This window comes from Arachis hypogaea, chromosome 18 (assembly GCF_003086295.3).
Source record: "Arachis hypogaea cultivar Tifrunner chromosome 18, arahy.Tifrunner.gnm2.J5K5, whole genome shotgun sequence".
In the NCBI taxonomy this organism is placed as follows: domain Eukaryota; kingdom Viridiplantae; phylum Streptophyta; class Magnoliopsida; order Fabales; family Fabaceae; genus Arachis; species Arachis hypogaea.
In genome coordinates this window covers 60,975,157-61,047,245 of record NC_092053.1, presented here as the reverse complement: position 1 = coordinate 61,047,245, position 72,089 = coordinate 60,975,157, and the positions used below count along the sequence as shown (strand labels likewise).

General features: G+C 38.1%; 1 protein-coding gene, 1 long non-coding RNA gene and 2 other non-coding genes across 18 annotated transcripts; 2 read left to right on the top strand and 2 right to left on the bottom strand.

Annotated features, from left to right (window-relative positions):
- Window positions 1-21,716: 21,716 nt before the first annotated feature.
- On the top strand, window positions 21,717-30,666 carry LOC112770668 (uncharacterized). Of its 15 annotated transcripts, XR_003186638.2 has the most exons (7): window positions 21,729-22,302; window positions 25,056-25,278; window positions 26,447-26,739; window positions 27,348-28,438; window positions 29,017-29,378; window positions 29,569-29,817; window positions 30,396-30,666. XR_003186638.2 is itself a non-coding variant. In XM_072223915.1 (6 exons), the coding sequence occupies exons 4-6, from the start codon at window positions 27,397-27,399 to the stop codon at window positions 30,462-30,464; spliced, it is 1,473 nt and encodes a 490-aa protein (XP_072080016.1). In that variant the 5' UTR covers window positions 21,729-22,302; window positions 25,056-25,278; window positions 26,447-26,739; window positions 27,348-27,396; the 3' UTR covers window positions 30,465-30,666. The 15 variants fall into 15 exon arrangements, 7 of the variants coding, with proteins under 7 accessions (XP_072080019.1, XP_025670791.1, XP_025670790.1 ...); XR_011875801.1 differs by lacking the exon at window positions 25,056-25,278 and having other exon boundaries at window positions 21,717-22,302; window positions 26,447-26,490; XR_011875805.1 differs by lacking the exon at window positions 25,056-25,278 and having other exon boundaries at window positions 21,717-22,302; window positions 29,017-29,350.
- A 2,824-nt stretch (window positions 30,667-33,490) lies between these two features.
- On the bottom strand, window positions 33,491-37,545 carry LOC140181144 (uncharacterized). The gene is made up of 2 exons (XR_011875800.1): window positions 36,585-37,545; window positions 33,491-33,688 (listed from the first exon to the last, which is right to left on the bottom strand). It is a non-coding gene; the product is annotated as an uncharacterized lncRNA (long non-coding RNA).
- A 3,795-nt stretch (window positions 37,546-41,340) lies between these two features.
- LOC112773721 (small nucleolar RNA R71) lies at window positions 41,341-41,444 on the bottom strand. The gene has a single exon (XR_003188257.1). It is a non-coding gene; the product is annotated as a small nucleolar RNA R71 (small nucleolar RNA).
- Window positions 41,445-53,126: 11,682 nt separating this feature from the next.
- LOC112773588 (small nucleolar RNA R71) lies at window positions 53,127-53,234 on the top strand. The gene has a single exon (XR_003188132.1). It is a non-coding gene; the product is annotated as a small nucleolar RNA R71 (small nucleolar RNA).
- The last annotated feature ends 18,855 nt before the right edge of the window (window positions 53,235-72,089 follow it).

Genomic DNA, 72,089 nt, shown 5'->3' with positions numbered 1-72,089 from the left:
CGTGACCACAATGACTTCAGGCGAGTTCACGAGACCAGGCGAAGCCCGAGCGTCGGCCCTCACCCACGACGAAACCACCTCCTGAGAAATAGCCTGAGAATCCACAGCGGGATTAGAGACAGGGGTAGCAGGAGACGACGATCCCTCCTCCCGATCCATCGCTGCCTTCAGCCGTGCCAGAGAAGTCAAACCGTCAGCCATCTCAGCTGAAAGAAACCAAAGAAAAATCAAGTTACAAAATTAGGAGAACAAACATGAAAACCAAGAAAGAGACAGCCACATACCAATATACGTCCGACAAGCCTCAAGATCCCCCATGACGTCTCGAGGATTTAACGGGTGCTCGCCAAACAAATGCCAAAAGACACTAGCAATGTCCTTATCCTCGGGAGACAAACCATCATAAGTAACCTTAGTCAAAACCGACGGCCCAGCACCGAAATTCCAATAGGTCGGAAACTGGTGCTCGCCCTCTAACGTCAGCCAAAATGGATGATGCCCCTGGACAGGGCGTACTTTAAAATACTCCCTCTTGAAACCATGAAAAGAATCCTCAAACAAACCAAAAATACGGCGATGAGGTTGAGCCCGGAACGACATATACCCTTTCTTATGCTTCCCCTCCTTAGTCGGAAGAGTGCATAAGAAAAGAAAGAGAAACACAGGAACAGAGGCCGGAAGATCGAGATACTGACACACCAGCTCAAAAGACCGGACGGCGGCCCAGCTATTCAGATGGAGCTGAGACGGCGCCACGGAACACCGACTCAGCAAGTCCTGAACAAATGGCGAAAAAGGAAATCGCACGCCGAGCCGAGTGAACATTGACTCATAAACCCACATCCAGTCCGGCACAGTGGGCGAATCGAGGTTCAAATAGCAAACACGCTCATCGGCATCTGGGAGGGCAAGCTCGTACTGCCGCTCCGCGTCGCCGCCGCCACAAATCGCCCCCTGATCACGGAGCCTCTGAAGATCGGCCTCCGTCATCCGCGACGGAACGCCCCACACATCGCTAGTCACCCAAGTGTAGCGAGTGGGGATGCCCCTGGAAGGGGCTATCGGAGTACCCACACCCTCACTCCTCCGCCGGTGCATACCTAAAATAGGGAGGAGCACCACTATCAGCCTACTAACCCTACGCAGAAGCAAGGAAGACAAAAACCTACTACCTATTATCGAATCAACATGGCGGTGCTCAGCCCCTTCAAACACGAATACCACCACCTAAAAAACACGAATGCAGCATGAAAGAAAAAAAATGGCAAAATAACGCATGGCAAATACAGAACAACAGATACACCACAAAAACAAAAACAAAAAGAACGAAGCATGCCAACCTGATAATGCAGAAAAAGAGCCTGGAAAAAGCTTGAGAAGCAGAAGCAGCAACTCGAAGAAACACCAGAGAGCACCACAGAGAGAAGGAGAATTTTTCAGAAGAGAGAACGAAAAGAAAATGAAATGAACGAGGGAAGTGAAGTGGAAAGCCAAAACGGTTTCAAAAGGGGCAAAGAAAAGACGCAAATAACCCTAAATTATAAAAGGGCGCATAGGGGCAATAAAGGAAAAGACACCTAGAAAATGTTCCCTCACAATAAATGCCCCCTTGGAAGGAGAAACCAATAAAGAACGCCTCGAAAAATGCAACAGGCGCATCGAGCACGGAAGAGACACGTCAAGGCCAAAATGGCCAGACAAATCCTCAAAACGACCATCAAGACTAGGGCCGACCTTGCTCGCTCTCCCGACGACAGACCGACCTTGCTCGCTCTCCCGCTGCGGAGGCAACTGTTACGGATCTGACCCACGGATCCACGACCCGGGAACAAACCTGAACCCAGTTACCCGGGTCCGACCCGCCAGGTTCTTCTAGAAGGACCAAAGCCGGCTCTCTAGGACTCCTAACCGACTTTCGAATACAAACGTCTCCCTTATCTTAACCAAACAAGATAAGATAAGATAACCACCATCACCTATAAATAAGAGGACCCAAGTCCCTCTAGGTATTCATTCATTCCTCACACCTTATACCTCTTAGATCCATTCTGACTTGAGCGTCGGAGTGTCTTTGCAGGTACCTCCCCCCATTGCTCCAGTTAAAACAATCCGGCATCTGCTTCGACCCGCAAGTTCCCGATCCATCTCTGAATCCGTACCGGAGACATCCAGTACATATATATATAGTATAATAATCATAAGATACTAGCCTAGCCCGCAGAATTTGGGCCGACTAGTTAAATACTGACATACAGAGTTTTGAAAGTAAACAGCTTATACAGAATATCACTCCCAAAGTAAGCCTCTAAGGCAAAAATAAATACAAAAGTGAGAGTACAATTCAAAATAACCCTACTAACAACAAAATAGAATAAGATCCTCCACTCTGCTACCATCAAGCAACTCACTGAGGTAGGTTGCGACCTGCATCTGAAAAATAACAACAACGTATGGAATGAGAACCAGAGGTTCTTAGTATGGTAACAGTACCGAGTAATGTAAGATGTAAGACCCCGGGACGCCAGAGGCAATCCTAGAACTTCATACCAAACAGATATTCAAGCTTAACAAAATAAATAACTTAAACCGTAAATAATAGATAAGGTATTTAATATTAAGGGATTTCTAACTAAAACTAGTCACCGCTGTCCCACAGCCTTCACCAACCTACCCTCTGTGTGATCCCATCTCCACCGCCTACCTAACCTCCTCAGCACCAGACAGTCACAGATAATGCAATCAAGTAAAACACAGGTAATATTCATATATCACAGTTAATTCAAGAAGCAAGTAGGCATATTATACAATTAGACAAACTCAAGTAATCAAAGCAAACAAGCATATAAGAAATGCATATGATGAATGCCTGTCCTATTGGCTCGTGATATCACTTGTCGGTTCGTAAATGCCAATCCGACATATCCTCTTGGATGTAGCCTTTTCTACCACGCCAGGGATATAGTGCCTGCACACTCATGCAACAGTGAATCTGCTACGCTAGAGATATAGTATCCTGCACTCATGTAGTAGGGAGTCTACTACGCCAGGGATATAGGCCCCGCACACTTCATGCAGCAGAGAAAGAAACAACAACAACTCATGCAGCAGAGAAATCTGCTACGCCAGGGATATAGGCCCTGCACACTCTCAACAATATCTACTCATACAGCAGAGGAATCTGCTACGCCAGGGATATAGACCCCGCACACTCTCATATAATCCAATAATTTCACCATTACAACTCCTAGTCCTCGACTCATCTCAACCATTGTCCATCGACCTCAAATCATCACCAGTCATCACCATTTCTCATCTCAAATCATTTTCAATTACCAATTCTCAACATTCCAAGGATATAGTGCCTGGCACACTTTCCTTTAATATCCATCAAGCTCATAATAACCATCATCAGTTCTTAATTCCATCCCGAACTCACTGGTTCATCAGCTTCTCAATTCGTTGTCAGTAATCACCAAGTTCACTACTCTTCCTTCTCTTCCAACCAAACTCATCCTCAATACACCAGAAACCTAAAATTAAATCTTCTAGGAGCTTTCCATTGTTTTGGTACCCGAAAATAAGGCAAAGAGTCTTAAATAGGTGTCACAGAAGTTCACAAGCTTGTTGGGAAGATGAAATAGTTAAAAACAGAATTTTAGTTGAAAAACAGGGCATGTGCGTACGCACAGGTAGTAAAATTTTTAACTCGGTTCATCCGCACAAGGCGTGCGAACGCCCTCAACAGAGTGCACCTTCTAACGTGTGCGTGCGCACAGGTTGCAAAACTTCGTTGGTTGTGTGTGCGCACAGGTCGTGCTAGCACTCTCATCAGCAAGCCTTCTCCTATGTGTGCATGCGCATAATGCTATGCGTGCCCACATGTTTAAAAGCTCACAGGGGTGTGCGTACGCACAAGGCTGTGCGTGCGCACACAAACCAGAAATCACAAATTCTGCAGCATGCACAGAATTCAGATTTTGACACCAAACTTTGAATGATCATAACTTCTTCTACAAAAATCCATTTCCTATAAAACTTCATATCCATTTAAATATTTTTCAATGAACTTTAATTTAAAGCAAATTTCAACAAATTTTGAAAATTGAGGCTCAAGTTATGATCCGCCAAAGTTCACCAAAAATCTATTTTTACCAAAAACCTCAAAACCTCAATTTTAACCAACTAAATTCAAAACCAAATCAAAACCTGCTTAATCATCATAAAACACTACCACACCCAACATTTTACCATTTTATATCATTCTTCTCAATTTTACACCTAAATTACTCAACCATTACACCATATCTCACTACTTATCCATAATTTCCAATTCAATCATAAATCCACACACATAATCATCATCAACCAACAACAACCTCAACAACCAAAATAAATCCTCATCAATTCCAGTAATTATTACCAAACAATATCTAACATTAACCAAATCCATCATAAAACTCATCAACACCAATAAGTCTCAACAATCATCATCAACCACAATAACCAACAGTCAAAATCATCATCAACATCCATCTCCAAATCTCAACACCCACTAACCCAATTCATCCATAATCATCATCTAACAATATGTATAGCATCACATTCAAACCCATTCATCCTACATCCAAACCTTCATCAAGCATACATTTATATACAATTAATCATACAATCACATCTTTCAACCTATCTTAAGGTCAACTAGCTTAAGTGTCCAGTGATATTACATATTACATAGAGGAGAATGAAACCATACCTTGGCCGCTGACGTCAGGATTTCTACCAGTAAAGAAATTCATAGAAACGGTTGCGTTGTAGATATAGTTTCTAAACCGGCAAAAATCCCTTCGTACAAACGTGTTGGGTGTCACAAGTAACAAACCCCTTTAAAAATTATTAACCGAGTATTCGAACCTCGGGTCGTCTTCTCAAGGAACTGCGAGGAAGTGTGTTCTTATTATTGGCTATAAAGGTTGTAATCGGGGTTTAGAAGGTGAAAAGCAAGTAATTTAAATGACGAGTGAATTAAGTGGCAATTAAGAATAAATAATAACTGTAAAGCAACTTTTAGCAAGGTAGAGAAATTAGAGGTCCAACATAGTTATCTCTCTCAACAATAATGAAAGTTGAATCTAAACTCCACTTGGTCAACCTTTACCAGGGTAAGGGAAAGTCAAAGGACTAATTAAGTTGACCTTTGAATCCTAATTATTTCCTAAGAAAAGGTTGGGATTATTTAAGTTCAGCTCAATCAGCAAGATCACGATTATCAATTGTATTGAGTTTAATAACTGTTGAGTTACTAAATTCTTAACCAGAACCAAAAGGGGAAAAAGTAAAGTTGCTGGAATAATAGTAAAAATATCCTTAGATGGGAAGCAATGGTAACTTAAGTCAAAGAGAACAATCATAAACTGAAAATACCTCAATTATCATTAATTCAAATAGAAATTCGTAACATGGAATAATTCATAAATAATAATAATCAATTCAAATGTTGGAATAAATAAAGAGAAGCAATATAAAAAATAAAATTAAACCTGGATCCAGAGTTACTCTTAAAACAAGAAGAAATCCTAAATCCTAAAAGAGAGAGAGAGAAGATCTCCCTCTCAACTAATTCTAAATCATTGAAAGGTGAAAATATGCGAGCTCCCTTTGAATGGATGCATTCCCTCACTTCATAACCTCTGGTCTATGCCTTCTAGACTTAGATTTGGGCCAAAAAGGGCCTCAGAACTCGTTATGAGTGTTTTCTGCAATTTCTGGTACGTGGCCTCTGTCACGCGTCCACGTGGGTCACGCGGTCGCGTCAATTGGAGCTTTTTCTTGCCACGCAGTCGCGTCAGTCATGCGACCGCATCATGTGCGTTCTGCTTAAGGCGCGCGGTCGCGTCAGTTATGCGGCCGCGTCGCTGCTGATTCGTGCTTGGCACGCGATCGCGTCATCCATGCGATCGCATGGATACCAGTTTCTTTAAAGCTCCATTTTGCTTTCTCCTTCCATTTTAGTATGTTTCCTTTTTCATCCTTTAAGCCATTCTGCCTTAGAAAATCTGAAACTACTCAACACACTAATCACGGCATCGAATGGAAATAAAGGTAATTAAAATAATTAATTCTAAAGCATAGGAAACATGTTTTTCATTTACATCCCATAATAAGGAAGGGAAAGTAAAACCATGCAATTAATGTGAATAAGTAGGTGAAGGATTGTATAAATCACTCAAATTAAGCATAAAAGAGCTCATGAAATATGGGTTTATCAACCTCCCCACACTTAAACACTAGCATGTCCTCATGCTAAATCCAAGGTAAATAATTATGGTTAAAGTGATGGAATGTTATGAAATGCAACCTATGCTAAATGCATCTACCTAATGAGTCATGCAGTTCTAATTCATCCACTCATATATAAAGCTTACATGTAGCTAAGTTAATTCACATTCTCAAGGAGTTGTGTGTATATATATATAGCCAACCCTTAAATAATAAAGTACTTTAGCAAATGAGATGGGAAAGAAAACATTGTACAAACTTGCAAAACAATTAGTAAATTTTAAGCACGGATATATGTTGATGAGTTATTGAACCCTCACTAGATTTTGTGTTTACTCTCTAGTCACTCAGTGTTTATTGGGTTTATTCACTCTATTTTTCTTTTTATTCTTAATTTCTACAGCTTTGTTTTTCATCTAACCAATCAACAATTATAGAATATAGTCATACCAAAAAGTCATGAGGTCTTAATTAAGGTTATAATGGGGCCAAGGTAAAGGTAAGGATTTATGTATATGGTTAAGTGAGCTAATAAGTGAATCTTTAATTAGACTAAGATCTCACCTAACATACATATTTAGCAAGATAAAACTTCTTCACCTATTTTTCCATAATTTCCCACTTATTGTAACATGCTCATGTTTTACTTTTTATTTTTATTCCATGTGCATTGTTTTCATTGGGGAATTTTCTTTTTTGTATCCCCTTTTATTTGGATGCTGAAAATTAAAATTTTTTTTTAATGCACATGATAATTGAATCATTTAGATTTTCTCATGAGCATGCTTCCCAAATTTTATTTTATTCCCTTTTACTTTTCTACCTTTTGTTTCTATTACCCATGTTCCAAAAGGTTTCCCGCATTTAACTTCTATTTATAATTTTCTATCTTAAGCTAACCAAGGATTCACTTGGGATTTTATTTTGTTTTTCTGCTTAAGGCTAGTAATTTGGCTAAATAGAATAAAGGGGTTTTGAAAGGCTCAAAGGGGCTAACAAGGGTAATGTAAAAGGTAGGCTAATTTGGGATGAGTGAGCTAAAATCAAATGATAGCCTCAATCATTCTCTTGGTATGTATCTATTCTATATTCTATAATTGGACATATAGATTAAAGCAAAGTAAAAAACATCAGAATAAAAAGAAATGTGACACACAGAAATGAAATTATGGTTTGAATGCAACCATACAATTTAAGCTCAAGACTCACAGGCTGTGTGTTCTCTAACTCAAGCATCATATATCATTCATATATTGTATGCAGGTTTAGTTAAAAATTCCCATTATTCTCTTGAAAAAAAATTATTTAGGGTAGCTTTTAAAGTTTTAATGTTCCTCCTTGATGAAATGTTGTCAACTAACATGTAATGCTATATATACAAGGTGTGGGTTGTTTTGATTCTGTTAAAGTTTTCAGTTTACTTCCTTTTTATATTTTTCTATTTAAACTATACTATCTTATGCTAAAAAGGGTAAACTATACTAATTAATCCACTAATAAATCAGAATTGCCAACTAAACTAAATAACTAAAATAAACTAAATGGATGAAGTATGAACTAAAGATGCAAAATGCAGAAAATAGAGTAAAATACACAAGTAGCAATGTATAAGTACTCAAAAAATAACAATAAAAGAAAAAGAGAAAAATACAGAAAAATATCCAAAATAGAAGAAAAAGTATGTAGTAGTTCACCAAAATAAACGCCAGAGATGGCGACCTCCCCACACTTAAAATGAAACATCGTCCTCGATGCTCAATCAAGCCTGGTGTGAAGGAGTGTCATCACTGGTAGGGATGGCAGCTGGGGTCTCTGTGGTGGTGGTGGGCTTGGGGTCTGGCTGCTGTAGAGGTGGGATGAACTGGAGCGGGATCTCCGGATCTGCAGCCTCTATCTGGTGCATAACCTCCTGATGCGGGGCAGCCTGCTCTGTGGCTGCCTGCTGATGAGTCTCCGCCTGGGAATGAGGCTCCTCCTCGTGCTCATCCTCCTCCTCGTGCTCATCCTCTGATGGCTCTGAAGGGGTGTCGGGCTCGGAAGGGATGTCGGCGCCCTGTCTGATCATCAGCTTCAGATGGAAATAGCGTCGCCTGCTGCGGCGCTCTAATCTCTCATACCGGCGCCTGTTACGGCGCTCCATCTGATCAAGCTGGCGGAATAGATGGTGCACGAGGCGATAGAATAGCTCAGAGGCGGGTGGAGGTGCAGTGGTGGCAGCAGGGGCAGCTGGGGCAGCTGTGGATGAAGAGGGTTCAGCAGACGGAGGGGCTGTCTCATCAGTAGCAGTGACAAGTGGTGGTCTGTATCCCAAAGCAAGGAAGTTCCTGCTGTGTGGGATGATCTTCCTGCAGTCCACTGCTGGTGGTCTCTCATCGGCATCCTCCCAAGGCACATCAGCCTGACGGCCTAGCCGTGTAACCAGTAAGGAAAGGGGAGGGTGCCTCGGACGTGGGCCCTGGCCATATAATGCCGGATAAAGTGAGGCAGATAAATGTCCTTACCCTCCAGCACACACCAAAGGAGGGTGATCATGGTAGCCGAGATCTCCGTCTCGTGAGTACTCGGCATCACAAAGTTACTCAAGATTTGATGCCAAAGCCGAGCCTTATCATTTAAGTACACTCTCTTGATCCCTCTAGGCATAGTGGTGTTCTGACCCATCTCTCAAGGAACAGCAGGGTCGAGAGCTATCCTTGCCTTTACAGCATCCCAATCAAACTGCATCTGGCCCATGTCCTCCTCAGCTTGTGCAAAACCATCTGGCTGATCGGACTTGGCTGGGAGCTGGAGAATGGTTTCTATGGCTTCCTTTGTGACCAGAATTAGCTTTCCTCTCAGGTTTACTACATCAAGGGTAGTAAGGTAGTAGTTGCAATAGAATTCCCGGACCCAAGATGCATTGACCTCTGTCAGTGGTCTCTCCAGAAAGTACCAGCCCCTTTGCTTGATTTGTTCAGTAGTGTATTGCTGGAGGGCTTCTGGAATCTTCAAGGTACGTTCCAGGTATAGATTTCTGGAGTTTGCAAAAGCCGGGTACTTCAGTTCACAGTACCGGTTTGCAAATTTTATAGGATCATTTGCAGGAAGCAGTTGGTTAGCTTTCTCCTGCTATGTGAAATTCTTCTCCCGCCATGATGTATCGTGCATTAGAGAAATGATGGACTGGGAGGAATCTCCTCTCTTGCGCTTGCCTTTACCTTTCCTCTGTGAAGCAGACATCCTGAAAAATAGAAAACCAGGAAATGGATAAAACAGGAAAGCAAATAGGCAATTTTAAACAAAGGAAACTCAAAGCGCTAAGAGAGAAATAAAATAAGGAAAATGAGTAAGTGAAATATGATTGAATGAATGTTAAATGGAAAGAAAATAAGCAATATGCCATGGTTAGAAAGTTAGAGGAAAGTGGAAATAATCAGAAAAGAGATTAAAAGGGTTAGTATGGTTAGGATTGGAAAAAGAAATTAGTAAATTAAAATCACTGAGTTAGGAAGGTAAGTGGCATAGAAAAATTCCATATAACAAGGATTCACAGGTAAGAATAGAAGTACTCATAATTGAACAAGCAGTTTATGAACCAGGAAATCAAAAAGGATGAGAAGGTCTGCCATAGCATTCATGTAGTGGTTTGGGTAAAGCAGAGGGAAACAGATTTCAAAAATGCGAAACCAAAACATGAATGAAAACAAATTTTTAAAAAAAAATTGGGCAGCATTCCGGCTAAAATTGGATTGTCCCGGAAAATAAACAGCAATTTAATCAGTTCATATGAATTAAAAAATCAAGCTGCATGTACATATATATAAAATAAACATAAAAACTCAATATAAATAGCAGCAACATACAAGAAAGCAGCATATGAAACATGATTATAGCAGCAACATATTTGCACATAGGGTAAAACAGAAGTAAGAACAGTGCAAGTAAACAGACCTAGATCCACTAACCACAGCCTAAGCTACCTAACAACCTAGAAATCCACTATAACATGCAAGTCTAGCTATCCTAATTATGAACATAAACGGAATAAAATATAGAAAATTTACGAACAGATAAAAAAATGGGTGCGTGTTGCGGAACCTGGTAAGCGGAAGGGGTGGAACAGGGAGAAAGGTGGCTGCGGCGGCGTCCGGCGCGGTGGTGGTGCACAGTGACGCGGTGGTGGCGGCGGAAGGGGCAGTGGCGGTGAGGGTTTGGGTTGGTGATAGAGGAAGGGAGGGGGGCTTGCGGGTGGGTGGCGGAGGGGTGTGCGGCTGGGGTGCCGACGGTGGGGGCGGTGGTCGCGGAGGCAGTGGTGGAGAGGGGAGGGAAGAGGAGGAAGGGAGAAGAAGGGAGGGGAGGGGGTTAGGGCACGGCGTACGGGGTGGCGGCGGCATTGGGGTGGTGGTGTGGCGGTTGGCCGGCGGTGGCTGGGAAGGAGAAGAAGAGAGGAGGAGAAGAGGGTTGGGGGTGAAAGGGGAGGGCTGCGCGACTGATAGGGTTCGCAGGCTGGGGGGTTATATTTTCGAATCCACGCGGCCGCGTGGGGCACGCGGTCGCGTGGCTGGGACAAGAATGGGAGTGACGCGATCGCGTGAAGTGCGCGATCGCATGAGAGGGGGGAAAGAAGGTTGACGCGATCGCATGGGTCGCGCGATCGCGTCGCTGGAATTCGTGCTAAACGCACAACTCCAGCGCCGTTTCAGCGTAGCTCTCTGTCTCCTTTTTGAGGTGATGTGCAATCCATGCGACGCGATCGCGTCGCTCACGCGGTCGCGTGTGGTTGGTATTGGGCAGTGACGCGATCGCATGGGGCATGCGATCGCGTGAGCCAATTTGTGCGAAACGCACAAGGGCCGCACGATTCCAGGCCAACCTTCTGTTCGTTGGATCCTTACGCCGATATATTTATCACGCGGCCGCGTGGGTCACGCGGTCGCATGGGTGGTATTTTTCGCGTTATGACGCGATCGCATGGGGCATGCGGTCGCGTCGTGCAACCACTTTTTTTTTTAATGCATGAAAAGTGCAGAATGCAATGACTATCATGGATGCTTATGCATGATTCTAGGTTTAATAAATAAAAATGAAAAGGAAAAATGAAAGCAATTAACAAAAAAAAAAAAAAGAAGCGACCATACCATGGTGGGTTGTCTCCCACCTAGCACTTTTAGTTAAAGTCCTTAAGTTGGACATTGGAAGAGTATCTTGTTATGGTGGCTTGTGTTTAGATTCGTCCAAAAATCTCCACCAGTGCTTGGAATGCCAATAGCCTCCGGGGTCCCAAACTAGGCATGTAAAGCTTCTGCGCAGCTTTAAACAGATATTCAGCCTCCCGGGATGACGAATGTCAGAACATAATCCATGATCCCAAGCTGTGTTTCTAGATTCGCCTCCGTTTTGATTTGTAAGTTTCCATTTGGGCGGGTTAAAGAGTAGAGTCTCACTGTGGCGACCAAACGTTCTCTGTGATCCATGCAATTGAGCACGATACCAATCCGTGTACTTCGAGGTGAAGCGTGGAACCTTATTGAACCTGGTGCACCAGCTCTGAATACGAGCCATTTCCCTCTTACTTTTAAAGCCGCAGAGAGCTCTAAGCTGGCCATCTGTTTCAAGCATACCATATTCAAGTGAATAAGTAAAATTATAAGTTAAGGATTGTACCCACTTGAAGCTTGTATTGGGTGGTAATGGCCTTGGGATAGGTGTTTTTGGTGGTTCTGCAAGTTCCGTTTCCTTGTGTTCTTCTGTGAATTCTTCCACTTCCTTACAAAGATCTTCAATTGTATCTGTATCCTGGTCAAAGTCTTCCATGTCTTCCTCATCACTCGAGTCATAGATTGGAGGTTGGGAGAAATCTACCTCCGCATCATCTTCATATTCACTTGGGGAAGATTCTTCGATCTCAGAGAATTCACTTGCGGACGCAAGCTCATCACTAGGAGAACTAGACTTGTGACTATCATCATCAAGGAAATTTGTTTCTTGGATTATTCCGTCTGACTCTTCATAAACGACTCGCCTTGGAGATTGTACGGTATCCTCCTTAGCGTCAACTGTGGCATCTTGGATGGAGTTTTCCACAATTCTGGAATCCCAAGAAAGTTCAGCATCGCCTAGATCTTCAACCAATTCAACCAACTATTCTTCTTGAACAATGACAGCTTCTTCCACTTGTTCTAGTATGAATTCATTCTCTGTCTTGCCCGCTGGAGTCTCTAGTATTTCTTTCATGCTACGCTCTTCATCGGCCTGTCCACATGGAGCTGTGGTTGATCCTTGTATATTTAAGCGCCTAGTAGCCCATTGAATTAGTGCTTGCTCTAGCTGTTGAACGGTTGTTTGAAATTTAATCATTGTTTCTTTTAGGCGATCCTTTGCTTCGCGGTTTTCCATACTTGGACATGATACAAAGGAAAGTGGTGACAATCGGGAACGATTGGATTGGTATTGGGGTAAGGAAGGATCATATGATGGCGAATGGTGAAGAGAAGCTTGTGAGTGTGGTGGTTCGAGGTTATGTTGAAAGGATGGTTCATATGCACGGGGTGGGGCTTGTTGGTAGTTACAAGGTTGTCCACCATGTCTTTTAGCTGGGTATGCACGGTAAAATGGTCTTTGTCCAGGATATCTCGGAGGGTGTTGCTGCCTAAAGGGTTGATTAGATCCTCTTGGTTCCATCCATCCTTGATTGGTCTGACCTTGATATACATTCCTGCTGTAACTTCTATTTCCTTTAACAATATTAGAACCAAACTCAAAGCGAGAGGGGTGAGAGTTCATAGTAGCAAATAAAGATAAAGAGGAAAAACAAAAAAAAATAAACAGGCAAAAGGAAAATATTTACAATAACCAATAAGGCACACGTTAGCAGTTCCCCGGCAACGGCGCCATTTTGACATCGGGATTTCTACCAGTAAAGAAATTCATAGAAACGGTTGCGTTGTAGATATAGTTTCTAAACCGGCAAAAATCCCTTCGTACAAACGTGTTGGGTGTCACAAGTAACAAACCCCTTTAAAAATTGTTAACTGAGTATTCGAACCTCGGGTCGTCTTCTCAAGGAACTGCGAGGAAGTGTGTTCTTATTATTGGCTATAAAGGTTGTAATCGGGGTTTAGAAGGTGAAAAGCAAGTAATTTAAATGACGAGTGAATTAAGTGGCAATTAAGAATAAATAATAACTGTAAAGCGACTTTTAGCAAGGTAGAGAAATTAGAGGTCCAACATAGTTATCTCTCTCAACAATAATGAAAGTTGAATCTAAACTCCACTTGGTCAACCTTTACCAGGGTAAGGGAAAGTCAAGGGACTAATTAAGTTGACCTTTGAATCCTAATTATTTCCTAAGAAAAGGTTGGGATTATTTAAGTTCAGCTCAATCAGCAAGATCACGATTATCAATTGTATTGAGTTTAATAACTGTTGAGTTACTAAATTCTTAACCAGAACCAAAAGGGGAAAAAGTAAAGTTGCTGGAATAATAGTAAAAATATCCTTAAATGGGAAGCAATGGTAACTTAAGTCAAAGAGAACAATCATAAACTGAAAATACCTCAATTATCATTAATTCAAATAGAAATTCGTAACATGGAATAATTCATAAATAATAATAATCAATTCAAATGTTGGAATAAATAAAGAGAAGCAATATAAAAAATAAAATTAAACCTGGATCCAAAGTTACTCTTAAAACAAGAAGAAATCCTAAATCCTAAAAGAGAGAGAGAGAAGATCTCCCTCTCAACTAATTCTAAATCATTGAAAGGTGAAATTATGCGAGCTCCCTCTGAATGGATGCATTCCCTCACTTCATAACCTCTGGTCTATGCCTTCTGAACTTAGATTTGGGCCAAAAAGGGCCTCAGAACTCGTTATGAGCGTTTTCTGCAATTTCTGGTGCGTGGCCTCTGTCACGCGTCCACGTGGGTCACACGGTCGCGTCAATTGTAGCTTTTCCTTACCACGCGGTCGCGTCAGTCATGCGACCGCATCATGTGCATTCTGCTTAAGGCGCGCGGTCGCGTCAGTCATGCGGCCGCGTCGCTGCTGATTCGTGCTTGGCACGCGATCGCGTCATCCATGCGATCGCGTGGATACCAGTTTCTTTAAAGCTCCGTTTTGCTTTCTCCTTCCATTTTAGTATGTTTCCTTTTTAATCCTTTAAGCCATTCTGCCTTAGAAAATCTGAAACTACTCAACACACTAATCACGGCATCGAATGGAAATAAAGGTAATTAAAATAATTAATTCTAAAGCTTAGGAAACATGTTTTTCATTTACATCCCATAATAAGGAAGGAAAAGTAAAACCATGCAATTAATGTGAATAAGTAGGTGAAGGATTGTATAAATCACTCAAATTAAGCATAAAAGAGCTCATGAAATATGGGTTTATCAGCCGCTCTCCAAATTGCACACCGCACAAAGATTGGAGTCTAACAAGCTTTCAACTCACCAACAAGCCACCAAAGCTCAAACTAACATCATATATATATATATATATATATATATATATATATATATCAAAATCAAAACCTAAGATACACAAAACAACTAAACACAAGGATTTAGTGAAACCTTACCTTACCTAATGAGATTAGGAGTAAAATCCAACAATTACTCGCTACTAGAGATCACCTAAACAAGCAAAACCACAAAATCCACTCAAAACTATAACCCCAAAAATGCATAATTTTAGGGCTAGAAATTGGAGCTTGAGACACAATTTCTTACCAGATTTTCTTATATAGAAATGAAGATCTCGACAAAAGCTTCGCGTGGCCGCAAACGGCTTGTCAATCGGAGTTCCGTAGCTCAAGGTATGGCTCCCAGAAGGTGGATGTTAATAGTATCACCAACCCTCACCTCTCTTCTCTCTCAATCCGAGCTCTCTCTCATATGGGGATGAAAAATGAGCTGACGGCTCATTAATAGACCATATATGTTGGGCCTTGGACCCGGTTTGGGTCCGGTCCAACCGATTAGCGTTTAGGTCCGTTTGGCCCACTTTGGGCCAAAACCTTTAAGATTAGTGCCCGGTTTTCAATTCTAAATTATTTTTTGTCCTTTCAAAAAAATAAATCAATTTTCAAAATCTTATTTTCCAAAATACGCAGTTCTGGACAGACTAGAGCCGGTACTGCCAGCTTAAGCGCTAGTATGCATTTTGTACAAAAATTTTTCGAAAAAGGTACATTTTCCAACTCAAAAAAATTCATTGAAATCAAATTTTCCCTTTATATTTTCAAATTAAAACTTCTAAATTTTGAATCTATTCCGGGCACTAAAATTATTATTTTTATTAAAACAGTTTTACGTGAAAACTCCGGTTCTTACAACCTCAAATCTATGTTCCTATCAAATTAGAAAGAGAAACCAAATACAAAAATTACAGAACAATAAAAAATCAGTTAAGCAACAACTCAGGAATATAAATATGTTCATCAACATTCAGCAATCCCATAAATAAAAATTTAGCACAAGACATTCTCAAATCTATGATCCTCTCAAATCAAAAAGGAAAACCAAAAACAAAAATTGAAGAACAATAAAAAAATTAGTTCACCAGCAATCCCAAAAATATAAATCTTTCCATCAGCATTCATCAACCCCATAAATAAAAATTTAGTACAAGCTAGTTTTAATTTTGCTCACATTCAAAAGATGAAATGTGAAGAGGCTGACTTACTGGAAAGAAGAACGCGACGAAAATGATTCTCCTATGAGAGGCTTCTGCCTTTGACGCGACGACAACATTCTTCTCAGGCTGGGTCAGGTATAAGACGACGACGTTCTCTTTGGGCTGGGTTAGACGCACGATGACAACGTTCTTTTCGGGATGGGTCTCAGATGCGTGACGATGGTTATGTGGTGACCTTAAGTAAGAAGGGAAAGCATTGAGGAAGGAGGAATCGACAGTGAGAAAAGACGAGGGTGACGGATGACAATAAAAAAAGAGATAGTAAAAACACATTTTTCAATGAGAGTGAGAGAGGAGCAATGAAGGGAGGGACTTGGTGAGAAAAGAAAAGCTAGGATAAGAAATTGAAAATTTTCTCTTTTTAATTGTTAAAAATTAATTATAAAAACTAACTCAGTAATTAATTAAAAAATATGTTATTTTAGCATCTTCTTTGTGTGTGTGGTTGGAGGGAATACAAGTGTATTCCTAGGAATTTTGAGATGAAAATATCTTATTTTCATATTTGGTTCAAGATTTAAAATTACCACCAATTTTATTCCCATTTTTCCCCTAGTCATCTTTAATTCCAATATAAATAGAATGTGAATAGAAAAAAAAGCCTAAATTACCCCTCTTATTTAATTAGGTTTCACCTTCTTCGTTTCTCTCTGAAGAACGAAACCCCTAGCAGAGCCTTTTTTTTTCCCAAATCAGTGAGACTTTACCAATGCCACCGCCACTAGAGCCAGCATCACCGCCGCTGTTACTCTTAACAGAAGATTCATCTCCTTCTCTTCTCCGATTTATGTTCGCACTGCTTCTCTCCATGAATTTTTTTTGAATCTCATATTAAGGTTTGAGCTTTTCGCCAAATCAGTGGAGGCTTCACCAACGCCACCGCCACCGGAGCTGCGCCGGTGCCATCGTTACCCTAAACAGAAGACTAGTCTCCTTCTCTTCTTCGAGTTCATGTTCGCATTGCTTCTCTCTGTGAATTCTCTTTGAATCTCTCATTAAGGTTTGGGTTTTTTTTTTATGCTTTCTACATCATATTACACTAATTTTCTGCAATAGACTGCTAATTTGATTAGTTATTTTTTATTTTGCTTGATTTTTTAGATGCTCTCTGTGATTATATTGCATGCAAACAACGTGTTTGATGATTTGCCTCAAATAAAGAGTTTAAGCTTGTTGTCACCGATTTTGATGATTTGATGAAGAGATATTAATCAATTTCCTAGACTTTGCAATGTAAGTAGTTTCTATTATGAAACAAAATATTCTAGTTGGATGAGAATGAAGTTGAACAATAATTGTTGCTCTGCTAATTTCATTTAATTATACCCAACCTAGTGTAATTTTCTCCATTGAAACTACGTGTAGAAAAGAGTTGAAAATTTGTTGCTTGTGATGCTAAACCAATCGATGACTCATGCTGTATTTCATTATGAATCAGTGTTTTTTCTACCTGGATTATTAAGTGCTTCTGTTGTATAGTCTCAGCTCTTGATCAAAACTTGATCACTTTCTGTTTGTTGCCGTTTTTCTTTGAATCTTATATTATATAATAATTGCTGAATTTTAATCTTTTGAATTTGTTAATGTTTCTTTCTTTGTCTTGTTCTGATGCCTAATTTCTTTGTTACTTTGATGTTTCAAGAACATTCGATTAGCCATGGCATTGCCATTAGTTTCATATTGAAAATTGGGTTTCCATGGAGTAAAAGGTTAGTGGTTGTGGTATTCTTTAGTTTTGCTGGAAACTTTTATAATTGGCATAACTATTTGTTAATATTTGTTATTTGTCTAAGTTGCAGCATAACTAAAAGAAGATATATAATTATCAAGTAGTAATAAGTAGTAACTTTTGGTAAATAGAGAGTTTACACTTACTAAGTTAGTGCTTTGTCTCATGTATCCTGTATTCTTTATTTTAGAGGTACAAAAATGTACAAAAATGTATCCCGTATCCTGTGTTCTTTAAATTTGTTTTATTTTCAGGTACATATGTCTCTCTGTGTGTGTAACTAATAATCTACAATTCTACATGCATGCTTACTTACAATTCCACCTGTCATTTCCTGCCTGCGCTAAATAATACTCATCCACATAAATCAATTTTCCTAAGTGCATTGAAAACAATTTTAGTAGAAGGACTCATCTTTTAAATCTCCTTATTTAATGATTTTTTCTCATTTTAAATAGATTGATATGGTCACTTTTCCTACAAGAACAAGAATTTAAAGGCCAACAAGTGGTTACGTTCCACTATTAGAGAGACTTCATATTCTTCCGACATCATCGGTATGTATCCCTTCATATTAGACTTTTGCTCTGCCTCTTTAGCCCGTTCTGTCATTCTATATGCACACCACATATATACCACTAACAACATTTATTTTTCTTTTAATAATTTTATTTTTTAATTCAATTCCTATATTATTTTTTAATTCAATTCCTAACCAGAATTTTGTACCAAAGATATGATTATCCTTCCTATCTGCTTCTGCCACATTGCTTGTTTAAATTTTTAAATTCTATCATGCATTTTCTTCGAGACACGGTTTTAACGAAAAGAAATATATACGTATGTGCATATCCTATAACTATTTCTCATACAAACTATATAAATCATCTAATAAAGTCCTTCACTGGCCCTGCTTTAGGCTCCTTTGATCTATGCACCTACTTCCTTTGAGTTTTCAGTTATTAATCTGTAAATGAAAATTGTTGAATATACCTTGTTACCCGCTTACTAATCTGCTTATGAAAATTATCTCATTTGTGTTATTTTCTGCTTATTAATGGAGAATTCTCGACCTAATTCAAAACAAATTAAGTGTCAATAGACACCACATAAAAATGCAAAACTAGTTGAATGTTTGGTGGAGCTTGCAACTATTTCTTGAAAGTGTGACAATGACACATTTAAATCTGGTTATGAAAAATATTTGAAAAAAATCTTCATGAAAAGATCCCTCGATGTGATCTTAAGGTACAATTTTGTTACATAATACTTGTTTTCTTTATTTATAATTGTATAGTTGTGTTATAATTGTATAGTTTGTTAATTAGATAATCTGAATCTGTTTATTAGGTAAATCATTTATAGTTTGTTAATTTACAATAGAAGAATGCCTTTTTGTTAATTCAGTTTATTGAATTTAATCTTAGTAGTAATAATTCTAAATTATTATGCTATGTTTAGGCCAATCCACACATTGAATCAAGGGTGAAATTGCTAAAAAGATAATATTTTACAATAGTTGAGATGATGGGCACGACTAGGAGTTGATTTGGTTAGAACGACAAAGATAAAATGATTGTGGTGGAGCGACAAATTTTCAATGAATGGAAGAGTGTAAATTCTAAATAACTTTCTTAATATAAGTTTATTTATCTTAGCTTTTTAATATTTATTGCTTATTTATTTTTCTTTTAATTCCACTCCCATCCTAATGCTAATGACCTCTACAATAAACTATTTCCACATTTTGAAGAGTTGGGAATAGCATTTTGTAGAGATAAGCCTCAAGGAGGCAATGCAGAAAATGTAACTCAAGCAGTTGCTACAATGGAGGCTGAGCGCGAACCAACCTTGAGTGATCGGCAAGTGAATGAAAACACCCAAGTAAATTTGGAAGAGACCGAAATGGAATATGAAGCTCATTCTCAAATACGTAAGCAATTGACTCTAATTCATGTACATAAATTCACTTATTGTTGACCCTGCTGCTGTGTATTTTCTTGGATTTTTGAGTGATTCTTCATTAGTTCAATAGTTACTATTTTTTTTATTCTTCATTAGTTCAATAGTTACTGTTTTCTTGATTCTTGATTCACTTATTCATATATTATTCATATATTACTTGATTACATTTACTTTAACCTGTGACTGTGACTAGCCTTAACTATTCCCATCATGTTGAGCATTTAGATAGAAATACTAATCTTCATTTCTGTGGAGTATAATAACAAAGAAGAAAAGGATAGGAATGTAATTATGCAAACAGAATTAGAATCAGGATAGTTAATATTCTATTAGGTTCTGTTTAGTTAGTTAGTGTTGTTAGTCTTACTGGCCAAGGCAGAGGTAATGCTTGTATATACAAGTGTAGACTGTAGAGCAAGTATAATCAGTTAGGCTACTTGTTCTTCATTTCTATCAATATTGAATGATCTTCTTCAAGTTTATAGTTTCATCATCTCGAGCTTTCTTCTTTCTTTGTTTCTTTCTTTTTCTTGCAACACACTCATCGGTGTTGCTTTCAATTTTTAGGAGCCTCCAACTCCTGGTGTTCCTGCTGCTCCTGGTGTTCCTGCTGCTTCTAGTGCTTCTGCTACTCCTAGTTTTTCATCTATAAAAAGGAATAAAAGAAAAAGAGGGAGCAAAAGTGAGGAAGTGATTGACATAGTAGTAAAATCAATGAGAGATATGAAAGGTGCTTATCAAGACCACATAGCCATTTTAGTTGATATGGTTTCTTATTTTAAGCATGAGAAAGAAGAAGCTGAGCGCATAATGAAGCTAATGGCACTTTTGAGGGATGTTCCTAGTTTGAGCGTTGATGATAGAATGAAGGCTGACCTTAGCATTATAAGGGACAATAGTCTGATCGACATGGTGTTCCAACTTCAACCAGGAAAACTTTTGCCTTTTTTAAAAAAATTGATTTAAATCTTGCTATTTTTGAATTTTTATAGATTATATTAGATTGTCGATTTTTAAGTTTTTAATACGTGTGGTTAGATGTTGAGATTTATTTTGTATAAATTCAATTATGAATTATGGGATTTTTGGAAATTTAGATAAGTATTTTGTGTTAATTTAATTGTGATATTTGTTATTAGGGATATTTTAGTAAATTTAATTATGATAAAATTAATTTTAATTAAATATTTGTTATTAGGGGTATTATAGTAAATTTATTAGTAGAGATATTTTTGTAAATTCACAAAAAATTTCAATGTAAAAAAAAAATAATAAACGATTAGTTTTATATTTAATTTTTTTAAAAAATAAAAAATTGATATTGGAGATATTTTTGGAAATAAAAATAAATATTTTTATCTAAAAATAATTATATTGAATTTATCTTGAAATATATTTATATGTAAATTTTTTCATGTATTTATTAAGTTTAGTTATTAACCTTTTAATTTAAATGAGTAAAGGTAATTTTGACATATTAAACATATTTAATATTAGAAATATTTTAGTAAATTTTAAAAAATTAAAATCAATAATAACTTTAACTAAAATTTACTAAAATATTTAGTTAAATATTTTAATTTTTTTAAAATTTTTTTAAAAATACCCCTAATAATTAAATTTACTAAGATATTTTTTTTAAATATTTAGTAGAGTTAAAAAAAATTTGAATCAATAATAATTTTAGCTAAATATATTTATTATTATTAGGGGTATTTTAATAAATTTATTATTAGAGATATTTTGTAAATTAAAAAAAAATCAGTGTAAAAAATAATATTTAATTAGCTTTATATTTAATTTTTAGTTATTAATATTTTAATTTAAATAAATAAGAATAATTTTAACATATTATATAATATAATAAAAAAATTTAAACTCAATCAAACAAAAATTTATTCCTTCCTAAGATTATTACATAACATTTTAAAGTATTAAATTTTATAACTAAACATAAAAATTTTATATTCTAAGTAATTTTATTCTTAATCATTATATTTCTAAAATAATATTCTTAATAATAAAATTTAATCTTTAAATCACATACACTTATACGTTTTTTGACGAGTTCATAAACACACTTGTCCCTTTTTAAAATTTTTTAAAGATCATTAAACAGGTAGCATTTCGGTACCTATTTCCCTCATTTTTTACAAAAAAAATAAACAAAAAAAAAAACCCTAGCTGAACGAAGCCCCGCCCAACCCCCAGCTTTCTCGCTCGCTCGCTCACACTCTCTATAGTCTCTAACGGAGGCAGAGCTGGGAGTTCAGCTCGGTTCACCGCCATCGAATGTTCGCCGCCGTCGCCGCGCGTCTCGCCGGATCCTGCACGTCATATGCTCGCGTCTGGCCTCTCTCCTCCATCTGAGCTCGGCTGCTTGCCCCTCTCTCGCCTCCGCGTCTGCTCGAGCGGTGCTTCCTGCTCGTGTGGTCGCCGCGCCTCCCTCGCCTCTCTCCCTCCTCACGTCTCTGCTCGAGCTTTGTGGTCCCTCGCGTGCTCGTTGCCGGCGGTCTTGCTCCCTATCGCTCATATTCTGCTAGTTCTCCGCGTTGTAAACATAAGAAGGACTGCCGCAGTGCCGCCAGCTCCTCCGCGTCACATCCTTGCTCCTTTTCCTTCATGCTCTGCTTTTTGGAAGACCACCGAAGGTTACTTATTTTTGTTGCTTACTTTTTTCGTTTTTAATCGGTTGTTCATAAAAAAAATGTGATTTGGTGAATTTAGTTTTTAATGTGATCAAAATGATTTAGTTAAAAATAATTAGTTAATTTTGTGCGTGTTTGTGACTCTGATTTCTTATGATTCTATATATGTAATGTAATTGACTAATTGCTTGGTTATGAATTTGTGATGACACTTGAATTTCTCAATTTGTTGAATGGGAAGCTTGCTAATTACTAATTTAGTTATGCCGCCGAATGCTGATTTTGTGTTGGTTTGCTAATTTTGAATTTGGAAAGAACATGTTTGGAGATTGGTATTTAGTTATTTAGTTTTACTTTGTGGTTATGATATTATGATTCTGCTCATAAAAATAATAGGGATGCACCTTATTTTCAATTTTAATTTTGAGGGCTCTGAAATTGTCATATTAGAATTAGATAATAGGCTTTGTTAGAATTGATTGTTAATTGCTAATAAAATGTTAGAGTTGATTGTTAATTACCTAATTGATTAATTGTTAAATGTTAATAGGCTCCGATGCTGCAGTGTGATTGTTAATTGCTTAATTAGAATTGATTGCTAATTGCCTAATTGATTGTCACTATTATTGTGTCAAATTAAGATATTATTGTAGTATTGAGTAATAATGAAGGTTCTGAGAACCGGACCGGTCATCAAACCGCTCTAGTCACTAGTTTACTGGTTCACTGATCCAACCGGTGGTTCAACCAGAAAAATCGTTTTAAAATAAAATAATAAATAAATTATAAATAAACATCCTAAAATATCTTCCAAATTTAAAACACTACACAAAATATCATCAAACAAATTCATATGATCTTATCAAAATACAAACTCAAAAGTTAAATAGTAAAAAGAAATATCTAAATATTAAATTTTGACTCCAATTTTGACTTTGAGGGTTGACAGGATCACTTAACACCTCTGATTCTAATTTAGAAATGGCAGGAGACAAAGGATTATCAATTTCAAAAGAATGTTGAGCTAGTTCAGTTAGAAAATGTTGATCATTCTGTGGTATTGTTGCGTTCATCTGTTGTAAGAGAGCTCTCTTAGCAACAGATTCTTCTTGCTGAGCAAGCCATAAACGGGATCTAGTGTTGTTTCCAAGTTGAGGTATCAACATAACAAGTAGTCATTGAATAAGAAAGCATAACATATCACCAACTACCTATACACTTTGACTATCCTTACACTACCATCATCATCATTCATCAGTTTATTTATATATGGCATTGGCAGGTAGCTACCCTACTCATTCAGCAACAACCAGCATTTGATTTGATTTTCATTTTTAGCATTCTGCAACAACCATTACAAAACAGCAGCATAACAACAACAGTGCCATAACAAAACAGCAGCATAACAACAATAGCAGCACAACAAGGGGAAAAGAACAATGAAATTTACAAAAGAAATTAGCAATCATATTCCTGTTTCGTGCATTTAATTACTCATAAACAAAACTCAACTCCACCTGAATTGTTAATTTCACCTTGGTCTTATGGAATCATAAATAGGAATATATTACATTGCTCTTTCTTCTAAAATTCAAGCAAAAACAAAAAGGAATGGTTTTAGTAGTTTAGTACCTGTTTCAGCATTCGAACAGTGTACATTGATTCAAAACTCATGTTTTTTTGTTGCATACTAAGGAATCCAGTGAACTTTAGGGCTCCTAACCCCACAACCTCCACACCACTTTTCGCATCACTTTGCCATTTAAAACCGTAAAACAAAAATTTCAGATGAACATGTTACTGTGATGAAGGTCACTATTGGGAAGGAATTGGAGAACTCCCCTGACTGCGAAGCACGAAGACTCGAGGAGACAAACCCCTGACTGCGATAGATGGCGACAAACAACGGCGACAACACGATGGCCGCCAAGCTGGAGGAAGAAGCGGTGCGCCTGCGACTGGTGACTGCGAACAGATCGAAGACTTGGAGAACTCCCCTGACTGTGACGCACGAAGAGTCGAGGAGACAAGCCCCTGACTGCGGCAAACACGGCTCCTCCCTGCGGCGGTGGTGGCGGCTAGGGTTTTTCCCGAGTTGAGGCAGGACGTGTTCTGCTCGAAGTAATAAGGAAGGAGATGGAGAAGCGCGTTTTGTTTCTCCCCCTTAAGCGCGAAACTGCGTCGTTTTATCCAAACCAGCCGGTTCTGATTTTGGTTCGACCGGACAAAAATCGGCCGGTTCAACGGTTTACATCAGGTTTTATAATTTCCGGTTTCAGACATCAGACCAAACTGTTTGTCTCCGGTTCGCGGTTGAACCGGTTGGACCGGCCGGACCGATCCGGTTTTCAGAACATTGGTAATAATATGTCTATTTTCGTATTAGTTATTTTAGAAATTTCAAAATTTAATTTTAAATTTTTGAATATTTTAAATTTTTATTTAAGTAGGACCGGGTCAGTCGGTTCAACCCGTAACCTACCGGTTGAACCAGTGACCCAGTAGTCTGACTGGTTTGATCACTGGTTCGGTTTTGGCAACTATGGTTATTTGTTTGGTATCAATATATAACAAAAAATATATAAAGTTTATTTTATACAAGTTAAATATATTCATGATTAATTTAAATTTATTTTAGAAATATATTTCAGACATAAATACAAAGAAATAGACCTTCTTCGTTGCACGGGTACATTGTTTAGTAAAGTAGCAGTAGTAGTAGTAACTAACAAGCAGGCAGGTGTGATGCTAAACAGAGTGGTGAGCTGCTATCATTTCCACCTCATCATGCCTCATGCGATGCTACTCAACGGCGATGATCAGCTACAAAGTTTGTAGCTACCACCACCACCACCACAAGCACGTTGCTTTCCTCAGCCCCATACCCTTTGGGTTTTCACTTCTCTATCACCTTTGCCACGGACCTTGTGATTCGTATGAACATGTCCCGCAGTGAGTTTATCTTTCATTGGATTCAAGGTTTGTAAATACTCCTTTTATGCCTCAATAGTGTTTGTGTTAATGCTAGTGAGTGTAATAGCTTTTTTGTTTGACTATTATCTCTAGAGATTTATTTATTTATTATAAATATTAGTGTGAATGTGCTGATTAATTTTAGAGTCACTATTTCTGATTTGGTGAGTTAGTTTTGTAAATATCTGTAAGTATTGATGATGCTATTGAACGTTTTGATTCATGAATTAAGATTTGAAGAAATTTGAGGTATGGGGATTTTGAGCTTCGTTACCCATGTTGATGAAATCATTCAATTCTGGCATGTTTAGTCGTTCGATAAGGATGGTTTGGGCTTGGAGACAGTCCAAATTTTTTTTTATGATGGTTCTTTGTGAAAATGGGATGCGGATGCCCAATTGTTTGTTCTCTGTCCTCAAATGTTAAGTTAGCACTTTGTAACAACGAGATTTTGTAATCTTTGGGATCTCAATTTACTTCCTTGACTTTCGAAATATGTTGATATTGACTGCCGGCTTGTACTTTGTAGTATTTTATTTTTTCTTTTCTTTTCAATGGATTTGGTACCGTTTAATATTGATTAATTGTAGTGAGAAAGTCTATGTGTGCACTGTGTTGTGCTTACTTTTCCATATTGGAGATATCCTTTACATTTATTCAAATCTTAGTAGCAGGTAGCACTTTTAGTAATGCTTAAGACATTACATTGGGTTAAGCAGGAGTATTATCATAAGTAAGGCAAACATCATATGATTTGTATATTGGGTAAACAATTTTGGGTTCAAGAGGCCTTGTAAACAATTTAGTAACAGAAAATTTACTGTGTCATGGTTTACTTTTATTTCTATGAAAATGATTATACAAGTGTTCGTCTGATTAGAAGATTATCAATCATAGATGTATTATTTTGGCGGAAGTTACCACTTAATGCAATGATGAAACAACTTTCAATGAAACCTATGGTGAGTTACTAACTATTGGCAAATAACAAGATAGTAGCCTGATGCGTGTTATGTGCTGTGCACTTATTTGTGTTTCTTATTTTACCTTATTGCTTCATATTTTGGTGCGAATCATGCTGTTGCATTTGGTTCTTCCTTTGTATCACGATTCACAAATTTTCTTGAGAGTGGGACTATATATTCTGAATGACTCTTCTTGTGCATATATTTAGGAATATCTGATTTGCTCCAAGGAATAAGTCTACATCAATGAATGGTCTGTTACACCGTTTGACCCATTTTCATGGATTACACCATTTCTTAGTTCTTAAATTATCAAATTATTCACTGATGCGAATAGTAATAGTAATGCCAATGCTGAGACCCAAGAGAAACAAGAGGATGGGCCTAATGAAGCCATTATGCAGAATAACCCAAGTAACAAAAGAGTGAGGAAACTACCCATATGAAAGACTACGAGAAGTCAGTATGAGTGCATCACAGGGAATTATTAGCTTGTGCTGAGGTCAGAGTTAGTTACAACAGATTGGAAAATGGGTTGTGATATAAAAATGGAATTATAGTGTAAGAAAAGAGGATAGATATTATGTTGCTATTTGATAGTGCAGACCTCCCTTGAGCTTCAGGTGGTATTGGTATACTGTTTCATTGATTTGTGCCTTATATATCAATTGAGTACTTCATTTGTCAATTAAGTACACTTATTTTACTTTGCCATATTGCTGCCGTGATTGTTGTGAATTGCTATGAATGTTTGTGGTGACTATTATTCACCCAAACAACACTTTATCCTCCCTTCTGCTTTTCTCCAATTCACACCAATTTCTCATACTTCTCAGTGTTTAGAACCTCGCTTCAAAACACAGTAATCTAATCACGTATTGCCACATTAATCAAAATATTTAATTTACAATAACCACGTTAAAGGTGACATAGGATATAATCAGCATACGAAAATTAATCTCTTAAATAATACCTTGTATTTATGTACACATAGATTAACTTTTTTCAATATACCAAATTATTTAAAGCAATCTTTATTTTGCAATTAAAGGAGTAATGCTTTTCTGATAGTGTTTCTGATATGAGATTTGTTTATTTTCACCTTTACAGATATCTTAGTGGGCTCAATCTATCTAAACTAAGGTAGGCTACAAATTTCATGGCAGGCAGTGGCCTGACGTCTTTGGGTCGTGTGAAGCTCACTGATTTAGTTCCTTTGGAAGGGTTGCCATCTGATGCCTATAAAATATCAGTTTCAATTTTGTCACAATCATTGGCTCAGTTTTCAGCTGTCATTGTCCAATTTCCAGAAAGTGACGGGTCTCTTCTAAGATCTGGTTTAGAATCTGCCCGCCTCTATTTCCATCAAAGAGAATCATACCCCCCTGCAGATATAATCCATACCGCTGAGTCTCGGGAGTGGTGCAAAACATCTGGTTATTATGCAGATCCTCATTTATGGCAAGAAAGCTATGATTATAGACCGGGATTAACTCCTTCAGAACCAAACAACTCAATTGAGTTCCCTCCTGCTGGTTTGCAAGATATGTTTGCTTCATTTGGAAAAGCAGCAAGGCATATTCTGGATGCAATTAGCTTCCATTTGAATTTGCGTAGCTCGCCGTTTGCTGAAATACTGGATAATGTTCCCCTTAGAAATAGGGAAATTTCTTCTTCAGTCTTATCTGTTTGCTGTCATGCTAGGCCATCATTTCAGGAGCCACAGCATCATAATATAGCTACTCAAGAGGATGGCCAAATTGTTATGTATCCTGACCAGGATCACCATGTTGATAAAGGCTTGCTATCTATTGTCAAGTCTGACAAGGCTGGTTTACAGGTAAGAGACTTTCAAGGTCGATGGATTCTTGTGGATGGAGATCTTGGACCTCAGGAAGCTGTTGTTTATCCTGGTCTTGCTCTCTATCAAGCCACTGCAGGGTATGTAAGCCCTGCATTGCACAAAACTGAGATTAATATGGAGCCTAATATGTATGGACGATGTTCTTTAGCCTTCAAACTTCTGCCTAAATCAATGACCAATCTTGATTGTTCAGAAATGAGAGCGGCAGGTTATGGAATTGAAGCTCAGTTCCAGCTCCCCGTTCCAGTGGATGATTTTATGCAAAGATCTCATCAAACTGATCATATTTTTAGTAGGCCTGGTTTCCAGTGCTTCAATTTTCCACCGACAAATGATGGTATGTAGCATTATAACTATTTGTAATCTGGTTTTTAATTTTCTTTTTAATATACATATACATACATACATTGTTTATATTCTTCAAAGCAATTTAAGAACTTACTCAACTTTGAATTATTTTACTTTGATTTTGAAAAGGTTGCCAATTCAAGCTATTCTTTCCATTTTCAAATGAGATTGTGCAAAAATATGTTGATTGCATTTCCATCCGCACTGGAGGAACTTGAATGAGTGAATTGAAAGGGCATGCATAACATATTTTCTGGGAGAAGTAGCATAGCAAAAAAAATTGTTCTTAGGCTGTTTCTCTATTTTATTTTATTTTATTTTTTTAAATACAATCCACAAATATTGCACTTTGGTTATTATACTTGTAGAACTTTATATCGTCATTAATAGTTGGTCTCAAATATGAACATAGGTGTCCAGATTGTGTTTCTTAAAATTTAATATTATTATATTATTATTTATTTGTGACAGTTTGACTGTATTGATGTTGATATGGTGTCACTTCTGCTTTGCAAGTAGCCCTTAGTTGAAGGGTTTTAACAGTAGGTCAATTAAATGCTGGAACAGGATCCGGGAAGACTATAAGGAGGAGGAAGCAAAATCCTAAAAGCAAACCTCTGCCACCTTCCAAGCGACTAAGGCTTGAGGCACAACGAGTTTTGAAAGAAAGGGTCCAAGATATTGCAGATAAAAAAGGCATCAAGCTGCGGTTCTGTAATCTCAAAGAATGTGAAAATCACATCCATGCCTTAGACAGCCCATGTGCGAATATACGATTGGAGATAGGGTGGCCACCTGGAGTTCCATTTGTCCACCCCCATGATTTGCCTAACAAGGCAAAGTTGGGTTTTCTTGAGGCATATGAACCTGGTTGGACAGAAGCCCATCAAAACTTGGACAGGCTAGTCAACACTCGGCTAACTTTAACAGTAACTCTCCATTTGCGATTTTCATGTCTGGATGCTCATGCATATTTTATCTTGTACTGCATCTGTCAAGTAAAGTGTTTCTGGTGCATTTTAAGCTAGTGACCTATATACATTATTTTCATAATAATCAAAAGGTTGAGGGGTTATTTTTCTTTTATTTTTTTTAAAACAACATGAATGAATAATTCAGGTAGCGGGAGTGACCAGAACCAAGCAAGGGATGATATTCATAACTAGCCCATCATCGTCATTAATTAACCCCTCTGTAGGCGACGAATCAAACTTCTAGCAACATAGAAGCATGTTGAGAACAATTATTAGTTGTAGAAAGGAGCAATGGACATTAGGAATGAAGTGTTGGATCAATGCAAAGACCAATAGAAACATAGACTCTTATCTCTCTCTTGGTTTGTGCATGTGTTTCCATGATTTGTCAGAGGTTTGCTGATCCTTTTTCATGTCCTCTTCTTTGCTTAAGTAGTTATATGATTAATATTTTCATGAATGATATATTTGCAAGATATCTTGTCGTTTGTTATCTGGGAGTGCACTAATTGGCCCTGGATTAATATTTCCGTATATGGAGCTAGAAACACCAAGTGTGTGTAGACTATGGAAAGTGAAAGATCAAAAACAGCCAGTGGAAGCCTGTTTATGAGCAATTAAGATCTGTTATATAATGTTCAATGACCGATGGAACTAGCGCAAATGTGGTGGTACAGTAACTTTGACATGCATTGACTAGATTTAAATTCAATGGACGGCTGTCAGTATGAGCACTATCTTAGGATTCTGAGACAACTATGTTGCATTCACTTGAATCATTGCAGTTTGAGAAATGAAATATTGCAGTTTCTTGAACTTTATAGATTAGTAACTGTTGTGATGTATTTGATGATGGGTTTTTCAGGTCTACTTAACATCTTAGAAGTTTACAAGTTAATCGATCATCAAAGTTATGTTGTATTTGGTTGATACTGACATTTCATGTTCATGTTCATGTTCTGGTGTATGCAGGAATCAATCACCCTGATTTCCAGCATATGGGGAACATGTGATCAGGTTGTGAAGTTCTTGGGAGGATAATAAGCTTTTAGTTCTCAATGCTTCGCTGGATCTATTTTTGGCTTGGTTCAATTTTTCAAGTGGCGAAAAATAAATGACCATTTTGTATCTTCCTAAACTAAAAAGTGGGTATCCAAAATATTTAACTTTTAATTAATATGTACTGACTATGTAAAACTATTTCACACTATTAATCAATGAAATTCAAAGATTTAAATGATAATATGACGGTATATATAGACAAATTCATACATTGGTATTTCACACATATGTTGCATGTGTGAAATAAAAATATAAATACATAGAAGATAATAATAAAATGAATTATTAAAAGTCAGTACTATAGTTGTCAGAATCGAATCGGTCAGGTTATTGGATTATTGGTTCAATCGGTGAGTCACTAGTTGAATCGATTGACTCGGTCTTATATAAATAAAAATAAAAAATAGTTAAAAATTTAAAATTTAAATTTAAAATACATATTTCACTAACATTTTAAGAATTTCAAGCTATTTTAAAATAATATGGAATAAAAACAATAAATATTTTTATTTTGTTTTTTATATTAAAATAACTTATTTTTAATTTTTAATAATTTATTAATTAATTTATATTTATTATACTATTATATACTACAAGTATTTATTAAAGAATAATATTAATAGATATTATATAATTATGAAAAAAAATAAGTGAGTTTATAACTAAAATTAAAATAAATTAAATAAAAATAAATTATTTGATGAAACTCACTAAAGATATTTATATATATTTAAATTTGTATACAAAATAATGATAAGGACAAGAGCAGCTTAGTGGCTGTGCAAGGCGCCTTCATTTACGAGGGTGAGGGTTCGAACTCGCCTTAAGAATTTTGAATAAATTTTCAATACCAAACGGTTCGATCGGATCAGTCTTTACCGAGTTTGACCGGTTTTCAATGGTTCATTTTAGGTTTGATCGGTTCGTATCAGTTTTGAGGGTGAGGGTTTAGGGTTCGAACCTTGCCTCAAGAATTTTGGATAAATTTTCAATACCAAGCGGTTCGGTCGAACCGGTTTTTACCGAGTTTAATCGGTTTTCAACGGTTTATTTTAGGTTTGACCAGTTCGTATTTGTTTTTTTTTTATACGGTCTAAATATCGGATCAGACCGATATAGGATCCAGTTCACCAGTTTTCCGATCGAACCGGCTAGTCCGATCCAGTTTTAATAACACTGTTACTAACATAGTCAATTTTACGGAGGTTGGGTTCAATGACCCCGTCATCAGTCGTACCTACTCGAATTAGTAACTAACTCTTATAAGGTTATAACCTCTTCTATTCATCTAGAATGAATATTTCAACAACTTTTTTAATAGAAAGAAATAATTATTCATCATCAAAGATGAAACTACTCTAAAAGGTGATTATTGACTTTACATCTACACTTATAAAATACCTTAATATTTTTAGGTATATTTCAAACCCAATTTACTAAAAAACCTGCTTACTAACTTAAGTATCGGAATTCCTTATAGATACCATCCCCATCTTCATCAAAAAATTAGACGGCAATACCACACAGCAAAAAATGTCGGACAAATCACCCAAAGACGTTTGAACTTTACGTTACCATAGCAACAGAAAATGTCAGACAAACCACATAAAAGTGTTTGGACTTTACGTTCAAGTCCAAAACAATCCAATTAATCCTCAAAAGTCAAAACACTACTATATATCAGTTTTATCATGTTCATATAACTTATTTTTCTTATTATACTTCAATTACAAATCTATGTTACACTGCTATATGTAATTTTAAATTTTTATTTTAATAGTTGATTACTTAAATAAAAATATCTCTCTTAAATATTTAATTAGAGTAAATAGCCAAAATCGTCCTGAAAGATATCCCGATCTCCATTTTGGTCCTTGAAAAATAAAGTTAATCGAAATCGTCCCCAAAAGATACACGATTAGTCACGTTAGTCCTTCCGTCAGTTGGATGATGACGTGTCACGTTAAGTGCCACATAGCATATGATGACGTGGAAGGCTAATGCCACGTGTCACAAGATGATTGGTTGATGTGTCAGGTCAGTGACACGTGGCATGCCACGTGTCAGGTCAGTGACACGTGGCATGCCACGTGTCAGGTCAGTGACACCTGGCATGCCACGTGTCAGATCAGTGACACGTGGCATGTCACGTGGCACTTGACATGTAAAAGAGTTATTTATAATCAAAATAGTCCTTGAAAGTTCAGACGTAAATAATTTTCATCCCTTAAATTTTAAAAATTAATCAAATTAGTCCTTATATAATTTTTTTTTATTTTTTCTTGATAATATTAAATTTAAAATATTTTTTGATACTACTAATTTTAATAGAAATGTAATTGACAATCAAAAAATTAGTAATTGTACCTTTTCTTCTTAAAAATTTTTTCAATAAAATTATCTCTCTCATTTAATTCTTGTCAAAATTTCTTATTCTTTTCTATTCTGAAACCTTTTATATATATACTCAAAATTGAAATGTAGGTATTTGTTAACCTAAACAAAGTTATATGCTCAAAATAAAAATTTATGTATGTTAACCTAAACAAAGTTAATAAAAATTTATACGTCTTTTTTTTTTCATTATGGTATTACTTCCATTTAGGTTAACATACATAAATCATTGGTATTAAGTTGCCAGACCTAATACCATGAGGCATGCAATGGTAAACTAACAGCATTAATCATCAGACAGTCATGCATATAAAACTCAAACTCTTGTAATCAGAACAAGTCACAAAGCATGACAGACACTCAGAGTATGCAATGAAGCATAGTCAGTCCATTCCCAAGGCTCTAACAGGAACGAACTGCTCTGATACCATTTGTAACGACCCAACTTCCAGTACGTCATAATCGTACCAAAAGTAAGGTGTTACTAACCTATTTCTTTTATTAACTATTTAATATTGAGCCTTTAGTTCGTTATCGGGAATTAGTTTTATAGAAAAATTCCAGAAAATTTTGTTTTTGATTATCAAAATCATATATCAAACATTCCAAAGTAATGATAATCACATAATTATTAATAATAATATCTGTCATACAAAAGATTTCAAATAAAACTCAGATACAAATCCTATCCCTCTGTATAAAATAAAAATCTTAAGTAACAAGGGCGAGGGAACTCTATGAAAGCAAATTAACTCAAATAAATTATATAATCGCCAGCAGCTTCAAACTGTGTCTTCAAACCTGTGTCACTGAAAGGGTGGAAATTTTAGGGTGAGAACAAATCACACGTTCTCAGTAGGGAATGGGAATGCCGTAAAAGTAATGATTAACATACAAATAATTAACTTTGCTTATAAAACCATTTTTGTCAAACCCCTTTGAAATACTTTTTAATCTTACTTTAGATAATTAATTACTTTCTTTAAATTTCTAAAGCCAGAGCAGATCTCTATCGCAAAACTTGCCACATTAAATATCTTTCAGCCACATAATTGATTCTCAGTCATAACAAACAGTTATTAATCATCTCTATACATTCACGGACTACTAGCACAAGTAAGAAACTCAATTTAACACACAAATAAATCACAATAAAACAAACAACATAATCACATAGAAGTAATACAAGCAAACACAACCAAATGCAAATGCACAACCAATATGATGCATGTCTGTCCTAAGCAGGCCATGAGCTCACGTGTCGGTTTACACCCTGCAGCCCGACATTACCTAGGCACAAGTCCCAGATATGGTTTCCCTTTGTGTCCTTAGTGCATATGTGTCGGTGGCAAGAATACCACTCCTTCGTGACTACCAGCAGTCGGCGTAAAGCTCGACCCCATTATATACGCACAAGGAGAAACAGTGATCCTCAGTTTGTGGGCGTCCCCGAGATCAACACACAATCAAAACAGAGATCTTCAGTTCGTGGGTTTTCCCCGAGATCAACATTCAACAAAATAGAGATCTTCAGTTCGTGGGTTTTCCCAAAATCAATACACAACACAATGATCCTCAGTTCGTGGGTTATACCCGAGATCAATACACACCAATACAATGATCCTCAATTTGTGGGTTATACCCGAGACCAATACACAGCAAACAACGATCTTCAGTTCGTGGGATATACCCGAGATCAACATATAACCGTTAGTGGGTTATTCCCGTAATCAATGATTATCAATTCGTGGGTTTTTTCTGCATTTAAAACAAATAACAATTTATAGGTTTCCCCGAGATCAATGATCATTCAGTTTGTGGGTACTTCCCGAATTTAACCAATTATCAGTTTCACACTATTGTTTAGTAACTCTTTATCATATTACTCTTTTCTCTTTTCTTTACTCTGCTCTGATTATTGTCTTCTCTTTATCTCTTTATTCTGCTCTAATTATTCTCTTCTCTGTCCTTTTACATTTTTCCATTAACCCTTTTCTTAATTTCCCTCAGGCATTCGCTCATAAAAATCTTAACCATTAAATCATTTCATAATCTCTACTTTAGCAATCTTAATTCAAAACTAACTTTAGAACTATTTTTTTAGTTTAACCCTCTTCAAAAGACTTAAGTAAATTCACTAAATGCTTTTTGAAATATAATCCTCTCATTAAAATTAATCAAATAAAACTCTTCCAAGTTTACTAACTTCCCAAAGACTCAAAAATCATCTCTCTCTTTACTATTCAAATTCAAATATTAGAAATTCGTCAAACTTCTAAAAAGTAATCCTTTATATCAAGCTTAAAACATAATTCTTTTCATATTGAATCAATCTCAAAACATAGTTTCTTTCTTAAATAATTTAATTTTGAAACATAAACCTTTCTTTGGTAAATCGAATTCAAAATAGAATAATTCTTTCCTTAACTAAATAAAACTTAAATAATCATTTTCCAAATCCAAATCTTCTAAAATAACTTCTCAAATAAAACCTCAGATTTTTATAAAATTTCGGCAGTACCTCCCCTAAAACTCGGACTTAGCCACCCTTACGGGTTCCCTCTTTCTCAACAATTCAACAATCCTTTCTCAACAATTATCAAATACAAGATTCTCAAGCAATCAGAAAATCCATAATTCGCAATTCTTACATAATCCAACAATCCAATTTTCATCTCATCAATTCATAACTAAATTCATAAGTCATAGAATCCTTTCAAATTAAACTCAATCAATTCTCCATCCGTTTATCAGCAACTATCATAACAGATTCTCAATAATTATCTCATCATAATTTAGTTTAAGAACTAACATCTTTTCATCAATTAAAATCAGAATTTTCATAAACCATTCTTTAAAAGTAAATCAATCCAGCTTCAAGAATTCATAACTAATATTCCAAACACCATCCTTTCATATTTCTAGTTATTTTTAAAGTTATTTAGTTATTAGCAAAGTTACCATTTTATTCTAAAGATCATGCTTCAAGAAAATAGTTCAGTAGTCAACCGTCAATCCTTTAACCGTCCTCAAAATTAACTCTAGTTAAACTTAAATCAACAATAATAACCAACTTGACACAATCGACTAAAATCGGAATTTCCAGCAATTCTAAAATAATCAGAAAACCAATAACAATCACAGCCTCAAACCAAAGTAAATCTCATAAGTTAATTACTCGCGATAACGAAGTCAGTCAATATCACAACCATAACCCAAATTCAATTCACATCCGCATCCAACTTCAAACATAACTCAGAATAATCACCACAACTGACTTCTCTCAAATACATTTCATTCAATAATTAACTCATGTTTCAATTTAATAAGTAACATTAAATGAATCACCATTTGTAGCTATATTTCAACCAATTCCAATATATTAAATTTTTAATTCAATATCAAACAATTCAAAGTAATTCATTCAGGATCAGAATCTCAGCCAATTCATCGCCAAAATCAATAATTCGAAATACAATGCACAACCACATCTAATTTCAATTACAATTCAGCGTAATCACAACCACATTCAATTCTAATAATAAATCAGAATAATCACTCTAACTAACTATTCTCAAACATACTTCAAACAATTCACGTCAATTAATCAACCCTTAATCATTATTAACTATTTGCAATTATCCGAATAACTTTATAGGCATTCTAAAATTAAAAACGTTTTAACTTTAAAAATAAATCTCCTACCTCAGTGTTGAAACTCGCATAAATCACTAAACGCAATTGCTCTGTTGGCAGTTTCCAGCACCTGTTTCCATGGCAGCGACAGTGACTAGGTTAAACGGCCTCCTCTCCTTTCCGGTTTGGGATTCCAGTGGTAGCAGCAATCTCCAAACAGGGCCAACAACTACCTCCAGTAACGGCGGCAATGTAACTTACGGTAACCACAAAATAGTAGCGGTTCTAACGGTTCAACAGCAACTCCAGCAGGGCAGTGGCGTTCTTGTCAGATTTTAGGAATAAGAAGCAGAGGCAGAACTGGCGAGCCTTCCTCCTCCAGCGGCGGCTTGGTGAGACACGGCAGCAGCAGAGTGTGACAATGGCGGCGCTGCAGCTCAGTAACGGCAACGCGGTGGCAGCTTGCGAGGATGGCGACGGCAACCCGCAGCGCTGACGGTGACAAGGTTGGTCGCGAGCTTCTCTTCTGCGTGCGTCTCTCTCTATTCTTCGTCGGTGACGCGACTCCACGGAACGGCAGCGACGACGGAGCACGAACAGCGACGGCGACGGGAGGCACAGCGACGTCTTCTTCCTCCTGCTCTTGGCTCGGGCTCGTCTCCCTCCTCTGGTTCCTTTCGCAATGGTCCGACTTAAACGGCGATGGAGGCGCGACGAAGGCACAGCGGCGCTACTCGAAGCTCCATGAACGGCGGCGACAAAGCCCTCAGCAGCAGCGATCCTGGGTTCAGCAACTGCACTCTCTGTTGATCTCTTTCTCCCTCAGACGTGGCAACGACAGCGACGGCGGCACCCAACCCGCCAGCGCCGTCCTCTTCTCCTTCTCCCTCTCTTGTCCGTGTGTGAGTTTGAGTGGGACTGAGTGTGTTACGCTGAAGAAGGTAAAAGATGGGTGGGGGTGCGGCTGAGGCAAAAGGGTTTAGGGTTAGGGTTTTTTAATTTAGGAATTAGCTTTCTGATTCAATTTGAGAATTTAGGTTTAGGTATTAGGGATTTTATAAAAGAATATGGATAGATATGAATAGATATTTTAATAAAATTAGAGACTAGAGTAATTTTAAAACCAAATATACTCTATTAAAAATATTTAAAAACATTATTTATCATTATATTACTAAGTTCAATTAATTATTTCTAATTTAAATTGTAAAATAAACATATTAATAATATTTTTATAAAATATAGTTTAAACTCAATATTAATTATTCAAATTAAATGATATAACTTTTAATTATTTTTCTATCACCGAAATTTTAATTTCAAATTATAAAATTACCAATTATAATAAAAATTGTATATAAATATTAATTAACTTGAACTCCAATTATGATGAAACTCCATTTAATTACCTTTAATAAATAATTTTTTTAAAATAAAATTATCAACAAATAAAATAAATTACAAATAATTAATTATTTGATTTCCAAAAACTAGGGTTGTTACAATCTCCTCATTTTCTCTTACATAGGACAACTTTTGAAGAACCCAGTTATAGTCTCTGATCTATTGCTATCGAGATCAACCACCACCATGTCATCGTTGTAGCTTTTGTGACCTAGGTTAATTGTAGTCAAATTTTTTTCCTGATTTCATTTATTTTTTTGTCGTGACCTAACTTCTGTGGATTTGGTTTTTTGTTCTCATATATAGATTATAGCCTGTTTGAAAACTTTTGATGGTATAGAATAGAATTGATTTCTAGTGTTTGGAATGAATTAGTAAAACTATAAAATTAAATTAAATTCCAATGTTTGGAATGTTTATCAAATGAATTTGAATTTTATAAAAAGGTTTTAGTTCATCATAAAGGGGGAGGACCATTGGCTGGACACAATTTCGGGAGGAGTCTTCAGACTCTTCTCTTCTCACCCACACTTTTCTTCTCCTCCACTTCCTTTCATACCCACTTTTGTAAATATTTTAGTTATAAATCACTAACTCTTTCCATTGAAAAAGAGAGCTCTATTGTACTTTGATGGGTTGATTTATTTTGATTCTTCTTCTTCTCTTCATCTCTCTGATTTACTGGAAGTATTTTCGTTCTTCATTTAAGAATTCAATTATCTCAGGAAAGAGATTGAATGTAATTGGGTTCTATGTGATCCTTGGAAAAGGAATCATAGAATCATGCTTGAAAATCCTTCTCACACTTGAGAAGATTTGGGTATGGATGGGATACTGTAACATTTAATCTATCCATTATTTGGGTCTAGAAAAGTGTGTGGTATAATCAGGGACCAAGTCTCATCTCTTTTCATGAGCAAATAAGCCATGGAATTGGCTATTGATCAAGAATAAAGAGATTGGATTACCAAAGGATTAGGATCTAATCACTCATGATTGTTAAGAGGTCAATGAGTTGCATGATTGAGGAAGAGATGAGAATATGATGATCCGGAGAATTCAATATCTCTTGATCCCAATGCTCTTTTTATTTTTACTTCTAGTATTTTATCTTTCTGTCATTTACTTTCCAGCACTTTACTTTCTTGTACTTTATTGCTTTCTTTTAATTTCAAGTCATTTACATTTCCTGTTGCTCATCACTAAAAATTGAACCGTCTAACTAGAATAATCAATCAACTATTACTTGCTTAATCCTTTAATCCTCGTGGGATTGACCTCACTCTTGTGAGTTTTATTACTTGATACGACCCGGTATACTTGCTAGTAGTTATGCGGATAAAATTTTCCCTATTAGTTGTGTCTTGAAATTTCTTAAAAAATTGTTGCTGGTTGTTGTTGTGGACTATAATCGTGTTGTCCCCAAATGGCATTGTTGTTGCTAGTTCAAGAGTGACGCCATTTCTATTCCTTAAATTTGATTGCGAAAAAAAAACCTTTTGAAATCGTATTTATCAAACTATTTGTTGAGAACCCAACTTGTTTTGTTTGGTGTCCGAGTTTGTTTTGTGACGGCTTCTTTGTTTATTGTATTTGTAGGTATAGCTTTATGTCTCGATCTGTTATTCACGATATGTCAACAAAAGTCCCCTTTTTTCTTTTAACTTGGATAGATACTACTGTCTTTACTCCTGCTCCTGTGGTTGATAGAGAGTATGCTAAAACCTTCCGTAGGCACCATAAGTTGTGTGAAAGTCGGGATGATGAGAGAAATTATAAGATAGTTATGGCTGATCCTAAGGAGAGGGTGTGTTTTCTCCCATTAGATAAGTCGGAACGCCCCTTCTTTTACGCGTATGATTGTTTTTTCACTAAGCTAGACGTCAGGCATCCCTTTTCCGACTTTCAGAGTAATGTCCTTTGGACTTGCAGTATTGCTCCTTCCCAACTTCATCTTAATTCTTGGGCCTTTCTCAAAGTATACTAACTTCTATGTCGGGAGCTTGATGTTTGACCTTTCCTCAAGATTTTCTTTTACCTTTTTGTTCTGACCAAGCACTTTGGTTCAAAAAATCTAGCTTGGCTTTCTTTTTGTATCGTCCAGGGTAGGAAGGTTTTCTCCATTTTTGAAGAGATGAAAATGAGCTTGATCCGGAGAATTGCAACATCTCCTAAGCCCAATGAACTCCCCATCTCTAATCTCACCCATTCTCTTTAATTTCTGCGATTTACTTTTATGAGCAAATCCCCCATTTCCATTTACAATTCTGCAATTTATTTTCAGTCATTTACTTCCAGTCCTTTAATTCTAGCATTTACTTTTCTGTTATTTACATTCCGCCATCTTATTTTCTACAACTCTCAACCCAAATTCTGGATTTGCTCAACTAGAACATTCTTCTAATTAAAGTTGCTTGATCAATCAATCCCTGTGGGATTCGACCTCACTCTATTGTGAGTTTTTACTTGACGACAACTTCGGTACACTTGCCGAAGGGAGATTTGTTGAGAGACAAGTTTTTCGTGCATCAAGTTTATGGCGCCGTTGCCGGGGATTGATTGTGCATCAACAATGATTAGATTGGAAGATCACTAGATTGAGCATTTTATTTTGTGTATTTCATTTTCTGTTCGAGTGAATTACTTTTTGTTTTAGTTAAACTTCTTCCCTTTTCCATCTACTCTTTTGTTTTTTTTTGTTTTTTTCAATTCTGTTTGCTAACCCACTAACTGTTTGATATATTGCATCACCCACAACTAACATCAATTCTGACATAAATACTGTCTGCACCTATCTTCTCTGCTTGTACTTGTTGGTTGTATGATAGGGAGAAGAAGCGGGGCTTCAACTTCCTTTGATTCTGAACCAGAGAGAACCTTCCTTAGACTAAGGAGGGAGGCAAGAGGAAAACGAGTAGTTGGTGCTGAAGAAGAGGAGGAACAGTTTGAGGAATACTTTGAACCAAACATGGAAGAAAACTTGGAAAATCATCATGAAGAAGAGACTCACAACCATGGCAGAGGAGGTGGAGCAAATCATGCTGGGGAGGATAGAAGAATTTTGGGCTCTTACATTAATCCAAACCCAGGCAATTGTGGAAGTAGCATCCAAAAGCCAACAATCCATGCCAACAACTTTGAACTTAAACCACAGCTCATCACCCTTGTTCAGAACAACTGTTCATTTGGAGGAGGTGTTCAAGAAGATCTCAACCAACATTTGACCACCTTCCTGAGAATATGTGACACAGTGAAATCTAATGGTGTTCATCCTGACGCCTATAGATTGCTCTTATTTCCTTTCTCACTCAGAGACAAGGCAGCCAAATGGCTGGAATCCTTCCCAAGGGAGAGCTTGACAACTTGGGAGGATATGGTGAACAAATTCTTAGCAAGATTCTACCCTCCTCAACGAATCAATAGGCTGAAAGCTGAGGTTCAAACCTTCAGGCAACAGGATGGTGAGACTCTGTATGAAGCATGAGAGAGGTTCAAAGACTTAACAAGGAGGTGTCCACCTGACATGTTCAACGAATGGGTCCAGCTGCACATTTTCTATGAAGGGCTCTCTTATGAGTCAAAGAAGGCAGTAGACCATTCATCTGGAGGGTCCTTGAACAAGAAGAAGACCATTGAGGAAGCCATAGATGTTATTGAAATAGTAGCAGAAAACGACTACTTCTATGCTTCCGAAAGAGGGAACACAAGAGGAGTGATGGAGCTAAACAATGTAGATGCTCTGTTGGCCCAAAACAAGTTCATTACCCAACAGCTGGCTGACCTCACCAAGAAGATGGAGATGAACCAAGTAGCAGCAATCTCCACTTCATCAACAACACAAGAAGGAGTAAACCAAGAAGCAGAAGGGAGTCAGGAGCAAGCCAACTACATTGGGAATTCACCAACGGAAAACTATGATCCATACTCCAAGACTTACAACCCTGGATGGAGAAATCATCCGAACTTTGGGTGGGGAAGTGAGCAATATCAAAACCAAAACAGCACATCTGCTCCGAACCACTCATCAATTGATGATAAGCTCTCTAAGATTGAAACATTCATTGAAGGAATATGCAGAGACATTCAAGACAGTAAAGCATTCAGAGAGGAAGTGCAGTCAAACATGCAGAATCAAAATGCTGCCATCACAAAACTGGAGACACAAATCAGCTATCTTTTTAAGCAGCTTCCGAACCACAATTTTTGCTATGATACCCATTCAAGCAAAAGGGAGAAGTGTCAAGCTATCACACTTAGGAGTGGGAAGGAACTGAAGGAACATCCCAAAAAACCACTAGAAGAAAGCTCAATTGAAAAGGAAGAGGAGCAAGATGGAATACAACCCCCCACGCCAAGTTTGCAGAAAGAGAAAAAGATACCCCAACTCAACATCTCAAGAGCTCCATACCCCCAGCTATTGAAGAAAAAGGAAGATGACAACCAGTTCTTGAGATTTTTGGAAATCTTCAAGAAGCTACAAATCAACATACCATTTGCTGAAGCCATAGAACAAATGCCACTTTATGCCAAGTTTTTGAAGGAGCTAATGACTAAGAAAAGAAGCTGGAAGAACAATGAGACTGTGATACTAACTGAAGAGTGCAGTGCTATCATTCAGCATAAACTACCTCAGAAACTGAAGGATCCTGGGAGTTTTCAGATCCCTTGCATTATAGGAGAAATCACAGTAGAAAAGGCTCTTTGTAACTTAGGGGCCAGCATCAATTTGATGTCAGTAGCTATGATGAGAAAGATGAAAATTGAGGAGGCTAAACCAACAAAAATGGCTCTACAACTGGCAGACCGATCGTTCAAATTCCCTCACGGGATAGTGGAGGATTTGCTAGTAAAAGTAGGAGATTTCATATTCCCAGCAGATTTTGTGGTGCTGGACATGCAGGAAGACGCCAAAACCTCCATCATTTTGGGAAGGCCATTCTTGGCTACTGCCGGAGCTGTCATTGATGTTCAAAAGGGTGACCTCACCCTTAGATTACACAATGAAAAGATGACATTCAATGTGTTCAAGGCCATGAGTTATCCACCGGAACAATTGGGGGAATGCATGAGGTTAGATGCACTTGAGGATGAAATGCAGGAGAATTTTGAAGAAGATGAACCTGAAGAGAACGAGAGATTGGTGGAGGAAGAACCTGAATCATGTGAAGAGGTAGCTACAATAGAAACACATATACCAGATGCACCAAAGGAAGGGAGCAAAAAATCAGAAGCACCCAAACTTGAACTCAAAGCATTGCCACCCACTCTCAAATATGCATATCTAGGAGAAAGTAAAAACTACCCAGTGATCATAAATTCATCCCTCAGTCAAGATCAAGAGGACGAGCTACTCAAGGTGCTGCGGGAGCATAAGGATGCCATTGGATGGACCCTTGCTGACTTGAAGGGAATCAGTTCAGCCATATGCATGCATAAAATACTGTTGGAAGATGAAGCCAAGCCATCCATTCAATCCCAAAGAAGGCTGAACCCAATCATGAAGGAAGTGGTACAGAAAGAGGTTATGAAGCTTTGGCAAGGAGGAGTCATATACCCAATTTCGGACAGCCCTTGGGTTAGCCCCATACATGTCGTACCGAAGAAGGGAGGGATCATTGTGGTTACCAATGAGAAGAACGAGCTCATACCTACAAGGACCGTCACAGGATGGCGGATGTGCATAGACTACAGGAAGCTCAATGAGGCTACACGAAAGGACCATTTTCCCCTTCCATTCATGGATCAGATGTTGGAAAGACTTGCAGGGCACGCTTATTAGTGTTTTTTCGACGGTTATTCAGGATACAACCAAATAGTGGTTGATCCAAAAGACCAAGAGAAAACCTCATTTACCTGTCCGTATGGAGTGTTTGCCTATAGGCGCATGCCATTTGGGTTGTGTAATGCCCCTGCAACTTTCCAACGCTGCATGATTTCTATCTTTTCAGATATGATAGAAAAATTCATTGAAGTTTTTATGGATGATTTCTCGGTATTCGGAGATTCTTTTCCTAGTTGCCTACATCACCTCGCCTTGGTATTGAAAAGGTGCCAAGAGACCAATTTGGTCTTGAACTGGGAAAAATGCCACTTCATGGTGACAGGGGGAATAGTCCTTGGTCACAAAGTCTCTCGCCAAGGCATTGAGGTTGATAGAGCTAAGGTGGAACTTATTGAAAAACTACCCCCACCCAGTGATGTCAAGGCAATTAGAAGTTTTTGAGGGCATGCTGGTTTTTACAGAAGATTTATTAAAGATTTTTCAAAGATAGCCAAGCCCTTAAGCAATCTCCTTGTGTCTGATACACCATTCATCTTTGATGAAACCTGCATGCTAGCATTTACACATTTGAAAAAGAGGTTATCCTCTGCTCCTATCATTTCCCCACCTGATTGGAACTTACCATTTGAATTGATGTGCGATACATCTGATTTTGCAGTTGGGGCAGTGTTAGGATAAAGGAAAGATAACCTAGTTCGTGTGATATACTATGCTAGCAAAGTCCTTAATGAAACTCAAAGAAATTATACCACTACTGAAAAGGAATTGCTAGCAATAGTTTTTGCATTTGACAAATTTAGATCATACCTCATTGGTGCTAAAGTGATCGTTTTTACAGATCACACAGCACTTAAATATTTGTTTGCCAAGCAAGAATCGAAGCCAAGACTAATAAGGTGGATCTTACTGTTGCAGGAATTCGATATTGAAATCAGAGACAAGAAGGGAGTGGAGAACAAGGTGGCAGATCACTTATCTAGAATCCCTCATGATCAAGGTGGAAAAAATGATACAAGTGTTAACGAGCTCTTCCCTGATGAGCAGTTGATGACAGTTCATAAAGCACCATGGTTCGCAGATATTGCAAATTTCAAGGCAACTGGAGCATTACCCCCAGGGATCAATAAGCATCAAAAGAGGAAGCTCATGAATGATACAAAATACTTTGTCTGGGACGAGCCATATCTCTTCAAGAAATGTTCAGATGGAATTCTTAGAAGATGTGTCTCGGAAGAGGAAGGGAGAGAAGTCTTGTGGAACTGCCACGGTTCATGCTATGGCGGGCACTTTGGAGGGGACAAAACTGCAGCAAAGGTGTTACAAAGCGGATTCTTTTGGCCCACTCTTTTCAAGGATGCCAAAGAGCTAGTAAAAAGTTACAATGAATGCCAAAGATCTGGAAACCTGCCCAAAAGAAACGCCATGCCACAAAATTTCATCTTGGAACTTGAACTGTTTGATGTGTAGGGAATTGATTTCATGGGACCATTCCCAACCTCATATGCAAACAATTACATCCTGGTAGCAGTAGATTATGTTTCCAAGTGGGTAGAGACTATTGCAACCCCAACTAATGATAACAAGGTAGTCATGAACTTCCTCAAGAAGAATATCTTTAGCCGGTTTGGAGTCCCAAGAGCCCTCATCAGTGATGGAGGGAGCCACTTTTGTAACAAACCACTGGAAGCTCTCCTCTTACGATATGGGGTAAAACACAAAGTAGCCACACCTTACCATCCTCAAACAAGTGGACAAACTAAGATATCCAACAGAGAGCTGAAGAGGATCCTGGAAAAGACTGTGGGCGCATCTAGAAAGGATTGGTCGAAGAAGTTGGATGATGCTCTGTGGGCATACAGAACAGCATTCAAAACCCCACTTGAATGTCTCCATATCAATTAGTCTATGGGAAAGCTTGTCATTTACCACTGGAGCTGGAACATAAAGCTCTTTGGGCTATCAAGATACTAGATTTTGACAGCATTGATGCTGGTGCAAAAAGAATCTTGCAGCTGCAAGAGATGGAGGAATTCAGGTCACAAGCCTATGAAAATACTAAGATGTATAAAGAGAAGGCAAAAAGAAAACATGACATGCACTTGGCACCCAGGAGTTTCGAAAAAGGGCAGCAAGTACTCCTTTACAATTCTAAATTAAGGCTGTTTCCAGGGAAACTCAAGTCAAGGTGGTCCAGACCTTTCTTGGTTACAAAAGTGTCACCATATGGCCATATCGAAATCATGGATGAAGGTTCAAAGAGGACTTTTACAGTGAATGGACAAAGACTCAAGCATTATCTGGGCAACATGGGGGAAGACCCCAGAGTAAAGTACCATCTCAAATAATTAAGAACTCGTCGAGCTAGTGACAATAAAAGAGCACTCTGTTGGGAGGCAACCCAACCTCAGGTAGTTTCAATTTCATCATTATTTCAATAAAAGTCACAAGTGGTTTTCCCTGTATTGAAAGGAGCTAAGTTTGGTGTTCCATACCAGAACAATCCAAGAGTGATGGTGTAATTCTAAGTTTGGTGTTCCACTAAAGGACATTGGTTAGAATTACATCCCACTCCCAAAAGAACATTGCTAGCTCCATCCAACCAAGAGAAACCACTTAGGTGTAGTTAGACTATAGGTGATCATTGCTTTGTTGATAATAAGATATGAGGGTCTCTGCATATATGCAATATTGTGTACTGGGCAAAGAACTAAGTTTGGTGTTCACACACCAAACTGAGTTCAAGAGGCACAAGCATACATATAAGCTAACTATGTCTCAAGTGCTTTGGGAACAAGCAACTTCCAGTGACCTTGTAGGAATCTTATAAGAAAATGGTGCACTTTCACCCAAAGAAGCGAGGCAACAAAAACTAGGAGGATGACAAAGAGAGAGGGGGACCAGAGATCACCACTCGAAGGTTGTATTGTTACCTGATTCCATTGTACTTAGAATTGTTGAAAGTTGGAGGTCCGAATTGCACTTTTGATTTGTAGTTACTTGCAGTTGAACTCTTTTTAAAATTCTGTTTTTTTTAAGTTTTCCTTCTGAATAAGTCTATGTGCACTGGTCTTTATGTCACTGTATCATTCCCTTATTTACTTGTAAGCTTGTCCCTTTTTTATCAAATGAAGAAGAGAATGTTTATGTTTGTAAAAGACCAGAGTGGAGTTTATATTGTGGAAGTACATTCATGAATCTTTGGGGTAGTCATAAGTTAACTAAGTTGGTTCAACCACAAGGCTAGGAAGACAACTATCTATCCTGAATACTTTGCTTTGGATACACTCATGAGACTAAGTTAATAACAAGATCCTAAGAAGAGAAGAGGGAAAGAACAATGGAAGTGAAAAACAAAAAAAAAAGAGTAAGCAATAAGGCTAGGCATCAATGGTTTTAAGCTTGAGGCAAGTGTCTGTGGTGCTTCTGTGTGAGGGATCTACTTGGATGAATAAGCTCTTAGGGGTGCCTTATCACTTGGTAACTTGGGTTAACTAACTCGGGATCATCAGCTGAAAGTCCACTATCAAGAGTAACCTTCATTACAGAACACTTAGTAACCCAAAGAGGTGCTGGACACCAAAGTCTCAAGAAAAGAAAATAAACAAACTAAATGCCTGTAGTGTGTATGTATGGGGGATAGGCTTGAGAGAGTAAGTCCTTAGGGGTGTCTCAACACCTAGCACCTTGAACCAACTGGTTCGGGAGTGTTGGCTGAAAGCTTATCTTAAAGAGTTGCACCCTTACAGAGCACCTAGCCTAAATAACACAAACAACCCTTGTAATAACAATAAAAGGATCAATGAATAAAAGTCTCATGGGATATGAACAAAGTGGGTGTTTTGGGACAGGATAAAGGTCTGAAAGCCAGTAATGGAATGAACCTAAGTTGCTATGCATGAAACCACCATAAAATCAGTAATATGACTTCCACAAGGATGATTCATTCCTCTGGATATTCATTTCATCATTCTCTTGTTCCAGTACTTGCTTAAGGACAAGCAAGCTTTAAGTTTGGTGTTGTGATGCCAGGGCATTTTGGCCAGTTTCACTGACCTTTTTCTTTACTGTTTTTAGGTTAGTTTCATGCATTTCTTTAGGAAATAAGTTAGTTTTGGGTAAATATTCACTTATGCCTTGACTCAAGCATACATTGTGCATTTTACATGATTTCATGAGGATTTTGCATAAGTTTAGTGACAAATATTATGTTGCATCACTCATGATTTGGACTAGAGCTTTGATGCACTTTGTTGCTTGATTTCAGGACCAAAAAGGAGCAAGAAAATGGGAGGTAACTTGCAAAGATTAATGAGAAAAGTGATTGCCAATAACACTCTCAAAAAGCCATCAATGCCCACGTTAGAGAGTCACGTTAATCAAGCTAACGTGAACTCTAACGTGAAGAAAAGAAGTTGAGCCAACGTTAGTGACACTCAACATTGTCACTAACGTTGGCACTTACTCATAAGTTGCCACGTTAGAAGCCACATTAACCTAGTTAACGTGGCCTCTAACGTTAAGGGGGAGGGAGAGAAGCCAACATTAGTGACACTCAACATTGTCACTAACGTTGGCCTATGGTGCTAAGTACCACGTTAACTCCCACGTTAACTTGGTTAACGTGGGAACTAACGTAGAGGATGAAGAGTTGTCGACAACGTTAGTGACACTCAACATTGTCACTAACGTTGAAGCAACCACACAACCCCCAAGAGTCACGTTAACTTCCACGTTAACTTGGTTAATGTGGAAGCTAACGATGAGAAATGAAGGATGAGCCAACGTTAGTGACACTCAACATTGTCACTAACGTTGGGATGGCTAAAAGATGGCCACGTTAGAAGCCACGTTAACCTAGTTAACGTGGACTCTAACGTGAGACCTAGGGGCACATTGAAATGTTAGTGACAATGTTGAATGTCACTAACGTTCTCGAAGGATGGCAAAGGCCACGTTAGAAGCCACGTTAACCTAGTTAATGTGAGCTTTAACGTGAAGCAAGAAGGGGCACACTGGAACGTTAGTGACAATGTTGAGTGTCACTAACGTTCTCGAAGATTGATAAGGCAACGTTAAAAGCCACGTTAACCTAGCTAACGTGGGTTTTAACGTAAGGCAAAAAGGGTGCATTTGAACGTTAGTGACAATGTTAAGTGTCACTAACGTTCCCGAACTTGGACTTTCACTAAATGATTAACACTCCTTACGCCCTGAGCTTAAGTCTCTGCCCACTCCGCACTTTCTCTCTGCAAGTAAAGCCAAGCCCAATTAAAGAAAGGAACTGCTTCAAACTCAAGATCCAAAGGCCCAAGACTTGAAGAGTGAACTAGAAGCTGAGAAGAGTAGTATATATAGGAGTAGCTTTGAATTGTAAAATAGTTCTGGAGGCTGAAGAACCACTCTCTGTATTTACTTTCTTTGCAATTTCTAGTTTTATGATGTATTCTCCATCTTTGTTTTCATTTTCAAGAGCTATGAACAACTAAACCCCTTTCATTGGGTTAGGGAGCTCTGTTGTAATTTGATGGATCAATACTAATTTTCATTGTTCTTCTTCTATCTTTCCTCTTGATTTTACTTGAAAGCTTTCGATCTTCATCCAATTGAGTAGTTATCTTAGAAGAGAAGCTATTCAAACTTGGATCTCTTTTGAACCTTGGAAGAGGAATGAAGAGATCAAGCTAGAAATGCTTTCTCATGCTGGACCAAATTGGGTTTGGATGGGTATGTGACTGTAACCCTCTCAATACTTGGTTTGGGAAATGCATGTGGTATAATCAGTGACCATACTTCATCTCTTCTCATGAGCAATTGACCAAGGAATTGGCTATTGATCAAGATTTGAGAGATTGAATTGCAAGGAATTGTAATTCAATCACTTAAGATTGCCAAGGAGATCAATGAGTGCATTGATTGAGGAAGAGATGAAAATGAACTTGATCCGGAGAATTGCAACATCTCCTAAGCCCAATGAACTCCCCATCTCTAATCTCACCCATTCTCTTTAATTTCTGCGATTTACTTTTATGAGCAAATCCCCATTCCCATTTACAATTCTGCAATTTATTTTCAGTCATTTACTTCCAGTCCTTTAATTCTAGCATTTACTTTTCTGTTATTTACATTCCGCCATCTTATTTTCTGCAACTCTCAACCCAAATTCTGGATTCGCTCAACTAGAACATTCTTCTAATTAAAGTTGCTTGATCAATCAATCCCTGTGGGATTCGACCTCACTCTATTGTGAGTTTTTACTTGACGACAACTTCGGTACACTTGCCGAAGGGAGATTTATTGAGAGACAAGTTTTCCGTGCATCAACTTGGTCCAACCTTTGATCAAAGTTGACCCTTCTAGTGTAGGGGCGTGCATCTCCTTGCATCATAGGCAAGTTAAACGCCAACCTCACATTCTCCGGACTAAAATCTAAGTATTTCCCCCGAACCATGGTGAGATAATTCTTTGGGTTCGGGTTCTTACTTTGATCATGGTTCCTAGTGATCGATGCATTCGCATAGAACTCTTGAATCATTAGAATTCCGACTTGTTGGATGGGTTTTGTTAGAACTTCCCAACCTCTTCTTGATTTCATGTCAGATTTCCGGATACTCATTTCTCTTGAGTTTGAAAGGGACCTCGGGGATCACCTTCTTCTTGGCCACAACATCATAGAAGTGGTCTTGATGGGCTTTGGAGATGAATCTTTCCATCTCCTATGACTCGGAGGTGGAAGCTTTTGTCTTTCCTTTCCCTTTTCTAGAGGATTCTCCAGTCTTAGGTGCCATGGTAATGGAAAAACAAAAAGCTTTATGCTTTTACCACACCAAACTTAGAATATTGCTCGCCCTCGAGCAAGAAAAGAAAGAATAGATGAAGAAGAAGAAGAAATGGAGGAGAGGGAGAGAGAGATGTGTTTCGGCCAAGAAGAGGAGGAGGGGGTTGTGTTGTGTGAAATTGAAGAAGAATGGAGGGGTTTATATAGTGAAGGGAGAGGGGTTAGGTTCAGCCATTTAGGGTGGGTTTGGGTGGGAAAGTGATTTTGAATTTTGAAGGTAGGTGGGGTGTATGAAGTAGATTTATGGGGAAGAGTGGGTGGATGTGAGTGGTGAATAGGTAATAGGGAAGAGAGCTTGAGGTGATTGGTGAAGGGTTTTGGGGAATGGTGTTTATTGGGAAGAGAGGATGAACATTGAGAAGAGGGAAGAGTATGAGTGGAGGTAGGTGGGGATCCTGTGGGGTCCACAGATCCTGAGGTGTCAAGGAATTGCATCCCTGCACCAATTAGGCATGTAAAATGCCTTTGCATGCAATTCTGGCGTTTAGACGCCGAATTGGTGCTTGTTCTGGGCGTTCAGCGCCCAGATGCAGCATGTTTCTGGCGTTGAACGCCAGTTCTATGCTTGTTTCTGGCGTTCAGTGCCAGCTTTCTTCAGTGTGCTTTTCTGGCGTCTGAACGCCAGGATGCTGCTTGTTTTGGGCGTTCAACGCCAGATCCATGCTCTGTTCTGGCGTTGAACGCCAGCCAGATGCTTCTTACTGGCGTTTAAACTCCAGTAAGCCCTTCCTCCAGGGTGTGATTTTTCTTCTGCTGTTTTTTATTCTATTTTTGATTTTTCTATTTATTTTGTGACTCCACATGATCATGAACCTAATAAAACATGAAAGAACAACAAAAATAAAAATAAAATTAGATAAATAAAAATTGGGTTGCCTCCCAACAAGCACTTCTTTAATGTCAATAGCTTGACAGTGGGCTCTCATGGAGCCTCACAGATGTTCAGAGCATTGTTGAGACTCCCCAACACCAAACTTAGAGTTTGGCTGAGGCCTCCCAACACCAAACTTAGAGTTTGACTGTGGGGGCTTTAGTTGACTCTGTACTGAGAGAAGCTTACTGTGCCTCTTTTCCATGTTTACAGAAGGATGTCCTTGAGTTTTAAACACAAGGGAGTCCTCATTCAATTGAAGGACTAGTTCACCTCTGTCTACATCAATTGCAGCTCTTGCTGTGGCTAGGAAGGGTCTTCCAAGAATGATGGATTCATCCTCATCCTTCCCAGTATCCAGGATTATGAAATCAGCAGGGATGTAAAGGCCTTCAATCTTTACTAACACGTCCTCTACCTGTCCATAAGCCTCTTTTCTTGAATTATCTGCCATCTCTAATGAGATTCTAGCAGCTTACACCTCAAAGATTCCCAGTTTCTCCATTACAGAGAGCGGCATGAGGTTTATTCCTGACCCAAGGTCACATAGAGCCTTCTCAAAGGTCATGGTGCTTATGGTACAAGGTATTAGGAACTTTCCAGGATCCTGTTTCTTCTGAGGCAATCTCAGTTGATCCAATTCATTTAGTTCATTGGTGAACAGGGGAGGTTCATCTCCCCAAGTCTCAATACCAAATAAATTGGCATTCAGCTTCATGATTGCACCAAGGAACTTAGCAACTTGCTCTTTAGTAACATCCTCATTCTCTTCAGAAGAAGAATACTCATCAGAGCTCATGAAGGGCGTAAGGAGGTTTAATGGAATCTCTATGGTCTCTAGATGAGCCTCAGAATCCTTTGGTTCCTCAAAGGGAAACTCCTTGTTGATCACTGGACGTCCCAGGAGGTCTTCCTCCTTGGGATTCACGTCCTCCCCTTCCTCCTTGGATTCGGCCATGATGGTTATATCAATGGCCTTGCACTCTCCTTTTGGATTTTCTTCTGTATTGCTTGGGAGAGCACTAGGAGGGGTTTCAGTGATCTTCTTACTCAGCTGGCTCATTTGTGCCTCCAAATTTTTAATGGAGGACCTTGTTTCATTCATGAAACTCAGAGTGGCCTTAGATAGATCAGAGACTAAATTTGTTAAATTAGAGGTATTTTGCTCAGAGTTCTCTGTCTGTTGCTAAGTGGATGATGGAAAAGGCTTGCTATTGCTAGACCTGTTTCTTCCACCATTATTAAAGCCTTGTTGAGGCTTTTGTTGATCCTTCCATGAGAGATTTGGGTGATTTCTCCATGAGGAATTATAGGTGTTTCCATAGGGTTCACCTATGTAATTTACCTCTGCTATTGCAGGGTTCTCAGGATCATAAGCCTCTTCCTCAAAAGATGCCTCTTGAGTACTGTTGGATGCAGCTTGCATTCCATTCAGACTCTGAGAAATCATATTGACTTGTTGAGTCAATATTTTGTTCTGAGCCAATATGGCATTCAGAGCATCAATTTCAAGAACTCCCTTCTTCTGAGGCGTCCCATTATTTACAGGATTCCTCTCAGAAGTGTACATAAACTGGTTATTAGCAACCATGTCAATGAGTTCTTGAGCTTCTGCAGGCATTTTTTTAGGTGAATGGATCCACCTGTAGAAGTATCCAATGACATCTTAGCTAATTCAGACAGACCATCATAGAATATATCCAGGATGGTCCATTCTGAAAGCATGTCAGAAGGACACTTTTTGGTCAGTTGCTTGTATCTCTCCCAAGCTTCATAGAGGGATTCACCTTCTTTCTGTCTGAAGGTTTGAACATCCACTCTAAGCTTACTCAGCTTTGGAGGAGGAAAAAACTTGGCTAAGAAAGCCATGACCAGCTTATCCCAAGAGTTCAGGCTATCCTTGGGTTGAGAGTCCAACCACACTCTAGCTCTGTCTCTTACAGCAAAAGGGAAAAGCATGAGCCTGTAGACTTCAGGATCTACTCCATTAGTCTTAACAGTATCACATATCTACAAGAATTCAGTTAAGAACTGAAAAGGATCTTCAGATGGAAGTTCATGAAACTTGCAGTTTTGTTGCATCAGAGAAACTAGTTGAGGCTTAAGCTCAAAATTGTTTGCTCCAATGGTAGGGATGGAGATGCTTCTTCCATGTAAATTGGAATTAGGTGCAGTAAAGTCACCAAGCATCCTCCTTGCATTATTATTATTTTCGGCTACCATCTCCTCTTCCTGTTCGAAAATTCCTGTAAGGTTGTCTCTGGATTGTTGTATTTTAGCTTCTCTTAGTTTCCTTTTTAGAGTCCTTTCAGGTTCAGGATCTACTTCAACAAGAGTGTTCTTGTCCTTGCTCCTGCTCATATGACAAAGAAGGGAATAACAAAGAAAATATGGAATCCTCTATGTCACAATATAGAGATTCCTTTGTGTGAGTAGAAGAAGAAAAGAATGTAATGTAAAGAAGAATGGATAATCCAAACACAAGGGTGAGGATAGGAGCAGAGATATGAGATGAAGAGAAGTGTTAGTAAGGAATTAAATAAATAGAAGAAGATGAGAGAGAAGTTTTCGAAAATAATTTTTGAAAAGGAGTTGATGATTTTCGAAAATTAAAGGGAAAATCAAATTAAAATTAAAATTTAAAACAAATAGTTAATTAAAATGAAATTTTGAAAAAGAGGGAGGGATTTTCGAAAATGAGAGAGAGAGAAGAGTAGTTAGGTGGTTTTGAAAAAGATAAGAAACAAACAAAAAGTCAATTAGTTAGTTGAAAAAGATTTGAAAATCAAGTTTGAAAAGATAAGAAGATAAGAAGTTAGAAAAGATATTTTAAAAAAGATATGATATGAAAAGGTATGATTAAAAAGATATGATTTTGAAAAAGATAAGATAAAAAGATATTTTTGAAAAGATATGATTGAAATTAGTTTTGAAAAAGATTTGATTTTTAAAATCACAATTAATGACTTGATTCACAAAAAATCACAAGATATGATTCTAGAACTTAAAGTTTGAATCTTTCTTAACAAGTAAGTAACAAATTTGAAATTTTTGAACCAAAACATTAATTGTTGATGATATTTTCGAAAATATTATATAAAATTAAGAAAAAGATTTTTGAAAAATATTTTTAAAATTTTCGAAAATAAACAAGAAAAATGAAAAAGATATGATTTTTGAAAAAGATTTTGAAAAAGATAAGATTTTTAAATTGAAAATTTGATTTGACTCATAAGAAACAACTAAATTTTAAAAAGTTTTGAAAAAGTCAACTCAAATTTTTGAAAATTTATGAGTGAAAAAGGGAAGATTTTTTTTTGCTTTTTGAATTTTTAATGAAGAAAGAGAAAAACATGAAAAAGACTCAATGCATGAGAATTTTTAGATCAAACAATGAATGCATGCAAGAACACTATGAATGTCAAGATGAACACCAAGAACTTATTTTTGAAAATTTTTAATGCAAAGAAAACATGCAAGACACCAAACTTAGAAATTTTTAATATTTAGACCCTAAGAATTCAAGAATGCATATGAAAAACACCATACAACACAAAACAATATAATATGAAGATCAATCAAGAAGGTTTATCAAGAACAACTTGAAGATCATGATGAATGCAATGCATGAATGCATTTTTTCGAAAAATGCAAATGGAGATGCAATTGACACCAAACTTAAAACATGACACAAGACTCAAACAAGAAACACAAAATATTTTTGATTTTTATGATTTTATGATTTTTTTGTATTTTCTTTTAAATTTTTTTCGAAAAACATATAGGAAAAAGAAAATAAGAAATTCAAAATTTTTAATAAGAATTCCAGGAATCTTTCAATGTTAGCCTAAAGCTCTAATCCAAGGGTTAGACATGGCTCACTAGCCAGCTAAGCTTTAGTATGCTATTACATGCATTGAAGTGATTAGTTGAAGCCTCAGTCTAAAAGAATTTAGACATGGCTTTACAGCCAGCCAGGATTCAACAAATCATCATGAAACACTAGAATTCATTCTTAAAAATTCTGAAGAAAAATATATTTTTGAAAAGATATAATTTTATATTATATTATTTTTTTTGAATATTAATTGAAAAACAAAAAAAAGAAGAAAATATTTTTTTGAAAAATTTTTGAAAACTTTTTGAAAATAAAATAAGAAGAAAATTACCCAATCTGAGCAACACGATGAACCGTCAGTTGTCCAAACTCGAACAATCCCCGGCAACGGCGCAAAAAGCTTGGTATGCGAAATTGTTACTCTGAGGTTGTAAAATTTGTTGTTCGTTCTCTCCCTGGCAATGGCGCCAATAACTGGTGCACAATACCATGGTCCAAACATAACTTCACAACTTCGCACAACTAACCAGCAAGTACACTGGGTCGTCCAAGTAATAAAACCTTACGTGAGTAAGGGTCGATCCCACAGAGATTGTTGGTATGAAGCAAGCTATGGTCATCTTGTTAATCTCAGTCAGGCGGATATCAAATGGTTATGGAGTTTTTGAATAATAATAATAAATAAACAGAAAATAAAGATAGAAATACTTATGTAATTCATTGGTGAGAATTTCAGATAAGCGTATAGAGATGCTTTCGTTCCTCTGAATCTCTGCTTTCCCGCTGTCTTCATCCAATCAGTCTTACTCCTTTCCATGGAAAGCTTTCTGTAAGGGCATCACCGTTGTCAATGGCTACATCCCATCCTCTTTGTGAAAATGGTCCAAATGCTCTGTCACGGCATGGCTAATCATCTGGAGGTTCTCGATCATACTGGAATAGGATTTACTATCCTTTTGCGTCTGTCACTACGCCCAGCACTCGCGAGTTTGAAGTTCGTCACAGCCATCCCTTCCTAGATCCTACTCGGAATACCACAGATAAGGTTTAGACTTTCCGGATCTCAGGAATGGCCATCCATGGGTTCTAACTTATACCACGAAGATACTAATAACTCGGACTCGGTCCCCTGTATTAGATATCTAAGAGATACTCATTCTAGCTTGGTTGCATGTAGAACGGAAGTGTTTGTCAGGCACGCGTTCATAAGTGAGAATGATGATGAGCGTCACATAATCATCACATTCATCATGTTCTTGGGTGCGAATGGATATCTTAGAAGCGGAATAAGTTGAATTGAATAGAAAATAGTAGTACTTTGCATTAAATCATGAGGAACAGCAGAGCTCCACACCTTAATCTATGGAGTGCAGAAACTCTACCGTTTGAAAATACATAAGTGATAATGGTCTAGGCATGGCCGAATGGCCAGCCCCCATGAAAGTCTAAGATAGCATAAAACTGATCAAAGATCCCCCTATACAATAGTAAAAAGTCCTATTTATACTAAACTAGTTACTAGGGTTTACAGAAGTAAGTAATTGATGCATAAATCCACTTCCGGGGCCCACTTGGTGTGTGCTTGGGTTGAGCTTGAAGTTTACACATGGAGAGGTCATTCTTGGAGTTGAACGCCAGTTTGTAATGTGTTTCTGGCGTTCAACTCTGGTTTGTGACGTGTTTCTAGCGTTTAACTCCAGACTGCAGCGTAGAACTGGCGTTCAACGCCCTTTTGCATCGTCTAAACGCGGCCAAAGTATGGACTATTATATATTTCTGGAAAGCCCTGGATGTCTACTTTCCAACGCAATTGGAAGCGCGCCATTTTGAGTTCTGTAGCTCCAGAAAATCCACTTTGAGTGCAGGGAGGTCAGAATCCAACAGCATCAGCAGTCCTTCTTCTACCTCTGAATCTGATTTTTGCTCAAGTCCCTCAATTTCAGCCAGAAAATACCTGAAATCACAGAAAAACACACAAACTCATAGTAAAGTCCAGAAATTTGAATTTAACATAAAAACTAATAAAAATATCCCTAAAAGTAACTAGATCCTACTAAAAACATACTAAAAACAATGCCAAAAAGAGTATAAATTATCCGCTCATTATCTTGTCTTAGTTATAGTTACTTGTTTAGTTTAGAATAGAATCACATTGGATGTTACTTTATTAGTTTGGAATTATTTAGAACTTGCTTTAGTCAATTGAATTAGTTTCTTGCATTTCAAGATTACTTGCTCATTAAGATTCCTAGTTTAATTTCTCGCTCATGACTTGCAATCCCGAAATTCTAACCAATGTTGATGCACATGTTTGCCCATTCCTTGTGAGACGACCCGAGGTTTGAATACTTCGGTTACTTTTATTGGGGTTGAACTTGTGACAACCAAATTCCTTTCTAAATTTGATACTCGAGGATTATTGTTGGGTAGAGCTATACTTGCAACGGGATTTTATTGAGAGATTCTATACCGACATAGTCTTCGAAGCGATCAGGGGGTATGCTAATATTTCTTCCATAGAAGTCAGCAGTGGGGGTTGTATAGCACCCTAGAGTTCTTCTGAACTCTTCATTCTCATTTGGGTTCATGATGAAAGAAAGGTAGAAGAAGGAAGTAAAAAGAAAATAAAATAAATTATTTTTGTTTTTATTTTTATTTATTAATTAAATTTGAAAATAAAAGCTTAATTAATTAAAAAGATTTGAAAATTAGATGATATAATTCGAAAAAGAAGAGAGAGAAAGAGAGAGGATATTTTCGAAAATTAGGAGGGAGAAGAATTAGTTAGGAAGTTTTGAAAAAGAAGAAAGACAAAACAAGTAACTAATTAAGAAATATTTGAAAACAAGATAAGATAGAAGATTAGAAAATATTTGAATTTAAAATTTAAAATTAGAAAAGATAAGATAGAAATTGAAAGAGATTTAAAAAGATTTGAATTTAAAATTTGAAATTAAAAAAAAAGATAAGACAAGAATTTGAAAAGATTTGAAAAAGATTTGAAAAAGATAAGCTTTGAAATTTGATTTTTGAAAAAGATTTAATTTTGAAATTTGAATTTGAAATAAGATAAGATAAGATTTTTGAAGCCATGAAGTGGAAGAAGCCATGAAGCATCCTCCCGAAGAGCATTCCGTTCTCCGATGTGATGTAATCGATGAAGTGGTAGCGGAAATGCGAGAAGAAGACCAAAACAAGTTATGCTACCCTATTGTTGAAGAGACGGATGACCAAGAGGGTGAACATGAGAAAGTTGTTGAGAATGAACTCCGTGAGCTTGATGAAAAGGAACCTCAGCTTGAGGCAAAGAGTGAATTGAAGCCTCTTCCATCTCATTTGAAGTATGCTTTCTTAGAGGACAACCAAAAGTTTTCGGTCATTATTGCTAGTGAGCTTTCTAGTGAAGAAGAAGAAAAGCTCCTAGATGTTCTAAGAAAGTACAAGAAGGAAATTGGTTTGAGCCTAGCTGATATTGTGGGGATTGACCCTCGCAAGTGCATGCATCGTATATTTCTCCAAGAGGGAGCTCGACCAGTTAGGCAACCGCAAAGGAGGCTCAACCCGACCATCCTTGATGTGGTAAAGAAGGAGGTCACTAGACTACTTGATGCGGGTATCATATACCCAATTTCTGACAGTGAATGGGTGAGCCCGGTCCAAGTTGTTCCCAAGAAATCGGGCATCACTGCGGTTAAAAAGGATGATGGTGAAATGGTCACCAAGAGAGTACAAAATGCGTGGCGAGTGTGCATCGATTATAGGAGGTTGAACGCCGCTACAAGAAATGACCACTACCCTTTACCCTTTATAAATCAGATGTTGGACCGTTTGGCGGGTAAATCCCATTATTGCTTTCTTGATGGATTCACTGGTTACTTCTAGATTCACATTGCTCCTGAAGATCAGGAAAAGACAACATTTACTTGCCCTTTTGGCACCTTTGCCTACAAAAGGATACCATTTGGACTATGTAATGCACCTGCTACTTTCCAACGGTGTATGACCAATGTCTTTTCTGATCTAATAGAGAATTGTCTGGAAGTCTTTATGGATGACTTCAATGTTTATGGAACTTCATTTGATTGTTGCTTAGAGAACTTGGCCAAGGTCCTAGCTAGATGTGTTGACACTAACCTTGTATTAAACTTTGAAAAATGCAACTTTATGGTAAAGCAAGGTATAGTGTTAGGACATGTAATATCTCATGAAGGCATTTCTGTAGACTCGACCAAGGTCGATTGATGAGCGGATAATTTATACGCTTTTTGGCATTGTTTTTAGGTAGTTTTTAGCATGTTTTAGTTAGTTTTTAGTATATTTTTATTAGTTTCTAGGCAAAATTCATATTTCTGGACTTTACTATGAGTTTGTGTATTTTTCTGTGATTTCAGGTATTTTCTGGCTGAAATTGAGGGAGCTGAGCAAAAATCTGATTCAGGCTGAAAAAGGACTGCAGATGCTGTTGGATTCTGACCTCCGTGCACTCGAAATGGATTTTATGGAGCTACAGAAATCCAAATGGTGCGCTCTCAATTGCGTTGGAAAGTAGACATCCAGGAATTTCCAGCAATATATAATAGTCCATTCTTTTCTCAAGGATAGACGACGTAAACTGGCGTTCAACGCCAGTTCCATGTTGCAGTCTGGCGTCAAACGCCAGAAACAGGTTACAAATGGGAGTTGAACGCCAGAAACAGGTTACAACCTGACGTTTAACTCCAGAAACAGCCTAGGCACGTGAGAAGCTTAAGTCTCAGCCCCAGCACACACCAACTGGGCCCCAGAAGTGGATTTCTGCACCATCTATCATAGTTTATTCATTTTCTGTAAACCTAGGTTACTAGTTTAGTATTTAAACAACTTTTAGAGATTTATTTTGTACCTCATGACATTTTAGAGCTGAACTTTGTACTCTTTGATGGCATGAGTCTCTGAACTCCATTGTTGGGGATGAGGAGCTCTGCTGTGTTTCGATGAATTAATGCAACTATTTCTATTTTCTATTCAAACATGCTTGTTTTTATCTAAGATGTTTATTCGCACTTCAATATGATGGATGTGATGATCCGTGACACTCATCATCATCCTCAACCTATGAACGCGTGCCTGACAACCACCTCCATTCTACCTTCGATTGAATGAATATCTCTTGGATTGCTTAATCAGAATCTTCATGGTATAAGCTAGAATCCATTGGCAGCATTCTTGAGAATCCGGAAAGTCTAAACCTTGTCTGTGGTATTCCGAGTAGGATTCAGGGATTGAATGACTGTGACAAGCTTCAAACTCACAAGGGCTGGGCGTAGTGACAGACGCAAAAGGATCAATGGATCCTATTCCAGCATGAGTGTGAACCGACAGATGATTAGCCGTGCGGTGACAGCGCACCTGGACCTTTTTCACTGAGAGGACGGATGGTAGCCATTGACAACGGTGATCCACCAACACACAGCTTGCCATAGGAGGAACCTTGCGTGCGTGAAGAAGAAGACAGGGAGAAAGCAGAGATTCAGAAGACAAAGCATCTCCAAAACTCCAATATATTCTCCATTACTGCAGAACAAGTATTTAATCCATGCTCTTTTATTCTTCGCAATTCATACTGATAATTATAATTGATTTTCTGACTAAGATTTACAAGATAACCATAGATTGCTTCAAACCAACAATCCCTGGCAATGGCGCCAAAAACATGGCTAGCATAATAAATGACATGCAGAAGCTTGTTATGCCTCTGTCCCAGTACTGCACCAATGGTATGGTCACTGGCATCACACATTAGTTCAAATGGCAATGTCCAGTCAGGTGCAGAAATAACTGGTGCTGTGACCAGCTTAGCTTTCAGGGTTTCAAATGCCTGCAGACACTCTGTGTCAAACACAAAGGGCGTGTCAGCAGCTAGCTGATTGCTCAGAGGTTTTGCGATTTTTGAAAAATCCTTTATAAACCTCCTATAGAATCCTGCATGCCGCAGAAAGCTTCTGATTGCCTTAACATTGGCAGGTGGTGGTAATTTTTCAATTACTTTCACTTTAGCTTGATCCACCTCTATTCCCTTATTTGAAATTTTATGCCCAAGGACAATTCCTTCAGTCACCATAAAGTGACATTTTTCCCAGTTTAAAACCAGGTTGGTCTCTTGGCATCTTTTCAGAACAAGTGCTAAATGGTCAAGGCAGGAGCTGAATGAGTCTTCAAATACTGAAAAGTCATCCATGAAGACTTCTAGAAATTTCTCTATCATATCAGAGAAGATAGAGAGCATGCACCTCTGAAAGGTTGCAGGTGCATTGCACAGACCAAAAGGCATCCTTCTGTAGGCAAACACTCCAGAAGGACATGTGAATGCTGTTTTCTCTTGGTCCTGTGGATCTACTGCAATCTGGTTGTAACCTGAATAGCCATCCAAAAAGTAGTAGTATTCATGACCTGCTAGTCTTTCTAGCATCTGGTCTATGAATGGTAAAGGAAAATGATCCTTTCTGGTGGCTGTATTGAGCCTTCTGTAGTCAATACACATGCGCCACCTTGTAACTGTTCTTGTAGGAACTAGTTCATTTTTTTCATTATGAACCACTGTCATGCCTCCCTTTTTGGGCACAACTTGGACAGGGCTCACCCAGGGGTTGTCAGAAATGGGATAAATAATCCCAGCCTCCAGTAACTTGGTGACCTCTTTCTGCACCACCTCCTTCATGGCTGGATTTAGCCGCCTCTGTGGTTGAACCATTGGCTTAGCATCATCCTCCAATAGGATCTTGTGCATGCATCTAGCTGGGCTTATGCCCTTAAGGTCACTCATGGACCACCCAAGAGCTGTCTTGTGTGTCCTTAGCACTTGAAGTAGTGCTTTCTCTTCCAGTGGATTTAAAGCAGAGCTTATGATCACCGGAAAAGTGTCACCTTCTCCCAGAAATGCATATTTCAGGGATGGTGGTAATGGCTTGAGCTCGGGTTTAGGAGGTTTCTCCTCTTCCTGAGGAAGTTTTAGAGGTTCTTTCGATTCCTCTGAATTCTCCAAATCAGGCTGAACATCTTTAAAGATGTCTTCCAGCTCTGATTTGAGACTCGCAGCCATGTTGATCTCCTCTACTAAAGAGTCAATGAGATCAACTTTCATGCAGTCTTTTGGTGTGTCTGGATGCTGCATAGCCTTGACAGCATTCAACTTAAACTCATCTTCATTGACTCTCAGGGTTAGTTCCCCCTTTTGGACATCAATGAGAGTTCGTCCAGTTGCGAGGAAAGGTCTTCCTAGAATGAGAGTAGCACTCTTGTGCTCTTCCATTTCCAGCACCACAAAGTCAGTGGGAAAGGCGAATGGCCCAACCCTGATGATCATGTCTTCAATCACGCCTGATGGGTATTTAATGGAGCCATTAGCAAGTTGGAGACATATCCGGGTTGGTTTGACTTCTTCAGTTAAACCAAGCTTTCTGATAGTGGATGCAGGTATTAGATTGATGCTTGCCCCAAGATCACATAAGGCTGTCTTGGTGCAATTACCCTCTAATGTGCACGGTATCAGAAAGCTCCCGGGATCCTTAAGCTTTTCTGGGAAGCTTTTCAGAATGACTGCACTACATTCTTCAGTGAGGAGAACTCTTTTAGTTTCTCTCCAATCCTTCTTATGACTCAAGATCTCTTTCATGAACTTGGCATAATAGGGTATTTGCTCAAGTGCCTTTGCAAACGGAATCTTTATTTCAAGAATCCTGAGATAATCTGCAAAGCGAGCAAATTGCTTATCCTACTCCTCTTGGCGGAGTTTTTGAGGATAAGGCATCTTGGCTTTGTATTCTTCAACCTTAGTTCCTGCAGGTTTATTTCCTACAGAGGTGGTTGGAGAAGCCTTTTTAGAGGGGTTGTTATCAGCACTTGTGTGTGTTTGATCTCTCACTGGCATTTGAATGCCAGAGTTAGAAGCTGGAGTGGCGTTGGACGCCAACTCCTTACTTGTTCCTAGCGTTTGAGCACTAGAACTGAGCTTTCATTGGGCGTTTGACGCCAAATCCCTGCTGTTTCTGGCGTTTGAATGCCAGAGTTATTCCTCTCTGGGCTCTTACTGTCCTCAGAGGGATTTTGAATAGAAGATTGTTCATTTCTTGGCTTCCTGCTGCCTTGAAGTGAGGTATTTAATGTTTTCCCACTTCTTAATTGAACTGCTTGGCACTCTTCTGTTATTTGTTTTGATAACTGCTGTTCTGTTTGCTTCAACTATACTTTCATATTCAGATTAGCCATTCTTGTGTCTTGTAGTATCTCCTTGAATTCGGCCAACTGTTTTGTTAGAAAGTCCAATTGCTGATTGAATTCAGTAATTTGTTCTGCAGGACTGAGTTCAGCAGTTACTGTTTTAGCCTCTTCTTTCCTGGAAGATTCACTGCTTAGGTACAGATGCTGATTTCTGGCAACTGTATTAATAAGCTTTTGAGCCTCTTCAATTGTCTTTCTCATGTGTATAGATCCACCAGCTGAGTGGTCTAGAGAAATCTGAGCTTTCTCTGTAAGCCCGTAATAGAAGATGTCTAACTGCACCCATTCTGAAAACATTTTAGAGGGATATTTTCTCTATCTTCTCTGATATGATAGAGAAATTTTTGGAAGTCTTCATGGATGACTTTTCAGTATTTGGAGACTCATTCAGCTCCTGTATTGACCATTTAGCACTTGTTCTGAAAAGATGCCAAGAGACCAACCTGGTTTTAAACTGGGAAAAATGTCACTTTATGGTGACTGAAGGAATTGTCCTTGGGCATAGAATTTCAAACAAGGGAATAGAGGTGGATCAAGCTAAAGTGGAAGTAATTGAAAAATTACCACCACCTGCCAATGTTAAGGCAATCAGAAGCTTTCTGGGGCATGCAGGATTCTATAGGATGTTTATAAAGGATTTTTCAAAAATCGTAAAACATCTGAGCAATCTGCTAGCTGCTGACACTCCCTTTTTGTTTGACACAGAGTGTCTGCAGGCATTTGAAACCCTGAAAGCTAAGCTGGTCACAGCACCAGTTATTTCTGTACCAGACTGGACATTGCCATTTGAACTAATGTGTGATGCCAGTGACCATACCATTGGTGCCGTACTGGGACAGAGGCATAACAAGCTTCTGCATGTCATTTATTATGCTAGCCGTGTTTTAAATGATGCCCAGAAAAATTACACAACCACAGAAAAAAATTTGCTTGCAGTGGTTTATGCCATTGACAAGTTTAGATCATACTTAGTAGGATCAAAAGTGATTGTGTACACTGACCATGCTGCTCTTAAATATCTACTCACAAAGCAGGATTCAAAGCCCAGGCTCATAAGATGGGTGTTGCTTCTGCAAGAGTTTGATATAGAAATAAGAGACAGAAAAGGGACAGAGAACCAAGTGGCTGATCATCTGTCCCGGATAGAACCAGTAGAAGGGGCGTCTTTTCCCTCTATTGAGATCTCTGAAACCTTTCCGAATGAGCATTTGTTTGCCATTCAGGAAACACCATGGTTTGCAGACATTGCAATCTATAAAGCTGCAAGGTTCATACCCAAAGAGTACAGCAAGCAACAAAAGAAAAAATTAATCACTGATGCAAAGTACTACTTGTAGGATGAACTATATCTCTTTAAGAGATGTGCAGACGGAATAATCCGTAGGTGTGTGCCTAAAGAAGAAGCACAGAAGATCCTATGGCATTGTCATGGATCACAATATGGAGGACATTTCGGAGGTGAGCGAACAGCTACAAAAGTCCTCCAATGTGGCTTCTACTGGCCCACTCTCTATAAAGACTCCCGAGAGTTTGTGCGTAACTGTGATAGCTGCCAGAGAGCTATTAATCTGCCTCATAGTTACGCCATGCCTCAGCAAGGGATCTTGGAGATTGAGTTGTTTGATGTATGGGGTATTGACTTCATGGGGCATTTCCCACCATCATACTCAAACACTTATATTCTGGTGGCAGTCGACTATGTATCCAAATGGGTAGAGGTCATTGCCACACCCACTAATGATACTAAGACAGTGCTGAAGTTCCTCTAGAAACATATCTTCAGCAGGTTTGGTGTCCCTAGAGTATTAATTAGTGATGGGGGCACTCACTTTTGCAACAAACAGCTTTACTCTGCTATGGTCCAGTATGGAATTAGCCACAAAGTGGCAACTCCATATCATCCATAGACAAATGGGCAAGCTAAAGTCTCTAATAGAGAACTAAAAAGAATCCTGGAACGGACTGTAAGTACCCGTAGAAAGGATTGGGCAAGAAGCTTGGATGATGCTCTGTGGGCTTACAGAACAGCATTCAAGACTCCTATAGGGACCTCTCCATACCAGCTTGTGTATGGTAAGGCCTGTCATCTGCCCGTGGAACTGGAGCATAAAGCTTACTGGGCAACCAGATTCCTAAACTTTGATGCCAAATTAGCTGGAGAAAAAAGATTGCTCCAGCTGAATGAGCTAGAGGAATTCAGACTCACTGCTTTCGAAAATGCCAAGCTTTACAAAGAGAAAGCAAAAAGGTGGCAGGATAGAAAGCTGTCATCTAGAGTCTTTGAACCAGGACAGAAGGTTCTGCTGTTTAACTCTAGGCTCAGGCTATTTCCCGGGAAACTGAAATCCCGGTGGAGGGGACCATATGTGATTACAAGCGTGTCACCATATGGCTATGTGGAGCTTCAAGACATTGATTCTAATAAGAAGTTCATTGTTAATGGACAGAGAATCAAGCACTATCTTGAAGGCAATGTTGAGCAAGAGTGCTCAAGGCTGAGGCTAGATTAAAAGCTCAGCAAGGTCCAGCTAAAGACAATAAAGAAGCGCTTGTTGGGAGGCAACCCAATGTTATTTAATTATATCTATTTATTTTCTATTGCTATTTTATGTCTTCTTAAGGTTGATGATCATGTGAAGTCACAAAAATTATTGAAAAATCAAAAACAGAATGAAAAATAGTAACAAAAATAGCACACCCTGGAGGAGGAGTATTCTGGCGTTTAAACGCCAGAAACAAGCATCTGTCTGGCATTTAACGCCAGAAACAGGCACCAAGCTGGCGTTTAACGCCAGAAACAAGCATCTACCTGGCATTAAACGCCAGAAACAAGCTACATTTGGGCGTTTAACGCCAGAAACAGGCAGCAGTCTGGCGTTAAACGCCAGGATTGCACAGCAGTCTGGCATTTTACACGCCTAATTGGAGCAGGGATGTTAAGTCCTTGACCCAACTTGATCTGTAGACCCCACAGAATCCCTACCTTTCCTTCTTCATTTTCACACAACACAACCCTCTCTTCTTCCACTTGGCCGAATACATCTTCTTCCCCCATCTCCTCCATTTTCTTCTTCTTCTACTACTTTCTCTCTTCTTTTGCTCGGGGACGAGCAAACCTTCTAAGTTTGGTGTGGAAAAAGCATTGCTTTTTTGTTTTTCCATAACCACTAATGCCTCAAGGGATGCACTTCCCTCCACAAAACTATTAGGAGCAACAAAGACAAGGAAGAGACATAGAGGAGCTCAAGAGCACCATTGGTTCTTCAAGAAGAGGAAGACGCTACTCTCACTAAGGTGGACCCGTTCCTTAATCTCCTTGTTCTTATTTCTCTATTTTTCATTTACTATGCTTTATGTTTATTTATGTTTGAGTCTTATTACATGATCACTAGTATCTAAGTGTCTATGTCTTAAAGATATAAATGTCCTATGAATCCATCACCTTTCTTAAATGAAAAATATTTTCTAAAAAAGAAAAACAAGTACATAAATTTCGAATTTTAAAATAGTTTATTTATTTTGATGTGGTGGCAATACTTTTCGTTTTCTAAATGAATGCTTGAACAGTGCATATGTCTTTTGAATTTGTTATTTATGAATGTTAAAATTGTTGGCTCTTGAAAGAATGATGAAAAAGGAGAAATGTTATTTGATAATCTGAAAAATCATAAAAATGATTCTTGAAGCAAGAAAAAACAGTGAAGAACAAAGCTTGCAAAAAAAAATGCGAAAAAAAAGAGAGCAAGAAAAAGAAAAAACAAGCAGAAAAAGCCAAAAGCTCTTTAAACCAAAAGGCAAGAGCAAAAAGCCAATAGCCCTTAAAACCAAAAGGCAAGGGTAATAAAAAGGATCCAAGGCTTTGAGCATCAGTGGATAGGAGGGCCTAAAGGAATAAAATCCTGGCCTAAGCGGCTAAACCAAGCTGTCCCTAACCATGTGCTTGTGGCGTGAAGGTGTCAAGTGAAAACTTGAGACTGAGCGGTTAAAGTCGAGGTCCAAAGCAAAAACAGAGTGTGCTTAAGAATCCTGGACACCTCTAATTGGGGACTTTAGCAAAGCTGAGTCACAATCTGAAAAGGTTCACCCAGTTATGTGTCTGTGGCATGTATGTATCCAGTGGTAATATTGGAAAACAGAGTGCTTAGGGCCACGGCCAAGACTCATAAAGTAGCTGTGTTCAAGAATCAACATACTGAACTAGGAGAATCAATAACACTATCTGAATTCTGAGTTCCTATAGATGCCAATCATTTTGAACTTCAAAGGATAAAGTGAGATGCCAAAACTGTTCAGAAGCAAAAAGCTAATAGCCCCGCTCATCTAATTAAGACTGATCTTCATAGATGTTTTTGGAATTCATTGTATATTCCCTTCTTTTTATCCTACTTTATTTTTAGTTGCTTGGGGACAAGCAACAATTTAAGTTTGGTGTTGTGATGAGCGGATAATTTATACGCTTTTTGGCATTATTTTTAGGTAGTTTTTAGCATGTTTTAGTTAGTTCTTAGTATATTTTTATTAGTTTCTAGGCAAAATTCATATTTCTAGACTTTACTATGAGTTTGTGTGTTTTTCTATGATTTCAGGTATTTTCTGGCTGAAATTGAGGGAGTTGAGCAAAAATCTGATTCAGGCTGAAAAAGGACTGCAGATGCTGTTGGATTTTGACCTCCCTGCACTCAAAATGGATTTTCTGGAGTTACAGAAGTCCAAATGGCGCGCTCTAAATTGCGGTTGAAAGTAGACATCCAGGGCTTTCTAGCAATATATAATAGTCCATACTTTGCTCAATGATAGACAACGTAAACTGGCGTTCAACGCCAGTTCCATGTTGTAGTCTGGTGTCAAACGCCAGAAATAGGTTACAAATGGGAGCTGAACGCCAGAAACAGGTTACAACCTGGCGTTTAACTCTAGAAATAGCCTAAGCACGTGAGAAGCTTAAGTCTCAGCCCTAGCACACACCAAGTGGGCCCCAGAAGTGGATTTCTGCACCATCTATCATAGTTTATTCATTTTCTGTAAACCTAGGTTACTAGTTTAGTATTTAAACAACTTTTAGAGATTTATTTTGTACCTCATGACATTTTAGATCTGAACTTTGTACTCTTTGATGGCATGAGTCTCTGAACTCCATTGTTGGGGATGAGGAGCTCTGCTGTGTTTTGATGAATTAATGCAACTATTTCTGTTTTCTATTCAAACACGCATGTTTTTATCTAAGATGTTTATTCGCACTTCAATATGATGGATGTGATGATCCGTGACACTCATCATTATCCTCAACCTATGAACGCATGCCTGACAACCACCTCCATTCTACCTTCGATTGAATGAATATCTCTTGGATTCCTTAATCAGAATCTTCGTGGTATAAGCTAGAATCCATTGGCAGCATTCTTGAGAATCCAGAAAGTCTAAACCTTGTCTGTGGTATTCCGAGTAGGATTCAGGGATTGAATGACTGTGACAAGCTTCAAACTCACAAGGGCTGGGCGTAGTGACAGACGCAAAAGGATCAATGGATCCTATTCCAGCATGAGTGGGAACCGACAGATGATTAGCCGTGCGGTGACAGCGCACCTGGACCTTTTTCACTGAGAGGACGGATGATAGCCATTGACAACAGCCACTAACACACAGCTTGCCATAGGAGGAACCTTGCGTGCGTGAAGAAGAAGACAGGGAGAAAGCAGAGATTCAGAAGACAAAGCATCTCCAAAACTCCAGCATATTCTCCATTACTGCAGAACAAGTATTTAATCCATGCTCTTTTATTCTTCGTAATTCATACTGATAATTATAATTGATTTTCTGACTAATATTTACAAGATAACCATAGATTGCTTCAAACCAACAATCTCCGTGGGATCGACCCTTACTCACGTAAGGTATTACTTGGACGACCCAGTGCACTTCCTGGTTAGTGGTACGAGTTGTGAAAAGTGTGATTCACAATTTGTGCACCATCGATGTTATCACCACTTTACCTCACCCCTCATCTGTGAGGGAGGTCCGCTCGTTTTTAGGACATGTAGGATTCTACAGGCGTTTTATCAAAGATTTCAGCAAAATTTCTTTGCGATTGTCGCGCCTGCAACAAAAGGATGTGGACTTTGAGTTTGACAGTGCATGTGTGAAAGCGTTTGAAGAGCTAAGGAGAGTTCTTACCAGAGCACCGATTCTGCGAGGCCTGATGAGCGGATAATTTATACGCTTTTTGGCATTGTTTTTACATAGTTTTTAGTATGATTTAGTTAGTTTTTAGTATATTTTTATTAGTTTTTAAATAAAAATCACATTTCTGGACTTTACTATGAATTTGTGTGTTTTTCTGTGATTTCAGGTATTTTTTGGCTGAAATTGAGGGACCTGAGCAAAAATCAGATTCAGAGGTTGAAGAAGGACTGCAGATGCTGTTATATTCTAACCTTCCTGCACTCAAAGTGGATTTGCTAGAGCTACAAAACTCCAAATGGCGCGCTCTTAATCGTGTTGGAAATTAGACATCCAGGGCTTTCCAGAAATATATAATAGTCCATACCTTTTCCAAGGATAGACGACGTAAACTGGCGTTGAACGCCAGTTCCATGCTGCATTCTGGAGTCAAACGCCAGAAACAGGTTGCAAAGTGGAGTTAAACACCAGAAACAGGTTACAAACTGGCGTTCAACTCCAAGAAAGACCTCTACACGTGTAAAGCTCAATGCTCAGCCCAAGCACACACCAAGTGGGCCCCGGAAGTGGATTTCTGCATCATTTACTTATCTCTGTAAACCCTAGTAACTAGTTTAGTATAAATAGGACTTTTTACTATTGTATTTACATCTTTGGATTATCTTTTGATCTATAGATCACGTTTTGGGGGCTGGCCATTCGGCCATGCCTGAACCTTCATCACTTATGTATTTTCAACGGTAGAGTTTCTACACACCATAGATTAAGGTGTGGAGCTCTGCTGTTCCTCAAAGATTAATGCAAAGTACTACTGTTTTTCTATTCAATTCAAGCTTATTCCTATTCTAAGATATCCATTCGCACCCAAGAACATGATGGATGTGATGATTATGTGACGCTCATCATCATTCTCACTTATGAACGCGTGCCTGACAAACACTTCCGTTCTACATGCAAGCAAGCTAGAATGAATATCTCTTAGATATCTAATACAGAGGACCGAGTCCGAGTTATTAGTATCTTCGTGGTATAAGTTAGAACCCATGGATGGCCATTCTTGAGATCCGGAAAGTCTAAACCTTGTCTGTGGTATAAGTTAGAACCCAAAGGACTCTGAGGCTCATCTGGAGACCATAGAGATCCCATTAAACCTCCTGATACCATTTATAAGCTCTGATGAATATTCTTCTTCTGAAGAGAATGAGGATGTTACTAAAGAGCAAGTTGCCAAGTACCTTGGTGCAATCATGAAGCTAAATGCCAAATTATTTGGTAATGAGACTTGGGAAGATGAACCTCCCTTGCTCATCAATAAACAAAGTGATCTGGATCAACTGACATTGCCTCAGAAGAAACAGGATCCTGGAAAGTTCTTAATACCTTGTACCATAGGCACCATGACCTTTGAAAAGGCTCTATGTGACCTTGGGTCAGGGATAAACCTCATGCCACTTTCTGTAATGGAGAAACTGGGAATCTTTGAGGTGCAAGCTGCCAGAATCTCAGTATAGATGGCAGACAACTCAAGAAAACAGGCTTATGGACAAGTAGAGGACGTGTTAGTAAAGGTTGAAGGCCTTTACATCCCTGCTGATTTCATAATCCTAGACACTGGGAAGGATGAGGATGAATCCATCATCATTGGAAGACCCTTCCTAGCCACAGCAAGAGCTGTGATTGATGTGGACAGAGTAGAGTTGGTCCTTCAACTGAATGAGGACTACCTTGTGTTTAAAACTCAAGGATCTCCTTCTGTAACCATGGAGAGGAAGCATGAAAAGCTTCTCTCCGTACAGAGTCAACCAAAGCCCCCACAATCAAACTCTAAGTTTGGTGTTGGGAGGCCTCAGCCAAACTCTAAGTTTGGTGTTGGATCCCCACATCCAAACTCTAAGTTTAGTGTTGGGCGTCTACAAAATTGACCTGATCACCTGTGTGGCTCCGTGAGAGCCCACTGTCAAGCTATTGACATTAAAGAAGCACTTGTTGGGAGGCAACCCAATGTTATTTAAATTATATTTCGTGTTTTATTAGGTTGATGATCATGTGGAGTCACAAAAACTACAAAAAAAATAAAAAACAGAATGAAAAACAGCATTAAAAATAGCACACCCTGGAGGAAGGACTTACTGGCGTTTAAACGCCAGTAAGGAGCATCTGGCTGGCGTTTAACGCCAGAACAGAGCATGAAACTGGCGTTAAACGCCAGAAACAAGCAGCAGTCTGGCGTTTAAACGCCAGGATTGCATATATAGGGCGTTTTACACGCCTAAAAGGTGAAGGGATGAGAAATCCTCAAACACCTCAGGATCTAATAGACCCCACAGGATTCCCTCAGGATCTGTGGACCCTATGTAACAATCCTGATTTTCGAGTACATGAGATCTTTTATGAAAGTACAGATTTCTCCG

Excerpts from the sequence above, each read along its gene's own strand:
- LOC112770668 (XM_025815005.3), top strand. The coding sequence starts at position 27,397 with ATGGCAGGCAGTGGCCTGACGTCTTTGGGTCGTGTGAAGCTCACTGAT. Across the intron at positions 28,439-29,016 it reads TTTTCCACCGACAAATGATG|GATCCGGGAAGACTATAAGG; the intron begins GTATGTAGCATT and ends ATGCTGGAACAG. Across the intron at positions 29,379-30,395 it reads ACACTCGGCTAACTTTAACA|GAATCAATCACCCTGATTTC; the intron begins GTAACTCTCCAT and ends TGGTGTATGCAG.